Here is a 72,089-nt window from a genome sequence, read left to right as displayed (position 1 = left end):
TTCCCTCTGGCTTTTTATGAGCAAAGTAATATGTTCTCTGACATCAGAAGAATGAAATCAAGGCTCTGAGAAATGAGTAGATCAAGATGTGAATAGAACAAAATATTTCCAAACCTTATCAGAAAATCCTGGACCATCCCACTCTATTTCTCCTCATATCCAACATCCCCAAACCATGTATTCTTTCCAACGATACAAAAATTTTAAAGATCATTTAAAAGATGCTTAGACATTTACCATCATATAGGGTATGAATATTAAAACTTTAATTTATATCTAATCAAATCCCAGTGCTTGATGGGGAGGCAGCATAGCACAGCTGTTTAGACTGGTTACAGTACTTTAATCTTTCTGAGGTGGTGGTATTTGATGGGGGGCATACAATGGTGATAATCTGAGTAATTCTTTTGCTGTATCATTCCATGAACTGCCCTGTGCCAATTCAGAGAATGCATCCTTAAGCTCCTATTCTTCTGGAATCACTTCTAGCACCAAAATCTGCTTCAGTCAGTGTTTAATCAAGAACCAGTGGGAGGTAGATGATAACTAAATAGACAGGTAGGTGAAAGATGGTAGATAGGTAGATAATTTATTACAGAACATTGGTTTACATCTGTGAGGCTAAGTCAGTAAGAAATTCAAAGCCCAGGCCATCAGGAAGCATCCTGAATAAAATGAATCTCCATGGGCACAACCCAGTGCTGTCATCCTGGGTCCCAATTTCTTTTCTCTGAAAAGGAAACCTCAATCCTGATTTTAAGTCCCTCCAACTGATGCAGTCAGCCCCATCCAGATTATCCACACAATCTCCCTCACTTAAGGTCCAGCAATTATAGGGACTAGTTATACAAAATACATTCACAGCATTGGTATTTGATTGAATCACTAGTCAAGCATAGGAGGGACTAGTCTACTGGACTTTAGTCAAGTTGACACATGAAAACATTATCACAAATATTTTAAAAATCCAATAGTTAGGTATAAACCCTAAAAAACAAAATTTACAAGACCTCTGCACTGAAAAACTACAAAATTACAAGGAGAGCTATGTTATAAGATGTAAATGAATGGAGAGTTATACCATGTCCATAAATTGAATGGTTCAATATTAGAAAGCTAATAATGCTCTCCAAATTTAGCAATAGATAAATACAATCATATGTAAGTCCCCAGCAGACCCATATATATATCCATATATACATAATGTAACACATGCACATATATATATACAAATTGACAAATGAATTTTGGCAAGAAGGCAAAAATCACTGCAACAGTTCTGAGCAACAACAAAAAGCTGGATAATTTGCACTATAGATATCAAGACTTATTATAAAGCTATATTCATTAAAATAGGTATAAATTGCCATTAAAAATATCAAGAGAACAGAATAGAATGCAGAAAGTGAAATATACACATGAGGTCATTTGATTTAGGACGAAGGGGCCACTCATTGTAATGCATTGGGGAAATGACAGAATTTTCTACAAACGGTTCTGGGTCAACTGGATAACCATGGAAAAAAGTAAATCTTTATTCTCACCTCATATCATACACACACAAGAATCTGTCCCAGAGGGACTGTAGATCTAAACATGAAAGGTAAAACAATAAGCTTTTAAGAGAAAATACACGAGAATGTCTTCATGACCTTGGAGTAGGCAAACATTTCGTAAGCAGGACACGATGAGCACTAACTGTAAAAGTAGGTTTATTTTTACATTTGTATACGCCAAATTTAAAAATTTATGTTCATCAAAGGGCACCATTAAGAACAGAAGAGATACAGAAATAGACTCACATCTATAGAGTCAATTGATTTGGGCAAATATGCCAAGAAAATTCAATGGGGAAAGGAAAATGTTTTCAACAAATGGTACTGATATCAATGAATCACCACATGAAAAAAAAAAAGCCTCAAGATGTATCATAGACCAGATGATAATGGTCTAGATCTTGACCTAAGCACTGATTAGAGGGTCGGATACCTTTTGTGAAAATATTTCAAGCCATACACTACATACCCATGTGTACACTACCCTTCTATGAATATACATGTGTATACACAGATAGACTGATTATATATTTTACCTGAAGCCCTAACTTACGTGCTATTATTATGAACTATCTCTAATCCGCACTCTAGTTTCACGAGGCTAGAAGAAATCTTCTCTACCTTTAATTTCAGTAGTTTTTATCGGTGTCATAGGCATTTGGATTGCCATAGCAAAAAATACCACAGGCTGGTGATTTGTAACAACAGAAACTTATTTCTCATGGTTCTGGAAGCTGGAGGTCTAAGGTCAGGGTGCTGCATGGCTGGGTTCAAGCGAAGACTTGCTGAGCTGCAGGTTGCTGACTTCTTGCTGTGTCCTCACATGGTTGGGGGTGGGGGGAATGAGGGAGTTATTCAGGGGGCTCCACCCTCTCAATCTCATCATCTCCCAAAGGCCCCACCTCCTGACACTATCCCTTAGGCATTAAATGGTTTTCAACATAGGAATTGAGGAAGAAAAAAAAAATCTATAACAATTTGTGAGTCCTTTATGGGACAAGCTACTTTCTTCCCTGTAGTAATAGTATCAGGTACAGATTTTATTTCCTCTACTAGATTGCAAAAGAATCTATCAAAGGAGCTAACCGTGTCTGGGCCATAGCAAGTACTCAGTAATTACACGTAGAGGAAGTGAATGAAACTTCCCTTTGGTTTTAAAACAAGCCCAAAATCCTTTTGGATTTTGAAACTTTGAATGTGTTGCCTATCTCCCAACCAAAAACAAAAAACAAAACTGTTCTGCCCCATAACTCTACATCATTTTTAAGCCAACTGAGAAATCAAAATGGAAATCTAAAAATAAATAGAGGCTTCCCTGGTGGCTCAGACCTAAATAGTAGTGAGCACTCTCCAGATATGTCGGATGCAACTGAAGCAGTACGTGTAGGGAACTCCAGAACCATAAATGCATCTTTTAACAAAGAACAATGGCAGCAAATGGATGAGCATTTCACAGGAGGTCATGGAAGAGAGAGGGGTCTCAGATGTTTGTTGAATCTGTCCCTTCACTGCTGTTTTTAAAAATAGTAATAAATAAACTTTGTTTAAGAAAAAAAAAAAGCCTACAATCTCAGTGTTGTTTTTTTTTTTTTTTTTTTTTTTTAAGTCATCATTACAGCATCGAAACTTTTAGGATTAAATGAACTGCTGACAATGCATGGTGTGAATTAATTTTAGGCATAAATTCCACAAAAGGTAATTCTTATTCATAATACACATAGACTTCCCTGGTGGCTCAGACGGTAAAGCGTCTGCCTGCAATGCGGGAGACCTGGGTTCCATCCCTGGGTCTGGAAGATCCCCTGGAGAAGGAAATGGCAACCCATTCCAGTACTCTTGCCTGGAAAATCCCATGGACACAGTCCACAGGGTCGCAGAGTCAGACACGACTACACTTTCACTTTCAGTCTCTATCAGTGTGGAAGAGAGACAAGCACTATAGTCCAGTGGTTGACTCATTCCCCAGGTACCTGGACTAGAAGCTTGCAGCACACCCGCATTAAACCGTGATTATTTGTTTACTTTCTACAAAGTCAGACACAACTGAGAGACTGAGCACACACAACTTCCTCCTGATACACTGGGCCCCTAAAGGACAGACCCCCCATCTTATCCACCTTTGTATATACCACACGCATTCCATTTCTTTACTTTGGGTTTTGAAATGGCTTCCCTTGTGGCTCAGCTGGTAAAGAATCTGTCTGCAATGTGGGAGACCTGAGTTTGATCCCTGGATTGGGAATATACCCTGGAGAAAGGAAAGGCTACCCACTCCAGTATTCTGGCCTGGAGAATTCCATGGAGAGTCCATGGGGTCTCAAAGAGTCGGACATGACTGAGCGACTTTCACTTTCACAAATTATATATAAACCTAGATTTTTTTTTTTATAGACAAACTAACGGAATGATCTGGAATCAAGAGAACTTCATTTTATTTATGTTTTAAAAGATTTCTTTGTTGTGGACCATTCTTAGTCTTTATTGAATCTGCTATAATATTGCTTCTGCTTTATATTTTGGTATTTTGGCCATGAGGCATGTAGGATCCTAGCTCCCCAACCAGGGATCAAGTCTGAATCTGCCACATTGGAAGATGAAGTCTTAACAACTGGACCCCTAAGGAAATCCCTAGAGAGCTTCATTTTAAGCCTACTCTTGCTTTGAACTCAGGTACTGCCAGAAAAAAGTAAGAAATTTCTTTTTATTCCTTCTTTATTTCCTCCCTTTCTATTGTCAACAGTAGCAATAATAATAAATTGCTTTGTAAGTTGTAGACAATTTCTATGTGTAATGGGGCTTCCCTGGTGGCTCAGAGGTTAAAGCATCTGCCTGCAATGCGGGAGACCTGGGTTCGATCCCTGGGTTGGGAAGATCCCCTGGAGAAGGAAATGGCAACCTACTCCAGTATTCTTGCCTGGAAAATCCCATGGACAGAGGAGCCTGGTGGGCTATGCTCCACGGGGTAGCAAAGAGTTGGACACGACTGAGCGACTTGACTTTCTATGTGTAATCGTCTTCATATCAATATACTTTCTCTACTTATCACACACTAGATTCCACATTGGCACATGCTATCACAAAAGTGACATCTCTTTGGGGGACATATGTATCCTTCAACTCTTCTGTGTCCTGGTATTGTTGTTGCCCTTGCTGTTTAGACACGAAGCCATGTCTGACTTTTTGCAACCCCATGGACTGTAGCTAGTCAGGCTCCTCTGTCCATGGGATACCCCAGGCAAGAATACTGCAGTGGGTTGCCATTTTCTTCTCCAGAGGATCTTCCCAACCCAGGAATCAAACCCGCATCTCCTTCATGGGCAGGTGGATTCCTTACTCCTGAGCCAACAGGGAAACCTGTGTCCTTGCAATCCCACGGACTGCAGCACATCAGGCTTCCCTGTCATTCACTATCTCCCAGAATTTGCTCAAACTCATGGTATGTTTGAATATACTCACAATCATCAAGCATTAAACGGCCCCAGATAAGTGTCACGCCCATCATTAACCCTGCCCCCTTTGATTATTAATCTCTCTAAATATTACTGAGCAACTAACACTAAATATTTCAGGATTGCAAATACACTTTCTTGCAAATGAATTCCAGTTGACTGATAGGGGTGTCTTGAGGTCCTCTATTGAGAAAGAATCTGATGTTATCTTCACTCTTAGCAATAAAATTAGTAAAGAAGATTGGACAAGTGGTACACATGCTGTATATTTGCCATTCCTTTTCTATGGCCTTTAATTATTTAATCCCAAAGTGAAAAGTGACATAGGCACTCATTTACTCATTAGTTCCTCATTCAAGATATACTTTGGAAACTGACTATGATAGGCTCCTAATAGCCAATATAATTAGAGATTTATTTTTTCTTTTTAAGCTAAATTTTATTGGAGCATAGTTGAGTTACAATGCTGTGTTATTTCTACTGTATAGCAAAATGAATCAGCCATAACATATACCTATGCATGTGTACTTGGTAAGTGGCTTCGGTCACGTCCAACTCTTGGCGAACCTTATGGACTGTTGCCCGCCAGGCTCCTCTGTCCATGGGATTCTCCAGGCAAGAAGACGGGGGCGGGTTGCCATGCCCTCCTCCAGGGGATCTTCCCAACCCAGGGATCAAACTGGTTGTCTCTGACCTCTCCTGTATTGGCAGGTGGGTTCTCTACCACTGGCACCACCATATGTCCACTCTCTTCACATTCAGATCACCACAGTGCATTAAGTAGAATTCCCTGTGCCATACAGTATGTTCTCATTAGCCATCTACTTTATACATAATATCAACAGAATTAGCTAGATGTTCTAGAACATTTCCTCATAGGGCCTTATGGACAAGAAATTCTCCTTATGGTTTGTACCATTATTTTAACAATGTTGATTAATGATGTTACATAACACTTTGCTTAAAAAATAGTACTGTCTTTTAAACATTATGACAACTCACCCACCTTATGTAACTTTCCTGCTCATTGCAGAGACATGTTCCTATATCCATTTGACAAATGAGAAACTGAGTCATAACAGAGCATAATGTAGCAAACCAGAGAGCTGAACCTGCATTTCTCTAACCACAGAAAAGGAAAGGAAAGTGAAGTCACTCAATCGTGTCCAACTCTTTGTGACCCCATGGACCATAACCAGGCTCCTCTGTCCATGGATTTTCCAGGCAAGAGTACTAGAGTGGGCTGCCATTTCCTTCTCCAGGGAATCTTCCCGACCCAGTGATCGAACCCAGGTCTCCCGCATTGCAGGCAGACGCTTTACCATCTGAGCCACCAGGGAAGCCATAGAACATTAGATAAGAAAAATGATGTCCTGATAATTATTTGAGTATCTTCTAAAATAATGTTCTGTTTTTCCAAGAGAAGTCCCTTTCATGAACTTTTTTGCTCACTCACTGCATGCTTAGACTTTGCTTAGTATAAAAAGTCTAGCATTCAAACACAGGCAGGGAGTAAATTCAAATAAAATTGAGAAGTTGGGACTAGACTTGTAATTGTCTCCCAGAAATACAAAGCTTAAGTAGTTGTATTTTCTTTTCTCCTTCTCTTCAAGCTGAGTTTACTTTTTGATACAGGTGTCCGACCAGCATACACACCTGTTGCTCACTCTTCATAGTATATCAGTAAGAGAGTATCTATTACAAGTAAAGAGAGAAAGAAAACATACAGAAATCACATAAGAATGTAGCTTGCTGTTACTGTTCTTTCTCTCTCTCTCTTTTTCCTCATTTCTTTGTGGCATGGCAGCCACAGGCACTAGGAATGTCTTGAGAGAAAAGTTTGTGGTTCCCTGTGACCCACAGTTAGGAGGCATGTTGTGTAGATGGATGAAACCCTAAGATTGGAGTCATTTATTTTGAAAACCTGGTACATTTTACCAGCTGAGCATTGGCTATTGCTCCCTGAAACCAAATATATTTTCATTCTCTAATTCTACTTTCCATGCAACTTTCCATGAAAAGAAATAACAAGAAACCATATTTCCTGGAGCCACATCAAGCTCTCAGGAGTGACTATCTAGCTAGGTAAAGGCTAGTCCTACATCCTTAGGATCAAATGACACCTCTAATCTAAATCAAGACCAATTTTGACTTGTAAACTGCAGGGTTCTAAATATTATTTTAGGTCCTGTCTTCAGATTCACTCCTTTCAATTAAATATCTTTTCCCCAATGTTGAGTTTTTAAAATATCACCCAATTATTTCCTAGTAAAGCACTTTCTCCTGTTTCTTAAAAAATTTGTTAACTCTTGAAATTGTCACTCCACCAAACATTTGTGAGTGTAATTAATTCATTTTCTTGATTTCATAGGTGTAATATCACATGTACAAATTATAATATATAGATCTACTTCCTGGCAGGGAGCACCACGTGTTTAGCACAGCGATCTATTACACCACACACACATCATTCGTTAGCACTAATGGACATTGTGTGCATAGACCCCACTCATTAACTGGAAAATTAAACCCCCTCGTGCAGAAATAAATCACACCCCCAGGTACAGAAAAGCATTATTTCTATCTTTACATTTGCATTCCAGTGCTTGTCTAATAAATGCAATTGGACTGTTCTATAATATCTTTTATTGTAGCAAAGACTTGGCCTTGCTGGGAACAAATTCCACATGCTGAAGTCTGTCCATTTTAATTCTAACAGCGTTAGAAGCATCACTATCCTTTACTCGGTCACTAATATTTCTTGTCAAAAGACGCACGATCAAAGTGGAGGACTGTTTTGCAGGCTGATATTAAAATAAGGTAGAAGAGCTTTCCTGGTGGCTTAGTGGTAAAGAATCCACCTGCCAATGCAGGAGATGTGGGTTCAATATCCAGGTTGGAAAGACCCTCTGAAGAAGGAAATGGTAACCCACTCCAGTATTCTCACTTGGGAAATCCCATGGACAAAGGAGCCTGGTGGGCTACAGTCCATGAGTTCACAAAAGAGTCAGACACAATTTAGCAACTAAACAACAGGGACAATAAGGCACAAAAGGTCTTACAAGCAGGGAAAACTTCTGGCTGAGTTTCAGGCAGAGAGGCCTCTTGAATTCCGGATGTCACCCTTACCTGTTTCTGTCTGTCTGAAATGGGCACACATGATCATATCATCAGTATCTGTGTTCTGACTTCCTCAGCTGTAAAATGAGATAATAATATTAGGAATGAGCTCGTCAAGATGTTGGGAGAATTCAATGAAATATAAGACATGAAGCATTTGTCACAAGACCTGCCACAACAGAACATAAACTAGGAAAAAAAAAAAAATCCGAGATGATCTACCAAATAATTGGAGCCACTTAAATCTTGATAATGAGGTCCTAGTGTGTGCCAGTCACTTTAAGGGATATTTGTCTTACCTTATCCCAAGAAATCCTCACTATTTGGATAGATAGTTATTATATCCATTGCACACATAAACAATGCTGCAGTTTATAGGAACCTGGATCAGAGAGGTTCAGCCATTCTCTCCAGGTTGCACAGATTCTGGCACAAGGACTCTGGGATTCAGGTTAATACTCACTCTGATTAAGACAAAAAACTGAAGGACAAATGGAGGGGAAACTTTTTGTTCTAAAAAGATATATGAGTGTGCATGCTAAGTCACTTCTGTCATGTCCAACTCTTTGCAACCCTATGGACTGTAGCCCACCAGGCGCCTCTGTCTACAGGATTCTCCAGGTAAGAATATTGGTGTGGGTAGCCACGTCCTCCTCCGTGGCTGCCAACAACTAGAGACCTAATTGTTGCTTCTCAGAGAATTTTTATAGAAAATAGTTTACTAAAACAGAAAAATGTTTTTAATACTATCATCAAATATGGAGAGATTCAATGATAGAAACTAGGCGTCTTTAGCATCAAATGAATGTTTCAGAGTAACTTTTACCTGGCAAGCCATCTCAGCTCAAACTTCTCCTGAATCACACATGGTGGGGGAATGCGGCGAGACAGGATATGGGGGGAGCAGGGGAAGATATCCAGTCAAATTTTTCTATTTGTCAAAATTCCCTGGTAAACCTGCCAGAACTCCTGACTTGGTTTAAAAAGAGAGAGAGAGAAAAGAGTTGGTTTGGAATACAAACTACAAAAGAAAAAGGATGCTTTTATCCACATTTATACAGAGATTTTTTTTAAATGTTTACTCGTAATGATTAGTGTTTGAAAAGATTTATCTAGTATAAAAATAGTTTTAAAGTTGTAAAAAATGTTTTAAATAAATAAGAGGCTCTGAGAACCATCTAGCATTTACAACATTGTTAAGTACTGATTGAAGTGTCATCTTAGCAAAGCTTCTAAAATGTCTTGCATAAACTAGTGCCCTTATATGTCTGCATAAACAGTTTCTCCATTGCAAATAGTCTGTAGTTTTGGCTGTCAACAAAGACAGATACCTCTAACAAGGATTTCGTATTAGCATGTCTTCACAAAATGGTGAAAATTTACTATTACCTTTTCTTCTAATATAGCTCGGCATAATCTACATTATATTTAGATCCAAAAAGGTAGTGTAAAAATCTCCATGTGAATAAAAAAAAAAGTGGCATTTTGTTGTAAATCAAAGAGATTTTTCTATATAGGCATGGCTATCCTTCCTGCATGTATAAATTAATAGAGGATTTTTTTAAAACTCAGTTTAAAATATATATATACATATATATCTAAAACATATAAATATATAAAATACCAAGAGGACATTAATAATATTCTGCTTTTTTTTTTCCTCAAACTCAACCCAGTCCTATTCTTTGATTTGCACGTCTTGTATCTGTCACCACTCAGAATACCTAAGATTCTAAAATGCTGGATTCTGAAACATAACCATTAGAATAGTTGTTACATATTTAATTTCATGCTCCACTCAGCATAAAGCAGTTGTGAGACTACAGACCAAGGCAAATTAAGTGGTTCCTTAGATAATTTCCTGCTTAATTGAAAGCAGGTAGCTTCTTAAAAGTAATAATTGGCTTTGTTTCAAATGATTGTAAGGTTCTTTTTTTTTACATGGTCATTGGGCAACATTCTACTTAGTCCAAACACAAAGGGCTGGAAGTCTCCCATTGAGTCTAAGGGACAAGAATGTGACCTAGGGCTGGCAACAAATGAATGGAACACTCCATAGAGGTGTGTAGATACGGGGGCATGGGGCAAAGTGAAGGGAAAAAAGAAAATACACATATACATGTATATGAACATATACATATATCTTTTTTTCATTAACATGTACAATAAATTAGATATCCTTTCTATCACTCTGCTTTACTCTTAGCATTGGTTTAACGTTAGCAAGTCGTCAGTTACGGAATTGGCAGCCCCAGTTCATATCTAACAGACAGGGATTCCTCATTATAGTATAAAACTAACCATCAGCTATAAATGACTTCCCTGGTGGTCCAGTGGTTAAAGCTCTGTATTCCAATGCAGAGGGCACAGGTTCCATCCCTGCTCAGGGAACTAAGATCCCACATGCCATGTGGTATGGTAAAAACAAACAAAAAACTAACTTTAGCTGTGATATACTCTGCCTTACTATAGGACATGCAGTACAAGGAGTGAGTGAATGTAAGCAACAAGGAAGACGTAAAGGAATAAGGTTTGACACAAATACCTCTGTAATTAGTTGACTGCAGAGTTCTGTTTTGCCAGGAGTCAGTATTCAGATCTTTTCAAATAAATTAGACCTGCTAAAAACCTTTTAAATTACAGAAAAGATAGAATGCTTTCTTGTTGCCTGGATTTAAGAGAAAAACAGAGAAAGAGAGACAGAATGAGGCAGAGAGAGAGGAACAGATGTTCTTCAGAACCAAAAACTTTAAAACTCAGCAAGGAAAACATTGCAGTTAGTCACTCAGTCATGTCTGACTCTTAGTGACCCCATGGACTGTAGCCCGCCAAACTCTGTCCATGGAATTTCCCAGGCAAGAATACTGGAGTGGGTTGACATTTCCTTCTGCAGGGTATCTTCTCAATCCAGGGATTGAACCCAGATCTCCTGAACTGACAGGCCAATTCTTTGCCACTGAGCCACCAAGGAAGCCCAAAAGGGAAATATATATAGTGAATTTTTACATTCAATTGCCAAGATGATTCATGCAACTGGAAACAGTGAACATCAGTACCCTACAGGTATGGGACAGTGCTAGAAATGCATTTTTGGCATTTACTAAAATTCTAACTTGTCTTTTTTTATTGAAGAAGAGTGGATTTACAATTTTTTTTTTTTTTGGATTTACAATATTGTGTTAGTTTCAAGTGTACAACATGCTAGTGATTGGTTTTTGTTTGGCACCTGGATATAAACTTCACTCCTTATATAATAATGAACTTAAATGAATTATACACTTAAATGCAAAATGTGAAATTATAAAACTCATAAAGGAAAACAAAAGAAAATCTTCAAGATCCAGGATGTGGTGGAAATCTGTCAGACACAACACCAAAAGCATGTTGCCTTTTAAAAAAAATCAAAATATTGGTCTTCCTCAAAATTAAAAACTTTGTTCTCCAACAGAATCTTTTAAGAGTATAAAAAGACTAGGACAAACTACTTGCAAATCCCATGTCTGATAAAGGATCTGTATCTAGAATTTATGAACAACTCTCCAAACTCAAAAGAAACAAAACAATCTAATACAAAAATGGGCAAAAAAATAGAAAGAGAAATTTCACTGAAGAGGATGTGTGGCTGGCAAATAAAGATACTAAAAGATGTTCAACATTACTAGTCATTAGGAAACTGCAAATTAATAATATCATAGTGAGATATCACTAGACACATATTGGAACAGTTAAAAAATGCTGGCAAGGATAGGAGAAATTGGCTTTCTCATGCATGAGTGTTGGAAAAGTAAAATAGTACAGCATTTCTGGAAAAGTTTGGCAGTTTCTTAAAAAACTAAACATATACTTACCACATAAGCCAGCAATCACACTCCTGGGCATTTATCCCAGAGAAATGACAATTTATGTCCACAGAAGAACCTTTAAGTGAATGTTCATAGCAGCTTTATTTGAAACAGCCCCCAAGAAAGGAAACCACAATGTCCTCCAATAGGTGAATAATTAAATGGTGGTACATCCATATGATGAAATACCTCTCAGTAACAGAAAGGAACAAACTATTGTTACGTGCAACACCTTGTATGGATCTAAAGAGCATTGTGCTGAGTGAAAAAAGCCAATCTCCGGAAGTCACAAGCTTGTAAGAATCAATTTATATAATCTTTTTCAAAGAGCAAAATAATAGAGATAAAGAATAGGCAAATAGTTGCCAACCCTCAGGAATGGTGGGGACTGGGCTACTACAAAGGACACCAGGAAGATCTTAGTTGTGTTGGAATAGTTCCATGCCTTGATTGTGCTAGTGGCTACAAGAATCTGCAAATGATGAGATGACACAGAATTACAGAACACTTTCTACCAATGTCGGTTTCCTGATTTTACAACTGTTTTATAACTATGTAAATGGAAACCAAGATGGAAACAAAGGAAAGGATATATGGAACCTTGCTGTACTATATTTGTATGAATCGATAAGGGGAAATTAACTTTAAGAAAAGATGTCCCAGGCCATACCCCAGACCAAGTAAACAAAAATCTCTAGGGAAGGAACCCAGCCAAGCGTATTTTTTTTTTTAAGTTCCTAGGGTAACACTCCAGAGAAGGCAATGGCAACCCACTCCAGTAGTCTTGCCTGGAAAATCCCATGGACGGAGGAGCCTGGTGGGCTGCCGTCTATGGGGTCGCACAGAGTTGGACACGACTGAAGCGACTTAGCAGCAGCAGCAGGGTGACACTCAAGCGTGGCTAGGGTTGGAACCACTGGCAGCTAATGCTGTTACTGAAATTACAGGTGAGTGAAATACCTGTTTAAGTCTAGTTGAAGAAAGAAAGGAAGGGGAAAAAATAAATATGCAGATCTATTTTAAGTACTTAAAATAGTGCCCCCACCCCAAGTTGCAACCTGGCTTTTAAGTGAATCCAAATAACGTGGCTGGGATAATCAGTCATCCATTATGTTATAGACCATTTTATACAAAAATGTCAACCCCAATAGACTGTTCTTTCGATTCTAAAGCACTTGGTATGGATTTTTTAATTTTTAAATTTCAAAATGCTTAGGAGTAATTACAATCACACTTAAATATGCAGCAATTTTCGAAAATTAATGTTTCACTGAATCCTCATTTTTGATGGGTAACAAAATGAGTTCGGGGGTTTAAAGAAAAAAAATTAACAAACTGATGACTGCTACCAGCAGTTTCCTGGGAAACATGAAAAGTTAATACTGCAGTCTTTATCGTGAATTCTAATATATTAGTTATATTATTGATCATCTACTACGTCGTAGTCTCTTTACAGATAACTGTGCCTAATGTGCTTAGTAATCACTCCTTAGCACCATCATCCAAAGATACTCACTGTCTAGTCAACTGAGTCGGGAGATGTAAAGTTTAGGAGAGTCCTTCTCTGCCTTAGAAGTGTTTAAAAATCCATTTGAAGACAGAACTAAACATATAAACAATAAATAAAGCAAAGAAGGATATGCTGAAATCTGGACTAATGAAAAGTAGAAAGGGGCCAAAGTGCTTGTTTTTACTGGAGGTATTTTTGCAAGAGCTGGAAAGGGAATTTGCCTCCTCCCGGCTCAAGAATCCCGCAGACCAGCAGCTTCGGCAATGCAAATTTATGCTATCCGTGGGAGGGTTTCGCTTAGTTCTGTTATGGACTTACTTCCAAAAATGCAGATGTTCTGAAGCAAGAGGTTTGTCAAAAAAATAGAAGTAAAATAAAGCATAAAGTATTACCTCCCACCCAACTCTGGTCAATAGCTAAGTCTTCTTCACTCCCTTCACCTCCCCAACTCCCCCACCTTCAGGGCTTAAAGAGTTTTGGATGGGGGTGGCCTGGGGTGAGAGTGGAAATGGTTGCATACTAAACTATTTGCCTTACTCGAAAACCAGCAACCTCTTCCATCGCTCCTTCTTTCTCCCTCCCTCCCTCCCTCTCCCTGCAAATACTCTCCATTCTTATTTACACCACTACAACTTCCCAGATAATGTTTACTCCTGGGATGATTCATCGCCTTGGAAGCGTCCAGTCCCTAACTTCAAGTTCCTAAAAGTCTTGAAGTCTGCTTTAAAAGCAGAATAAGAACCGCCGCGTTTTAAGAGGGGATAGGGCAAAACTCTTTCTTAAAGTTGTTTTGCGATCGTGGGAGGTAATCAATACCTACTCCGACATTCTTCTCTAGGACAGCCGAGGTTTATCATTTTCGCTATTATGGCAATAAATTTTTCTCCTTTTGCTTTACGCCTTTTGGCAGGAGCCTAGACTCTGCAGGTGTGAGCGCTTCCAAGGGCTGAAGCCAACCGCCAGTAGGTCTGCCGAGTCTAGCATGGGATGCTGCCCAGCCAAACACAGAGCCGAGGGAGACCGGGACGGAGGAAAGGAGGCCGCAAGCACGCTTCAGGAACGACTGGGACTAGAGCCCTAGAAAACCAGAGGGAGAGCATTTCCCGGCAGGGGGAACCCGCAGGAGCTTGGAGAAAAAGAGAAAGAGAGAAAGAAAAGAAACCCACCCCCGCGCTCCTAGACTCTGCGCTAGCGCGAGAGCGCGCGGGCTGCCCGGGATGCTCCAGCTGGAAGTCATTGTGCCGGCTGGCGTCGGCGTTGTCAAGGCGACCGCCCGGCCGGCGCCAGCGGAGGGGGGGAGGCGGGCTCGGTGAATGGGTGACGTCACGCGGCCGGCGCCAGGCAGTCTGGGCGGCCGAGCCAATGAATCAGCTGTCGGGGGAGCGAGCGCCGCGCGCGGGAGGAGGGTGCTGGAATGCGCCGGGAGCCGCGCGGCCCGGGCGGGGGAGGCGCTGCGCCCGGCCCCGCCCCGCCCCGCCGGTCCCAGGGCGGCCGGCGCGTTCCTGGCAAGGCTGCGCGGGCGCTCCAGGCTCCTCGCGCCGGGGATGCGGCTCGGCGCCGCGGCCCTCTAGCTCTCTGCGGATTCCCCCACCGGCGCGAGCTCTGCAGCGAGGCCCGGCAGCTGGGCCCGGTTCGCTGAGAGGGGACCTGTTTTCCAGCTATGGTGACTATGCCATTTACTCATAAAAAAAGGGAAAACAAAATAAAACTTGTCCTTGTAGATAAAGTGGGCTTTGAAAGTACTGACTTGTTTCACTTTGGCCTGTGTTCTGCAAGTCACACATGCACACGTACGCACACACAGAATCAGAGGGCTCAAAAGAGTTTAAGATTGTAAGGGGGAGAAAGAAATGTATCAAACTTAGAGCCGACTGCATTTTCTTCCATTAATCCATTGTGCTGCATATACAGTGTCTGTAAGGGTCTAGGTGAAGGGCTAGCGTTTTTCAGTGTCTTCATGTTTTGTTTTTCCTCTGCCCTGACTTTCTGCATTAGACAGTGACCTTCAGAAAGCCAAGTTATTTCAGTTATTTCATGGTTATTTCAGTATCCTCGGCCTTTAGCACTCTCTCAGACACATGATAAGCACTCTGAATTGTGATGGAGAGTCTACAACTCAAAAGCACATAATCTTCTAGTAAACGCTTGAGTTAAATGAATCCCCCTGAATTGCTGAGCTTGTTTGGAGTGCTTACTTGTTATTTTGGCGGTGTCAAGATTGGGGATGCTGAAACTGGAAAAGTAAAAAAGTATGATCTGAGCATTATAGAAGGTGTTAAACCAGCCTTCCCAGCTGCAGTCATTCCCCTCTCTGGGCCTTCAGTTTCTTCATCTGTAAAAGAAGTAGATTTGGTGAGAAGTTTTCTCAAGATCGCTCAAGTTCTGTAAGCCCATCATAGTATTTATCAGCCATTAAAACTAAATTCTGAGTTGACTGTTCCCATAATTATATTTGGTCAGTAGGACGACCATTCATTCATTCAACAAATAGTTCAAGGTGCTGCTATGTCAGTACTAGAAGTTTTGATTGAATTTTTTTTTTAAGTTAGAAGATAGGATCTCTGACCCGAAAACCTCTAGATATCCAAGTAAGAAATAAACTAGAAAGGCAAAGAAGATGCTTTGTTGTTGAGTCGCTAAGCCGTTTCCAACTCTTTTGTGACCCCATGAACTGTGGCCAGGCTCCTCGATCCATGGGATTTCCCAAGCAAGAATACTGGAGTGGGTTGCCATTTCCTTCTCCAGAGAATCTTCCCCACCCAGGGATCGAATCGGAGTCTCTTGCATTGGCAGGAGGATACTTTACCATTGAGCCATCACTGAAGCTTTAAAGAAGCTACTAAACTATTGTAGAACAGTGCATCTCAAAGTTTGATGTGCATTGAAGTCACCTGGCATCTGGTTGACATGCAGACTCAGGAGCAGGATGGGATTCTGCATGTATAATAGGTGTCCAAGAGTTTCTGGCTCATGGACCACACTTTGAGTAAAGAAGGTCTACACTACAAGGTACTCATCATATTTTAGAGTAAGAATATGATGGGTGTAAGGTGGTATCATTTCCTGAAAGCCTCTGGAGGAGGTGAACTTGAGCCAGGTAACTGAGGATGCGATAGGCTGAGGGGAAATGAAAACACTTCAGGAGAAGAAACAGCATAAATAATGATGACATTGGAGGGAAAGGAGCAAGAAATAAGTTGGGCGGTAGAGAGGATTTTGTTGGACTTAATTTAGAAATATTTTGGAGAACTACAAAAGATGAGTATGTGCAAAAGATGAGTATGAGTATGTGTGTCTGACTCTTTGGGACCCCATGGACTGTAGCCCTCCAGGCTCCTCTGTCCATGGGATTTCCAGGCAAGAATATTGGAGTTAGAAATGGGTTGCCATTTCCTCCTCCAAGGGATCTTCCCAACCCAAGGATCAAACATGCATCTCTTGTGTCTCCTGCATTGGCAGGCGATTCTTTATCACTGTGCCAAATGGATATTTACTGGTGGGATGGGTAATGAAATAGAGAATTTACAATTGTAGAGCTGAAAAGATTCTTAGACGTTATCAACCCTATTTTGGTGCAAATGAGGAAACTGGGCAGAAAAATTATTCCATTAGGTGATGATAGAGCTTGCAGTGGAAGCCAAGCTGAAAATATAGACTGCGTACCTTCTGTATACCAATTCAGTTTAGTTCAGTCACTCAGTCGTGTCCAACTCATTATGACCCCACAGACTGCAACATGCCAGGCTTCCCTGTCCATCACCAACTCCCGGAGCTTGCTCAAACTCATGTCCATCGAGTAGGTGATGCCATCCAACCATCTCATCCTCTGTCGTCCCCTTCTTTTCCTGCCTTCAATCTTTCCCAGCATCAGAGTGTTTTCCATTGAGTCAGTTCTTCCCATCAGGTGGCCACAGTATTGGAGTTTCAGCTTCAGCATCAGTCCCTCCAATGACTATTCAGGACTGATTTCCTTTAGGATGGACTGGTTGGATCTCCTTGCAGTCCAAGGGACTCCCAAGAGTCTTCTCCAACACCACAGTTCAAAAGCATCAATTCTTTGGCACTCAGCTTTCTTTATAGTCCAACTCTCCCATCCATACATGACTACTGGAAAAACCATAGCTTTGACTAGATGGACCTTTGTTGGCAAAGTAATATCTTTGCTTTTTAATATGCTGTCTAGGTTGGTCATAGCTTTTCTTCCAAGGAGCAAGCGTCTTTTAATTTCATGGCTGCAGTCACCATCTGCAGTGATTTTGGAGCCCAAGGAAATAAAGTCCCTCACTGTTTCCATTGTTTCCGCATCTATTTGCCATGAAGTGATGGGACTGGATGCCATGATCTTAGTTTTCTAAATGTTGGGTTTTAAGCCAACTTTCTCACTCTCTTCTTTCACTTTGATCAAGAGGTTCTTGAGTTCTTCTTCGCTTTCTGCCATAAGGGTTGGTGTCATCTGTGTATCTGAGGTTATTGATATTTCTCCCGGAAATCTTGATTCCAGCTTGTGCTTCATCCAGTCTGGCATTTCGCATGATGTACTCTGCATATAAGTTAAATAGGCAGGGTGACAATATACAGCCTTGACGTACTCCTTTCCCAATTTGGAACCAATCTATTGTTCCATGTCCAGTTCTAACTGTTGCTTCTTGACCTGCATACAGATTTGTCAGGAGGCAGGTAAGCTGGTCTGGTATTCCTATCTCTTGAAGAATTTTCCACTTTGTTGTGACCCACACAGTCAAAGGCTTTGGCATAGTCAATAAAGCAGAAGTAGATGTTTTTCTGGAACCCTATTGCTTTTTCGATGATTCAACGGATGTTAGCAATTTGATCTCTGGTTCCTCTGTCCCTCTGGTATTTGATCTCTGGTTCCTCTGGTACATAGCAGAATTCTTGATACCAGGAAAACCATTTGTTATGGTTGTGCAAGGTGGAAATATGAAGGAAGAATGAAAGCAGGAGAGACAGACCTATAGGAAATAACCTAAAAGTCCAAGCATGGAGTTTTGGATAAGATCTGGGACATGAGGAAATAAAGGGAAAGATTTAATCTGAAAAATTTGGATTTTTCTATGTAATAATGGCTGGAACCAGCTGATTCAGTCATCTTTTTTCCTCTACGAGAATTACCTTCATCCTTCTCAGATTCCAATGCAATATTTCCCAAACCTGATTTCACATCAGCATCACCCCAGGAACTTTAAAAAAAAAGTAATGCCTGGGCTCCACCCTGCATGAATTTAATCAGACTCTCTGGGAGTGAAGTTCTGGCACCAGAATTTTTAAACCTCCCCAGGTGATTATAATGTGCAGCCAGTGTTGAGAATCACTAATCCTAATATACAGTCACTAGCTGATTTCATAGACTTCATTTCTGCCCCTGAACATTACCCCTAGTGCTAACTATTATATGAGCACTACATCATTTTTAATACTTGGTGTATTTTGTGGTGGATTTTGATGGTTTATAGCACATTCTCTGAGCTCAATGTCGTCTATCCCTCATTAACTGTCATGGCTTGGTTGTGAACATATCCTGATATTTCTCATTGGCAAGAAAAGAAAAAGTGATTTGGCACATTATTGGACGGAAGTGATAAACCCAGTCTATGAAACTATATGGTACCATAGTGTGGCAGTGTGTTGACTTACAGATATTTTACTTGATTTTATCTTAGCTTTAACAATCTACATTAACAGCCTCTTTAGGATTACAGCTGATGAAATAGGTAAGTACTTAAAATACCTACTTGGAATTTTTATTTTCAGTTTTCTCTCAAAAAATAATTTAGTTTTTGCTGAAAAAATAATCCTGAAAGTGAGAAGTCCTTATGGCTTTCTCTTCGGTGACTAATTCAATTTTTAAACCTGCATGGATTCATTCATTTCCCTAAAAATAACTGAGTACCTACTTTGTGCAGGTACTTTTTCAGATATGAGGATGCCAAGAGAAAAAAAGCAATTTTTCTGTCTTCAAAGAGGAAAGAAGGGACTTTGCTGGTGGTTCAGTGGCTAAGACTCTGCACTGCCAATGCAGGGGGCCTGGGTTCAATCCCTGGTCAGGGAACTAGATCCCACATGCTGCAACTGAGTTCTTTTGCATGTTGAAACTAAGACCCAGTATATGTTAAATTAAAAAAAATTTTTTTTAAAGAGGAAAGGATAAGAACAATTAATGTCAGGTATTGTATTTATTCGGTCTGTACCTTTAAAAGGTACCTGACTTTTCCACACTCTCTTACAGCTGCATTCTGTATTTTCAAAATTTTACTTCATTCCATTAAAAGAAAAAAACCTAATGTACCCATGTGTTCAAAAACCAGTGGAGACGCAGATATAGGGAACAGACTTGTGGATACAGTAGGGGAAGGAGAGGGTGGGAAGAGAGAGAGAACAGTATTGGGGGATACTGTTGAGAGAATAGTATGGATCATGTTGTCACATGTGAAATAGACAGCAAGTGGGGATTTGCTGGGTGACACGGGGAGCTCGACCCGGTGCTTGGTGAAAACCTAGAGAGGTGGGATGGGGTGGGCGATGAGAGGGAGGGGACAGATGTACACCTGTGACTGATTCATGTTGAAGTATGGCAGAGGCCAACACAATATTATAAAGCAATTTTCCCCCAATTAAAAAGAAAAGTTTTAAAAAATCAAATTAAGAAAATCAAATCATTATTAAAAAACAAAAAAACAAATGAAAGAGCATTTTCCCCTTCATTCTCATCCCATATCTGTCCAGTGTCTCATTCACACCCCCACAGAAGTCTCTGTTGTTATTAATGAGTTCTTATGTACCCATCCAGAGTATTTTTATCAATATACAAACAAATAGAAATAGATTCTTATTTTTCACATTTTTACATTGTTTTGTATCTTTAATTTTAAAATATTGCTAAGTTTTTTCCTATATCAGACATTTTTCTTTCATTTTATTATACCTCCATAATATTCTATTGTCTGGAAGTAGCATAAAGTTCTTTATCTTATTCCTGTTGATGGTGACCTAGGTTATTTACAATCTTTTATTACAAAGCTGCATACATAACCCCATATCTGTGACATTTTACACACATTGAGTTTATTTGCAGGATAAACTCCTGCATCTATCTGAAATTACAGTGTCTTTAAAGAGTGTATGTTAACATTCCTGTCAGTTTCCTTAAGCTAAATTCCTGGGAATGGGATTGCTGAGTTGAAAGTCATAAATATTTTTAAGGTTTTGATATTTACTTACAAATTACCATCTGAAAAATTTGTGTTGATTCATATTCCCCCTTGCATAGTGAGTACCCATTTCTCTGAAACCTTGCCATCAGTAGAAGTGAATTTTTTTTTATAAATCTTTGTTCGTTTGGTAGGTAAAGAATGGTTTGTATTTGCATATATATATATTTGTGTATATATATATATATATATATATATATATATATATATATAAACATGCATTTCTACAACACTGAGATAGTCAAAATTTGATTCCATTTGCCACTGCATAATAGGGAGTTGTTTGTTCATTTCATTTGTCCAATTTTGAAGTTTTTAATTTTCTTACTGATTTTTAAGAAATGGTTCATATTTATTAATATAACTAATAATAATAATATGGCCTCCCCTTATCCTGTTCCAGGTATTGTGCTGTGCATTTTTAATTGGTCCTGTACACTGTAAATACTTCACCTGAGTTTGGCATGTGCCTAATGTTTATTCAAACAGTATTTCCATTTAAAAGGGCTTCCTTGAAAGCTCAGTTGGTAAAGAATCTGCCTTCAATGCAGGAGACCTGGGTTCGATCCCTGGGTTGGGAAGAACCCCTGGTAGAAGGAAAAGGCTACCCACTCCAGTATTCTGGCCTAGAGAATTCCATGGACTATACCACTTAAAAACTTACAGAGGCTTTAAAAATTATGTGATAAAATAAATTAATATTTGCTTTTTGTTTCTTTGCTTTAATACATAAAATATCTACACCATTCAAAAATCAGATTAGTATTCATCTCTTTTTTCAAGTTCCTGAGTTTGAATAATTTTTTAAGCCCAGATCAGTCATATATACACACATAAATATGAGTATTTTCAAATAGTTATCTGCCTACAGGGTAACTGTCTTTTCTATTTCAAGAAGACATTTATATCCTTTTTAAAATTTTTTTTTTCAAAAAACACAGATAACTAAAAAAGGAGGTGAGACTCAGATTATCCACAATCTCACCAACCTAAAATAATCCTTACTAACAGAGCAAATCCAGATAGTTTTGTATTCACCAAATTCATGTATAAAAAATAGAAAGAACTGATACAGATGAACTTATAAAACAGAAAAAGACTCACAGACTTAGAAAACATAATTATGGTTGCAGGGGTGGGGAGGAAGGATAGTTAAGGAGTTTGGGACGGACATGTACACACCGCTATATTTAAGATGGATAACCAACAGGGACCTTTGTGTAGCACATGGGATTCTGCTCAGTGTTATGTGGTAGCCTGGATGGCAGGGGGTGTTGGGGAGAATGGATACATGTATGTGTATGGCTGAGTCCCTTAGCTGCCCACCTGAAGTGATCACAACATTGTTAATGTGCTATACCCCAATACAAAATAAAAAATTCAAAAGAAAAAAAAATCTATGTATAAATAGGCCATGCTAAGTAACTTCAGTCCTGTCTGACTGTGCAACCCTATGGACAGTAGCTCACCAGGCTCCTCTGTCTGTGGGGATTCTACAGGCAAGAATACCGGAGTGGGTTGCCATGCCCTCCTGCAGGGAATCTTCCCGAACCAGGGATTGAACCCGCGTCTCTTAAGTCTCCAGCACTGGCAGGCAGGTTCTTTACCACTGGTGCCACCTGGGAAGCCCATAGGTATAAACATGTGTATATAAATTATGTACATACATATATTTTACAAAAATGGCATTACACTGTGCATATATTTTGTAACTCACTTCCCCTAGCCGCTCCCTTAGCGGCACAGGTGAGTATCATTCTGTGTCAATAGCTTTACATCTCATCATTAGTCATCGATGGAGGAGAATTCTCTAAGGAGATCATTTCACTTCCAAGGGAAGGAAACCTGGGCAGAAGCATTCCAGGAAGAATCTTACCTGCTTGTTTGATGTTCATCTGACCGGAATTTACTAAAGCAATTTAATCCTCTTGTTTCTCAAAGACTTGCAGTTTTGCTGCAGGCCTAAGTGCCTGCAAAAAGTGCCTAACATAGTGGCCAATCATTAACCTACCCTAATAAGGCAGACAGCTCAGAAAGACAACAAAAATTGCTTTCTTTTTTTTCTTTTTTTTAAATTGCTTTCTTAGCAAGGCATAGCTCAAGATACTCCTCTAGGCTGGTTGCCTTCAGTTTGATTTCTCTCCTCTTTCCCACACCTCCTCCTCTTTCCCCTACCTACACTACTCTCATGTCTCCTTTTAGATAGTTTTAAACGTATGCTCCTTGTTCATTTCTTAAGAAAAGTAATGACAGGGTTTGCTCTCCCTGAGACCTGACCTTGAGTTTGCCCTAACTGCCGCAGTGGCAAAGACCCTCCCATCAATTATGAATGTGCTGGTGTGTGCAGAGGCCGTGCCAGGCCAGTGGTACTGTTACTTTATTCTGAAGACTTTCCCTTATAAATAAATAATGAAATGTTTTGGCGAGATGCCTTTAGCAAAGGCAGGAGAAAACGTTACTTCTCAAAAGGCTAAACACTTTAAAGATTAAAAACTTTCAAAGAGCCAACATTCCTAGAGGGCTTCCCTGGTGGCTCAGATGGTAAAGAAACCACCTACAATGCGGGAGACCTGGGTTCGATCCCCGGGTTAGGAAGAACCCCTGGAGGAGGGATGGCAACTTACCCCAATATTCTTGTCTGGAGAATCCCCATGGATAGAGGAGCTTCGTGGGCTACAATCCATGGGGTTGCAAAGGGTTGGATGTAACTGAGCAACTAAGCAGAGCACAACACAGCTGTAGGATAGAAGCCTTTATATGAAAAAAAAGGAAGAAAAAGAAAGGCATTAACTGGAAACTCTATAAAGTTAAACTGGTGGCCAGAGTTCCCTTGATGGCAAGTGTAGACTCCAAGTGAACACTCAGGAATTCCTTGGCAGTCCAGTGGTTGAAACTCGGAGCTCTCACCGCTGAGGTCCTGGGCTGGATCCCTGGTCAGGGAACTAAGATTCCACAAACTGCGTGGCACGGCCAAAAAAAAAAAAGTATAAGTGAACAACCAGAGAACCTAAGATAGATTCTTGGATATGCAATGACACTTATCTCTCTACCTCCAAATATCTTCCTAGGTTGTACATTTAAAAGAATTGAATCTCTACACTTAAAAACCTTCATTCCTGTCTATTAAACATAATATTAAAACTTTGCAATAAGTAATTTCAAAGACAATGTTATTACCTAGTGGCATGTATGATAGGTTTTTATTATGAAATTTTTTTTTTCTGTTTCAACTAATTCATATTAGGCTTGTGTATTAAGCTAGCTATTCGACTCTAGGTAGTAATTCAAGTAGCTTCTTGAAGTACAATGAACACTAGCTGCCTAGATGGTCTGTTCTGTACTGTGTATTCTAGTCCTTTTCTAGCAAAGTAGAAAATACTTGGTGGTTGCCACTAGAGGGCAAATAGCCTCTGGACTCCTCTTGGACCAAGAGCATCTCAATCCCAGATAGTCAAAGTTTTCAGTTTCTCATATAACCTAGTCTTAAGCCTTACACTGCCAACTCTTAGTCAACCCACAGGCTCAGTAAGCTAGGACCTCTAAAAGTCAAGATTTAAATGTGCTCTTTTACCATTTTCCCAAGTGATCCCATTTGGGGTTATAAGTCTCTTCCTTGAGTGCCCTAACTCCTAACTTTCTTATTCTAACCCTTTCTGATCTTGATCTTAAACCACACTACTCTGCCAGCAAGGTAACCTAACCTCATAGCATTCAACAGCAATCTTAGACCTTCGAAGGGCAGAAAAGCACTCTCCAATCTGATTGATTTCCGCTTGCCTTTCCAATCTCATATCCTACCACTCCCACTTGCACCAGTTCAGAATTACTCACAATTCCTTAAACACCCTTGTTCATGCCCTTGTGTCTTTGCTTAGGCTTCTAAGATGCTGGCACTACCCATCACATATTATGAAGACTCAGCTCAGATATTACTGATGAGAAGCTTTATAGTCTCTGCTGATTCCCTGCTCACCCTTCTTCCTTTTACTTAGCGACAGATTTCGTTTCTCCCTCCTGTTTGCTCCTCCAGCATCTAGTAGACACCTCTGTTAACAATGCTAACTCTGCTACTGTGATTAGGTCTAGCAGAATATATGCATGTTCATTCTTTTCTGAAATGTAAACTCAGCTGTTTTGTCTTCTCTTCTGCATTAGAAGTTGTTAGAAGTTCTAAAAGAAAGATAGAATGCAAACAACTCCCTTCCTCTCCAGGAAACAGAGACTGGGCATTTGTGGGTTATGAAGACTGAGTTCTCTCTGCCCTTGAGTAAGGAGGTACAAGATTTCTGCTGATGAAAATTTGGACTTTGTTGCTAGTTTTAAAAAGCAATTAGGACTTTTGGCGTAAAGAAATATTTGGAAATCTGGAAAGGCTGAGGTAGACCGAAAAAGGTCCAGGGAGGCCAAACATCATTGCCCAGAGCCAGGAAAGTGATTTGAAAAGCAGCTGCTGCCTGGAGGTGCCCCGTGGGTGGGCTTAGAGAAGAGCCCCTGATGATGGGCAGTGATGATGTACTCAGGAGCAGTGCCGAATAAACCCAGCACAGCCCTCACCAAAGGACTGTCCATTTGAGTGGGCACTCTGCCTCAACTAGAAAAATAATCGCAAGATGTGATCCTCAGCCTATGATCAAGTCTTTTTATTTTTTTAGGCAAACACAGACTATTCCTAAAAACAATCAAAGAACATTTGTCATGGTGATCATTTGGGAATGTGTAAGAGTATCGAGTCACTATGTTGTACACCCTGAAACCAATAATATTGTAAGTCAATTATATTTCAATAAAGAAAAACACCCAAAAAACTATTGACAATCATTGAAAACAAGGAGTGTCTAAGAAATCCGTCAAGAGGAATCTTAAGGAGATATGACAACTCAGTATAAAGTGGTGTTCTGGATCAGATCCTGGAACAGAAAAAGACTTAAATGAAAACTAAAGAAGTGTAATAAAGTCTTCCCTCGTAGCTCAGTCGGTAAAAAAAAATCTGCCTGCAGTGCAGGAGACCTGGGTTCGATTTCTGGGTCGGGAAGAGCCCCTGGAGAAGGAAATGGCAACCCACTTCAATGTTCTTGCCTGGAGAAATCCCATGGACAGAGGAGCCTGGCAGGCTACAGTCCATGGAGTCACAAGAGTCGCACACAACGTAGCGACTAAACCACCACCACCAAAGAAATGTGGTAAAGTGTAAACTTTAGTTAATCACAATGTACCAGGATTGGTTTGTGAATTACATTTATATATGATATCAAGGTTAGATGTTAATAATAGGGGAAGCTAGTGTGGAGTATATGCAATCTCCATTCTATCTTTCTAATGACTCTGCAAATCTAAAACTGTTCTAAAAACTTGAGTTTATTTTTAAAAAAGAAGGAAGGGGATGAGGAGGGGAGGAGAGAAAGAAAAACACAAACTAACCTGTGAGAATGTCTCCTTCGAAACCTTTAAGAAACTGGACACACCCTGGGCACCTGGACCCATGAGTGCCTTGATTGTGGACACTGGTCAGGTTATGCTGATTGACATCCCCAAACCCTAGCTTTAATAAGCTATCAATGCATACTTATTAAATTAGTATTTCTTTCTAGTAAGAGAGTAGCAAGAGGTAGTGAAGAGAATGTTTTGTGTGTGTGATAATTAATGTATTTTGTTTACTTAAGCTGATAAAAAAAAAATTTTGTAGGACTATCCAATTCAACAGTGTTTGTCCTGACTTAGAGTTTTGTATGACTAACTCGTAATAGTATCTTAGTGCAAAAATAAATTCAATTCTTTAAGAATATTGTCATTTTTCTGATGTTAACTTGGAGGAAAACCATCCTTATCATAGTGAGATGTTAAAATTGAGGCAGAAAATACATAGAGATCAGATACAAAACATCTAAATAGCTTTAATGAAAAACAAAGTTTCAATTTTTCGTTCACATAAAAGGAAGCAAACCTGTTACAATTCTCTTAAGCACTAATATTTGAAGTACAAACATTGAAAATGGAATGTACTTATATAATGTGTTTTTGACGTAAAATTGTTCTCTAATGCGTTTTTTAGTTTAGTGAAGACCTCTTGGAAAGTGACACATCAGAAAGCATTTTATCCATGATATATATTTCAATATAATTTGTAATAGAGACTTTTCTGAAAAATTTGCATATCTCATGATATTTGTCAATATCAATATGGTATGGTTTAATAGAAATGTACACTTAAAAGAAGAGAGTGTGGAAGAAAGAAAAGATGGCCCCAAAATTAAGGTTTTAGATCATTATCTATTCAAAAGCTTTTCCTCTGCCAGTCTTCTGTGCATTGACTGAAGCAGTTGGGGGTCTTGCTGATGATTCAGGACCCCGCTAAGCTGTCTTGCTTATCAAGAGGGAGGCTATCTAACACACAAATATAAAGCTGTAACCCTTTCTCCTTGGCAAGAAAGTAAAAAAAACCTAATAGATTTTTAGTTTGAACAGGCAACTCCTACTGATATTTTATTCTGGACATATTGTGAGAAAAGTAAAAAGGTCATTTTTTTGCACTTTCAGAATAAATTTAAATCACTGATGTTTTAAAATAGACTCACTTTCAGATAGATATTAACATATATTCAAGAAAATGTATTAATTCTAGATGATGATAATTAATGGTATGAAGCTGATTCTGTTTCTCTCCCGAAATAAAATAAGAGGAATGAAGAAGAGGAGAGAGTACAGAAATGCACATGGTGGGAGGAAGTAGGGTAGAAGGGGTTCTAGGTGGGTTAGAGAAGAGAGAAGGGGGTAAAGACATCTCTGTGCCAATAACAATAACTCTATGGTTCTATGGTGCTTGAGAAATTCATACGCATTTTCTAATTTTCTTCACAATGTCAACAAATCAATTCTTATCCATATTTTAGAAATGGAATATTCAGAGAGTTTAGTAACTGGTCCAGGGTCACTCACAGTTAAGAAGAAGATTCAGGTATCAAACCTAGATTTCCTTGATCCTGTAGACTACGGAACCCAGTATGCCATCTCTCAGCATTTCCATATCAAAACTTTTCAGGTATGATTTTTAGGTTCGAGGCTTTGTTAGGTTAATTCCTATGTATAAGAGCTCTGGGAGGTCCAAGTCATTGATGAAAGCTAACAGAACCTCAGCAATTCTCTCACCTTTGTTTGATGACTGTAATCTTTGCTATCCTTTGTGGCCCATAAAGAAACATTTCGTTACTTTTGCCAAATGCTGTATGCTGTCCTATAAACCAGGACAATCTTCAGTTGGCAATATTCTTCAAGAATGGGATTTGTTTTATTTTCTGCACTGGTGCCATTTATGCTACGTCTGCATTCACAGTGTTTAGGGCAGTGCTCAAAAATCTAATATCCTGGTTATGTTTTTTATGGCTCAGAGAGTCAATAAATTTTCAGTTCTGTAAAAAAAAATTTTCTTTTGGTTCATTACTATTGTTTCTAGTTCTCTGTAGAACTTTTCATCTTATCTTTTAATTGCTTAAAATATGAATGATGATTTGTGTCTGAAAACTCCAGTGTCTGGATCCCATGTGGGTCTAAACAGTTTGTCTTGTCTATTTTTCTTTTGGATTTTGGTCATAACCTGTCTCTTTCTTTAGCTGGTTATTATTGATCACCAGACATTGTATATTATAATCATCAAGAGATTTTATATGATGCTATATGACTCCAGAGAGAAAGTTCATATGCTTTAGGCAGGCAGCTAGGTTAGGGGCACTAATAACCCCTAAACTCCTTAATCTAATCAGCAAATGGAGCTCATCTGAGGTTGGGTTTTTTTAATTCCTGTGAGAATTGGTCTATTTCCAGTTCCCTGTTATTCTTGGGTATAGCCCTTTTGAGTCCAAACTGACAGCTTGAGATATTTACCAAGATCTCTACCCCTTGGCAAGCACTACCTCCGTGAGTCCATCCAAAGCTCTCAGTTCTCATCCTCTTAGCCCCAGCTTTCAAAATCAGCAATCACTTTAAGGAGAAAAGTGGACCCAAATACCAGGTTCAACTCTATGGACTTCCATCATCTTCTCGATCTTGACTTCACAATTCTTCACAGTCTTGCTGGCTTTACACTGATTTTACACTTTTTTTTTTTTTAATATTTAGTCTAGCTTCTCTAAGCTGCTCTCAGTGGAAAGGTTGATTCAAAACAGCTTATGCTGTCATCAGTAGAAGAGAATTCACTTATACCATATCAATCATTTTAAAATGTACTGTTAGTATAAAAATACAGTTTCTATTTTTAAAAGTTTAGATAGTTGGCTTCTTGTAAAAAAAAAAAAAAAAAACAGAAATTACAGCAAACTAACCCCATGTTCTTGCATGTCAGCTGTCCCTTGAATTAACTGCTGTCACTTTGAGATGGGTCAGGCATGATCCTAGTTCACAAGTCTTTCCATATCCTAGTTTATTGCACTGGTTGCCTTTGTTCCTTTCTGCTACTGACCTGGCCCCATTATTAGGCATTTTGTGACGCCTGCCCCAAGTTTAAGGGACTATTTATAAATTAGACATCATGAATTTCAATAGGCTAACTCAAGTTCTTTTCCCAGAAAATTAGTTACCCCCCAGCAGCAACAGAGACTTTGCTTACCTGCATTGGTCATGGTGGTTTAGTTGCTAAGTTGTGCCAGACTCTTACGACCCCATGGACTGTAGTCTGCCAGGCTCCTCTGTCCATGGGGTTCCTCTAGGCAAGAATACTGGAGTGGGTTGCCATTTCCTTCTCCAGGGGATCTTCCCGACTCAGGAATCGAACCCAGGTCTCTTGCATTGCGGGCAGATTTTCTTTACCAATTGAGTTACATGGAATTGATATACCTGCATTGATAACTCTCAAAACTAAAGAAATTTCTGTCCACATAAGACAGTTGAGGTAAATCACACACCACTTTTATAAAATATTCTGCAATGAGTTTCCATCCATAAATATTTCTCTTTTTTACTTGCTAACTCACAAATTTTGATTATCTAATCATGACCATGCAATTCTAATCTATATCAATTGTTTAAACTTACACTTTTTCTTTGAGTCTTATTTCCTTATTTCCTCAATTGAACTAATTAAATAATCTGCATGGAATTTTGCGAAAGTTAATTTGGGGATTAGTGAATGTTCACTTGGGAGGGAAGGATCGACTGTCTCATGCATTCTATCCATGACTGGCAAATATGCATTCTGTCTCTCACTCATCAAATATTTGAGCAGACAGTCTGTGCCAGGCACTGTCCTAAATGCTAAAGACTACAAGATGAGTAAGACAGAGGCCCTGACCTAGCGAAGCCCGCTGTAGTAGGGAGACAGACACAGAAAACAATTCATACAACACTTGGTGATAAATACTATAAACGAGTTAAGAGCAAAGAGCTATGGGAGGGAGTGAGTAGGTATGTCTGAGTGGTAGGGAAAACATTTCTCAGGGGAAGTAGAATTTCAACCTACTCTTGTGTGGATGATTTAGGTGTTGGTGAAGAGGAGAAGGAGTTTCCCAGATGGCTCAGTGGTACAGAATCCGCCTGCAGGGGATGCGGGTTCGATCCCTGGGTTGGGAAGATCCCCTGGAGGAGGCAGTGGTAACCCACTCCAGTATCCTTGCCTGGAAAATCCTATGGACAGAGGAGCCTAGCGGGCTACAGTCCATGGGGTCACAAAGGGTCAGACACGACTGAGTGACTGAGCAGGCATGAACAAGCACTCTAGAATACCCGCTTACAGTGGGTATACACTTACAGTAAAGCCTGGCTATCCTGTCTGGGTTTATTCGAAAGACTAATGGGTCCGCAGAGCTCAGCACAGTACTTACCATAAAGTGTTTCTCAATACTTGTTTGGGGTGAATGAATGAACCAACTAGAGAAACATGGTGATGTTTACTATAGCTACAGGTCAAGGGATAAGGGATAAACTGGAAGGAGATAAGATACATAAAGATAGTAACAATGTATGAAGGTAACTGTATCTCCAAACGTTACATACACATTTTCATCTAGATGCTGCTGCTAAATCTCTGAGATACTGCCCTTCGCTTAAGTCCAAGAGTATATAGCACAGTGAATAGGGTTTTCAATGTTATGACTTAAAAGAGCCCTTATTAAATTTTGACAATAAAGGAGAATACCGGAAGATCTGACAGTAGCACCAGATATATAAATTGCTTGAAGTAAAACGATGATAGTACATCTTTAAAGTTAAGGTTTTTTCCCATCCGTTATTTCTATTAACCCTTCCTGATTCCACACCTCAGTAGCCATCCATTTTGTCTGAGGTCTTTATAGTTCTAACTCTCAGTCCTAATTTTCCTCAAAAGTTGGAGAGGCAGTGTGGTATCCTGGATTGGATCCTGAAAAAAGATAGTAGTTGGAAAAACTGGGTTAAATTCAAATGAAGTCTGTAATTTAGTTAATAGCTGTATAACAAGGTTAAGTTCTTAATCATCACAAATGTATCATAATCATGAAAGATGTTAACATTTGGGAAAACTGAAGAAAAGGTACACAGGAACTCTTTGTTCTAGTTCTGCAACTTTTCTGTACATCCAAAATTATTCCAAGTGAAAAGGTTATTTTTTTAACATTAGAATGGTAAGGATTATATTCACAACATACATATCACCATACTGGATGAACTGCTATTCCCCTGTCCAGGGGATATTCCCAACCCAGAGATCAAACCTGTGTCCCCTGCAGGCAGATTCTGTACCACTGAGCCACCTGAGAATCCTATATTACCTACAGAGAAATCAAATTCACTTAAAGACTGACCTGTGATGTAGTACTATCCCCTGGAATGGCCTCAGTTTAGTTCAGTTCAGTCGCTCAGTCGTGTCCAACTCTTTGCGACCCCATGAATCGCAGCACGCCAGGCCTCCCTGTCCATCACCAACTCCCGGCTGAGGCACCCCCAAATTCAGGGTATTTATGGCCTCCTTTATAAATATCCTTTTGTGCTGCTTTTTGCCTTCCAGACCGCTTGGGCTTTTTATTTGTATTCTAGGAGAAAGGCATATGTATCTTGTTTTTTATGCTTATTGTCTTCACCCAGAACTGATATTCCCAGGATCCCTCATTAAGCTAGAAAAGTCACTGGGAAGTAAGCCATATTCCTTAATAATAACACTAAATAAAGAACAGCAAAAAAAAAAAAAAAAATTATAGTAGAAATTCTTTGGTGATGTATTTCTTCTTTTTATTCTTTGTACAATAATTCACACCTGTTGTAGAACATTTAGAAAGTAAATACAGAAAATAATTTTGTTTTTATTGGTATAAATTAATACTTCATTGCAATAATTAAGAGGGAAAGAAAACACCCAGTGAACGTACTGTCTTTAGGTGGCATTTAAGGTGATTGTGGAAACAGAATAAAATGCTAAATTATGTTATGACAAGCAGATGCTTCAGGTAATGTCAGGTAAACAATGCACAGCTTAACATAGCAGGTAGCATGTTTTACTGGGACACTCTCAAGGTGTGCACATATACAAATAGGATCAGCATAACTGAAAACCAGAATCTTTAAGCATCCATTGACTTACACTGTAGAGAATGTAAGTTTAGTAATGATGTGGTTAAGTGCCAAGACCACTGGCAGGGAACGGGCCCCAAACCACTAAGAAGAGCATTCTCTCTGAGCATATGAGAAAATAGCATCCTCATAAATGTTATTCTGAAATCCACAGGCAAAAAGGATCAAATAAAACAGGGACTTCAAAGGTGACTCAGTGGTAAAGACTCCGCCTGCCAAGCAAAAGATATGGGTTGGATACCTGGATCGGGCAGATCCCCTGGAGATCCCCTGGCAACTGGTACAGTATTCTTGTCTGGAAAATGCCATGGACATAGGAGCCTGGCGTGCTGCTGTCCATCGGGTCATGAAGACTCGAACACGACTTAGCAATTATACAACAAGGGGGTGGGGGGGCAGTGGGAATGATGTAAGCAGGAAGAGTTTTCTTTGATTCCTACGAAGCAACTGGACAAGTGAGATGAGACTCATCCCCAGCGTTTCTGGTTAGCTGTCAGAGTTGCTTCCTGCCCACAGTTGAAGAAGTGAAACAATACAAGTGACCTCACAGACCACCTGGCAAACACCTGGTCTGGAGCAGTCAGAGCTGAAAAGATGGGAGCAGATAAGAGGTGCTGTAAATGACAGATCTTAGTGTCAAAGGTGCCGGCTGGAGGGACTGCTCAGAGAGCTGTGGGCAAAGCACTGTGAGAAACCAAGTCTAGAATGTGTCCCTTAATCACAAGACTGATTGGAAGGACTGATCCTGAAGCTGAAGTTCCAATACTTTGGCCACCTGACTCATTGGAAAAGACCCTGATGCTGGGAAAGACTGAAGGCAGGAGGAGAAGGGGACGACAGAGGATGAGATGTTTGGATGGCATCACTGACTCAATGAATATCAGTTTGAGCAAGCTCCAGGAGCAGGGAAGCCTGGCATGCTGCAGTCCATGGGGTTGCAAAGAGTTGGACACGACTGAGTGATTGAACTGAACTGAATCAAAAGACATTATGTTAGAGCTCATGCATTCATTTCATGTGTCCTATTTATAAGGGAAGTCCAGCAATACATTCACATGATGAGTACAAAAAAGAAGAGAAAAAAATGCTTACTTAGAGATTTTTTTTTTTTTAAATCCTTTTACAGTGCATTCTTCCAGCTGGAAAGTAGGCTATTTGGATAGTTGGCATCAACTGTGTCATCAGGTCACTGAAAACACAGAAAGATAAAATTTCTATTTTGAAGAAATTACTACGTGGCACCCTAGCAGACTGAATTTAGAAACAGGTGATAATTTTTTTAGGTAGATGGATAATTTCCTCTCTGTATTGAATATTGGTATCTGTCACCTATTTGAATACATTTAATTAAAAAGTCTTCCTTCTTTCCTATGCTTGCTGTCCCAAGGTACAAAGCAGTAGCTGGAAGATGAGATAAAGTAGATCCCACTGATATTGGATTTTTCCCTGGTAGATGAGGTTTCTTACTGCCTGCATCTATAAGAGCATTTGACCTAAGGCACTCCCTAGTGCTTCTGTGGTGGCTCAGATGGTAAATAATCTGCCTGCAACACAGGAGACCGGGTTCGATCCCTAGGTCTGGAAGATCCCCTGGAGAAGGGGCTGGCTACCCACTCCTGTATTCTTGCCTGGACAATTCCATAAACAGAGGAGCCTGGTGGGCTCCACAGCCTATGGGATCCCAAAGAGTCAGAACACGACTGAGCAGCTAACACACAACACAATATACAAGGCACTCCCTTCTCTTTGAAACTATTTCTTTCCATTTTCACTGGTCTCTCTCCTCACATTCTTTTCTACTTCTTCCTCATCTTCCCAACTTCTGAATGTTGGCATGATATAGAACTTGATCCTTGGACTCCCTTTTTTAGCTACCCTCTTTCCCTAGACTGCATTATCCAGTCTTGTGGAGACAATACCATTCACGTGGGGATGATCACTCCCAAATTTATGTCTCAAGCGCAAACATCTCCCCTGAAATCTGGATTCAGATATCCAATTTGGGTCCAATTTGGATCCTTAGTAGGCATTTCAATTTAATACGGGCAGAACCAAACTGTCATTTCCCTATCCCCGCCCCTCACATAGGACTCTCTAACAATAAATGCCAACTCTGTCCTTTCAGTAGTTTAAGACCAAAAACTATAGAAAATTTTGACTCCTCTTTTCCCGATCATCTCACAGGCCGTAAATCCAAAATATACCCAATACTTCTCACCACTTTTGCTAAATCAGCCTGGTCAAAGCTTGGATCATTGCAGTAGCCTCCTGCCTACCTCTGTCCATGTATTCTGTAGAATGGTGTCACACAGCAGCCATAGGCTCCCCATCATGTCTCTCAATATCCTATGGACACTTACTTAAAATAGCTTGAGGCCACTGGTATTTTTCTTGAAGAAGGTAAAGCATGCGGTCTTGCAAAAGTCTTTTTGAAAACAAGACTCCAGATGAACTATTAAAGCATAGACTATTGGAGTTGGGCAGAACCCTGTAGACTAAGCAGTTCTAGCCTCTCCTTGCAGTGGTCAATGGGGAAGCTGAAGGGGAAAAGATTACATGAATCTCACACAGTCAATAGTACAGTTAGGACTGTGGTCAGATTAGGCTGCAAGTCTGATCATATCTCCAAGGCTGGAATCCATGAGTTTTTCAGAATATCCTGCAGATTATAAATCATATTTACCCCCAAATCAGCTGATCTTTTTTCTATAAATATTTGACGTCTACAACTTAATGAGTTTGGTGATGAGGCTATGTCCATGAACCCATTACTACAATCTATGCCATAAACATATTCATCGCTTTCAAAGGTTTTCTCCTGCTTTCTTTCTTTCTTCTTCTTATTGTTGTTATTGTTGTTATTCTTGTGTGTGCTATTAGAGCATACAATGTAGTGTTAACTATAAATACTATGCTGTATTCTATCTGTAAATCTCTAGCGTTCATTCATCTTGCATAACTGAAACTGTACCCTTTGATTTATCTTCAGATAATTTAGTAATCACAGAAGTTACATAGTTCAGCTTCATGAAAAGATACATTATATGTAACTTCAGTCAAAGTACTACAGTGAAGAATATGTTTTTCATGACTTATAATTCTGTTGAATTTTGAGATCTTTAGGGAGTGAACTCATGTTGTTCTCACCGAACTCTGTGAAGAGTTTTCATTGTCAGAAAAAGGGCTCCACCCTCCCCTTCACTGGCTATGATAAACAGCCCGGCCAAAGCTGCCCTGGTGGTTACACTGTATTAGGAGTTCTCCTCCAAAGTGAAACTTGGCTTGGGGAAACGCCACTCCTCCTATCACTCCTAAGAGTCTATATTTGGAGAACCAGTTTACCCTGCTCTGATTCTTTTTGTATTTATTTTTTGACAGTTTCTTCCCTTAATCATCCCTGGCTTAATTCTAAGCTTAAAAATAGAGCATGCATAATAATGATTAGTGATTAGGCTTCTGAAAGTGAGTATATATATTCACTTACAGATTGTGTGTGTGCGTGCTCAATCATGTCTGACTCTTTGCCACTCCATGGCCTGTATAGCCTACCAGGCTCCTCTGTCCATGGAATTTTCCAAGCAAGAATACTGGAGTGGGTTGCCATATCCCACTCCAAGGGATCTTCCCGAGCCAGGGATCGAACTGTGTCTCTTGTATCTCCTGCACTGGCAGGCAAATTCTTTACCAGAGTCACTTGGGAAACCCCCTACTTATTGATATATAGATATAGATTATTAATCTATCTGCCTCTGCTTGAAGATTTGCTGTTTTGATTTTCTCAATCTACATTTATTCTGTTGACTGTAACTGCTAAATAATTTCACTCAGTCCTTCATTTTGAGATGCTACCTCTGAGGATCATGAAAATTAAATGACTTATCTATATGTGGTGCTAGTGATAAAGAACTTGCCTGCCAATGCGGGCGACAGGAGACTTGAGTTCGATCCCTGGGTTGGGAAGATCCTCTGGAGAAGGAAATGGCAACCCACTCCAGTATTCTTGCCTGGAGAATCCCATGGACAGAGAAGCCTGTGGGATTACCTGTCCATAAGGTCATCAAGAGTCGGACACGACTGAAGTGACTTAGCATGCAACATCTATACGTGAAACCATTTCATAGTGCCCAGAATATAGTCACAGTTCAATAAATGGTAGGTTTTACATGCTGTCATGTCATCACCACCAACATGCATCTCCACTTTATTCCCTCCCGAGTCCATTCCCATTCATAGTGTGTCAAGCCCTGGGATGTCTACACAGATAACTCTAAAAAATTATGTCTGGAATTGTCTACCTTTACCTATAGGTTTGATAAAATCTCATATGTACATTGTTTTTTTAAATTTATTATTACATTTACTGTTGATGACAGTATTTTTCAAAATGTGGTCCTTGAATCCCTGCTTTTGAATTATGGGAAGCCAAAAAACTAGGGGTGGTTCCCAGATATCTGTATTTTAGGCAAGTACACAGGAGATTGGGTTATGCACACCACCATTTGGGAGCATGAGCTAGTCTACTTTTGACCCCTACCATTTCATCAATGCCATCACTTTGCTATTGATTTTTAAGACAGTAAAAGAGATTTATCTTACCACAGCCTTAAAGTAATCCATATTTGCAGAGTATAATTCTCTAGCTCATTTAAATATATATTATAACTATACTACTACTATTTTAAAGGTTAAAATCTCTAGGGGAAATAGAAGGACCAAGTACAAATTACTAGGTAATGGATGAATGATAATAAAACAGATTCAAGCCTTGTCAGGGTTTGGGTACCTTCCTAAACCTCCACGTGTCCCTAAACTGTAAGCTCCAAGTAACATAGTTAGAAGGGAACTGGCTATTTCCCTGCTTTCATTAGAAGATTGAGTTTGACGATGCACTGTTGTATATGCTGTAAATCCTTTATAGAACTATATAAACTCTACTTCCTAGGAAAAAAGTCAATAACAACGTGGAAGATAGCCAGAACTCATCTTTGCGATAGGACTATGGAATAATGAGACTAGTTTTCTTGGATGACTTACAGAAATCAAAATTGATAACATAAAGCCATACTTTGTATTTCAAAAACACAACCACTAAATCACTATAAATATCTTCTGAGTTGTAGATGAGATTCTTGGGCTAGATGGTAATGTTCAATGCATATGCACAAAGCAAAAAGGATGCTTTAAAATAAGTGCTGAATCTCTTGCAAGATGAAACATTAGTACTTGACATAGGCCAAGTACCTTTATCACCAAGGTGTCTGTTTATCTCTTTGTTGTCTTTAGTAAAGTAGCATTAGGCATTTAGATGTGAAGACCAGTGAAGCATTTTACTAAAACTATAATTGCAAAGCTAACTGGAGATTGCAAATTAAGTGGGAATAGTGTGCAGAGTGAAGTAAGGAGGCCATCAAATTATAGAAATTACATTTGGAAAGGATCTAGATAATTTCCAGTCCAACCTCCCACCAAGATCCTCATATTCTGCTTTAAATATGTGAGTACAGGGGAAATCCTATGTCTTTATCCAGTAAATATCTATATCATGCTGTTCAACTGTTCATCATTTATATCAACTGTCATTAAAATAATAATTGGTTCAGAGTACCCTCTCTCACATTTTTTCCCTCCTTATATTTACTTTCCTAGATGTCAGACCTGGATTCCTGATCCCAAACCCTTATATTTTCTCTGTTATCTCTGAAACATTGGTTCAGAGATATTTGTTATTTTAGTACTCACAGACTTCCCAATTACTAATCCAAATTCTTCTGCTGGTTACAAGACAGCCTTTATTTGGCCTGTATTACAACCATGGTAGAATTATAAACATTAACTGGCCAAGAGGAGAAGCCATAATGTTCTGGACACCTGATTTTTACTCACGACAAGGGAACAAGAAGTAACATGGAGATCTTTGGCCAATTTCCCTCCTCTGCCATGGACCATCCCACTAGCAAGTTGAGGGACTATTGAGAAATGGTCTTTGAAGCTGGTTATCACCCTGGTTGCACCTGTCTACTCACTCCTAAAACCTGGTACCCTCTAGAAATACAGTAACTAAAACAGAGATAGAACTCTGACTACTACGTCTTCCTATTTGTTGAAACGATTCTAAATTTTGTCAAGGCATAAGGCAGATAATGTTTTTTTTTTAGGTTGCTCCAAGTCTGAAGGAAGGAGAAAGTCCCATATAACACCTGCCATAAAGATCTTGAGGAGGGCAAGGCAATCCATTCCAGTATTCCTGCCTGGAGAATCCCCAGGGACAGAAGTGTCTAGCAGGCTACAATTCATGGGGTCGCAAAGGGTCAGACATGCCTGAGGGACAAGCACATAAAGACCTTAGAACCACCGTTTCGATAAAACGCTAGCCACTCTTTTTCATTTCAGCAGGACAGATATAAAAAGATGCCCCAGGAGCCTGATGGCTCAACAAACATGCTATGGCAGGGTGAAGGAAGAGTGCTCTCCTATTGTTATTCCCTGTTGGTTCAGAAATGAAATAATGGACTTCAGACCTCCTGAATTCACTGTCTCATGATCAGCAGGTTAAAACACTGATCATCTTCCAACTGAGAAAATGAAGAATCATTTTCATACTAAGGACATTTGTATTCCAAGATGAATTTTGCCAAAATAGGTAAGTTTTATTGGTGACATGATTACAACACCCTTCCTAAACTCCTGGAGTTAAATGAGACCTCGTACCCACTTAAGTGATGTAGTTCTATGTTTGGTTGTTTAATAAAGTGAATCAGCGCCTAAGTGTCCAAAAAGAACTTCCTTTTAAAAATGCCTTTTCATTTGAACAGCAGCAGCCAGGGCTGTGCACTACCCCATGGCCGCGGGCCTCCACAAGGGCCACAAGGTGACTAAGAACATGAGCAAGTCGAGGCACAGTCACCAAACATAGCAAGTTCGTGAAGGACACGATCCGGGAGGTGTGTGGATTCTCCCCTTATGAGCGGCGGGCCATGGAGCTGCTCACGGTCTCCAGGGACGAGCAGGCCCTCAAGTTCATCAAGAAAAGGGTGGGGACACACATGGGCACCAAGAGGAAGAGAGAGGAGCTGAGCAACGTCCTGGCCATCATGAGGAAAGCAGCAGCCAAGAAGGACTGAACTCTTCCCCTCTCTGCACAATAAACCTTTTCAGAAAAAACAAAACAAAACAAAAGGCCTTTTCTATTTACTTCTGATTTAAATTTTTATCAGTAGAACACGTGGTTTACCTTTTGTCAGTGGAGTACATTATGGTGGTCACTATTGAAGGCTGACAGTGTAGACATGGGGGAATAAAAAGGTTTGAGTCAATGTGGCTGAATATAGTGATTCATTGGTGTATACCGGGGACATAAACTTCAATGTCAAATTTGTTTGCAACTGCATTTAAATTCTGATTGTAGGAGATGCTTGATCAAGAAAATAAAGAGTTGAAAGGAAGAAATGAGAGGTATTTCTAGCCCTCTGACCTCTCTTTCCTACTACATCCCTCCCTTGAGAAATCTCCAGCAAATGCATACTTTAAAGTTTGATCAGCCTACCTAAGGCTTTTTACTAAGTAGACAAGAACCTTTCTGGGATGTCAGCTGATCTGGTGGATCCACCACTACTCTGCCCCAACTCTTCCCCATTCTCATTTCAATAAGTCGGCCACACTCTAAGTCTATGCAAAATCTGCCAGTCACCTCTGACCCGCTCTTCACCAGGGTGTCATCCTAGTAGATTCTGTCAACCCCCGTGAACAGCTTGATAAACTCTTAGTATATGGATAATTCTCTTTACTGCCTATGATAAGTAGCAAAAGATAAGGAAGAACTGGCCTTGCCGATAAGATGTTTTTGACAGTTGAAAATTCAAAACAAACAATTCTGGAAATTTCCTGGCAGTCCAGGAGTGAGGATGCAGGGCTCTTGCTACCAGGGCCCTGGGTTCAATCCCTACTTGGGAACTAAGATCCCACAAGTTGTGTGGTGTGGTAAAAAATAAATAAATAAAACACACAATCCTGACAGAGCTTAAGGAGAATTACATAGTAGCATGACATTAAATGCAAACTGTCACGTAACATTGATGATGTGATAAGAGAACACAGAAAAAACTACAAGTAATAAAATATTTACGTGTCTATTCTTAGTCTTACAGTCATGTCTGATTCTTTGCAACCTCATGGACCACAGCCCGCCAGGCTCTATGTCCATGGAATTCTCCAAGCAAGAATACTGGAGTGGATTGCCATTTCCTCCTCCAGAAGATCTTCCCAACCCGGGATCAAACCCGAACCACATCCCTTGCATCTCCTACATTGGCAAACAGATTCTTTACCACTGCACCACCTGGGAAAGCCCCTCTTATTGATAAGAGGACATACCAAAACAATGGAAAAAATAAAATATCTATAATAATAAATCATGGCATGTCCATATAATAGAATACTAGGCAACCATAAAAATTATGAGAAAGCCAAGTAATTATTGATCTGGAAATATACCCATATTATATGAAGTGAAAAATTAGATTTCTGAGAAGTATGCAATGCACTCTAAAATCTCTGTTCAAGAAATAATATTTGTATTCATGGGAAATATACACAATAAGATATTAACAGTGGTTTGTGCATGACCTTTATTTTTCATCTTTGTGTTTGGAATTTCTTTGCAATTTGTATATACATTTATTATAAAATAGAAAATGAATAAAGCTACTCTAAAAAAATTATAGTGAGGGAATGAATGATAGATGGCTTCCCAGATGAAGAAACCACATTGATCTAAGTCCTACGATGGTTTTTGAAAGAGTTGGTGTCTCTGGATTGGAAGAAAGAGGAGTGAAACATCGTTTAGATGGGATGACAATTATGAGATGAGGAAAAAAAGTACTAGGTAACTGTAAGGAAATGGAAGTTGAGGGTTTGGAATGAAGCAGAGAGAAGGAGGGAATACCCTTAAGGCTTCAGTCCTCCAAGCCTCTGCACTTTCTCTTCCCACTACCTGAAAAGTCTTCTTCCACTGATGACATCATCTTCAAGACCCAGCTGATGACATCATCTTCAAGACCCACCTGGTGACGTCACCTTCAAGACCCAGCTGGAATAACTCTTCCTCTTTGCTGTTTCCTTTTGGACTGAGGCGTTGGTTTTTGCTTCCACTGTGCCCCATCCATGCCTGTACTATTGCCCAGAATGCACTTGTATTGCATTGATTACTTTTTAACTTGTTTAAATCATTTTCTAAACAGCAAGCTCCAGGAGGGGCTTATTTTTCTTGAACACAGTGCTGTCATTTAATAGCTATACAAGATATGTGTGTGCAGGATTGATTCAAACTGAACTGAATTGAAACAGTTTTGGAGAAAGATTAGTTAACAGAGAGTCTTAAAAGTAAGGCTGAAGAGTTAGGTTTGATTTAATCTATAATAAAGAGGCTTAAGCATATGTCCCTTTGGTGTATGAGGAAGCTTCTTGAAAATGGACAAAAAGAAAGCACTACCATTCTTTCAACTTGCTTCACCAGAGACTGGAGGTGGCAGCTCTGGGAAGTGTACTGATGGACAGTATTGGAAGGTGCTGAACATCGCCCGTTTAACAACCTGCCAAAGGGAAAAAATCATTTTATGTAGTACAGGCTGTAGATTCCTGATTAAGACAGACCAATGGGTGGATGACCCATGTTAAAATATTTTCAATAAGTTTCTTTGACCTCATATAACTCCAATCTTATGCGTAGAAGCTTCAATGACAATATATATACCATTTTTTACAACACTGTCACAGTGATTGTCTTCTTTTTTCCAATAATGTGTTTTATTCATTTTTAGAACATGATGTAAACAAAGAGAATCATACTTTGATGATAATATAATGAACAAGATGTTTTTAAAATGGTAGATCTGGTTGCATCAGACCAAGTATTATCTACCACACACAAGTACAAGTGTTAGTCGCTCAGTCATGTCCAGCTGTTTGTAACCCCCTGGACTGTAGCTCTCCAGGCTTCTCTGTCCACAGAATTCTCCAGGCAAGAATATTGGAGTGGGTCACCGTTCCCTTCTCCAGGGGATCTTCCCAATCCAGGTATCAAACCCAGGTCTCTGGCATTGCAGGCAGATTCTTTACCATCTGAGTCTCCTGAGAATTATCTTAAGACTTTAACAAATCTTTAGATTATCCGGTCAAACAGTTGTCTTTTAAGAAAAAATATTTTATGAAAGATTATGATATCATTTAATTCTATTTAAGAGAAAATTGTTGTAACCTGTATTCCCTCCCCAAGGGGTGGTCTTTTCAAACTGAACTATTTTTATACACAATTACCAATGTTGATAAAGTTCAAAGCTAACTTAGTCTCTTCTCCTTTAATTTTGCTTCTTTAGTTCCTTTAGTTCTTTGCTGCGTATGTTTTGCTGGTAGAAAAACGTGCTGGTTTAATTATTCTACATACAAGTGAGCGCTCATGTTTGTCTCCTCTCCACACACTTATTTTCCACCGCAGGTAAACAGCTCACTGACATTATGAACCATCCAACATCCAATGACAACTGTGTGAGTTCTACAAAAATGCCTCCAAAATTCCTCCTCAGGGGCAAAATAAGGCAACTGTTTCTTGAACATTGTATCTGTTCCTAGGAACCATGACCTAGATATAAAAAGATGGGAAAGCTATTTTTCTCAGCAAAGGCAGATTTGCTGTTTTGAATTCCTACTCAACATTCAGTTCCAAGATGTGAAGCCAAATACTGTTTACTTGGTATTTCTCCTCTAAGTAGTTAAAATACATTTAATTGAGCTTTTTCTGTAGTATTTGGGATTATTTTGTGTTCACTTTAAAAGAAAGGGAGGGGGCTTCCCTGGTGGTCCAGTGTCTAAGACTCAGCACTTATAATGTAGGATGCCCTGGGTTCGATTCCTGGTCAGGAAACCAGATCCCACATGCTACAACTAAGAGTTGGCATACCACAACTAAAGATCCTGCATGATGCAACGAAGACCCAACACAGTCAAATACATAAATAAAAATAAATATTTTAAAATAATAAAAGAAAGGGAAATACTAAAATCCCTCCATCAGTGAGGTCTAGCCATAATTTATGCCATGAATAGAACAGACTATTAGCAGAGTCTCGCATTATTACCTGTTCCAAGGAAGAATGCGGCAGAGGGATATATATCAATATTTACTGGGACAAATTTTTAAAATAGTAAACAAACAAATAAATCTTGTTTCAAATTTCTCTATAAAGGATAATGATGAGCTAAAGTGAGAATTTGGTCTCTCTGGCCTCTTCCTAATCATTTCAATAATGGCACAGGCACTGATGAACATGGTATCTATTTTGCACAAGTGTACTGCCCCCTATTGTTTACTTACTGCTTTCCTCCTGGGGCTTTCAAAGCAGCTAATCCTTACTCCATCCCTCTAAGTCCCTCCTCTTGGGCAGTGGAGAAGCTGAGGCTACTGATTGAGCCATAGGATTTTAAGGGCAAAAACATGGTGCCTGCGGGGGATTTGTGCTCCCTGCTCTGGAAGTGAATGCATCTAATCCTGTTAGATTGTGTATTTTCTTGCGTAGGAAACAGTGAAGAGGAAAAAATCCTAGGCCATCCTGAAAACAGAGTTATGAAGCATCTTATCTTCTCCACCCAGTGTGCATTTGCCCCAAGGCAGCGGCTAATCTGGGTTCACTGAGACCGAAGAGGTCACAACTGAGGTGAAACAGAGATGAGAGACCAGAACATAACTTTAGCTTTTGCAAAAGAGAAAAGCATTTCAAATAATCAGGCTGAGTCTCCTCCTCAGAGCCTCAAAAACCCACGTCACAACAGAACAGGTCATGAACCAGCAAGGAGTGGATGTGGTTTTAGCAGAGTCCACTTCCAGTAAGTGACTGAATATGTTAATACATTACCATGACAGCTGATACATTAAAGCAATATATGTCTCATGACTGCTTTGGACAGTGTCTCACTGTGTATCAGCTAAGGCTGATACAGTGTATACAGTGACAGTGTCTTAGTGTACCAGCTAAGGCTATGATACCTGCCTGAGAGCAATTTGATACAGAGGTTAAAGGAAAGACAGAGAGAGAGAGACCATAAAATGCCCACGTGTGGAAGTTAGAAAACAAACCCTGGTGGATTCATAGAAGGAACTCTTCTGAGATTTGAAAGTTAATTTTTAAAATTAATACTTTTTAAACAGCTCTATGGAGAGATAACTGGCATTCAATAGATACAGATATGTTGTATGACTTCGTAAGTTTCAATATATATCTGTGAAACTATTACCACAGTTAAGATAATAAACATATCCATCACTCTCATGCCCTTTCATGGCCCCTGGATATATGATTTTATCTATCTTGGATAGGTGCCTAGCAGGGGAATGGCTAGGTCAAATAGTATGTGTACATTTTACTTTCTAAGAACTTACTAAATTGTTTTCCAAAGTGATTTTTCTCCTTCTACATTCCCACCAGCAGTACAGAGAGTTACAGTTGTTCCACAACCTCACCCATATTCAGCATGTTCAACCTTTTTAATTTTAGCAGTTCTGACAAGTATGTAGCAGTATCTCCGTATAGTTTTGAAACACAGCCCAAATGATCAGTGACTTTGAGCATCTTCTCATGTGCTCATTCATCATCTGTGTATTTTACTTAGTGGGTACCCTTGCCTGGAAAATCCCATGGACAGAGGAGCCCAGTATGCTACAGTCCATGGGGTCGTAAAGAGTCGGACATGACTGAGCAACTTCACTCACTCACGAGTCTTATGGAGCCTTGTGTCAATTTTTTAACTGGGTTGTTTGTTTTCTTATTCATGAGCTTTGAGAGTTCTTTATATAATCTGGGTGCACATTCTTTATATATTTTGGATACAAGTCCTCTTTTGAAAAAATTCACACTCTTAACTTTCATATGGAAACGCAACAACTCCAGAGTAGCCAAAGAACTCTGAAAAAGAAGAGCAAAGCTGAAGGATCAGCCAATTGGCACGACCTGATTTCAACACTTATAAAGCTGTATAATCAAAACAGTGTGGTCACAGTGTAAAAACAGATAAATTGACCAGTGGAGCAGGATTCAGAGGCCAGAAACAGACCCATCATACATGCAACAAACTTTTGACAAAGGTGCAAAGGCAATCCAACGGAAAGAGGATAGCCTTTTCAATGAAGGGGGCTAGAACAACTGGATATGCAGAGGCAAAAATATTAAGTTCAATCCATATCTTAAGCCACATACAAAAAGAACCTGAAAATAGATCACAGACCTAAACATAAAACATACAACCAGCCCTGAGTGGGCCCAAAGCAAAATGAAAACACAGAGCCCCCTGTTCAGAAATTACTGAGAATTTCAAAACAGCAAAGGCAGAACATTGGCCCAAGCACGGGGCCCTTCTAACTGCGGGACCCTGTGTTACTGAACAGGTTGCAGGCCTGTGAAATCAACCCTAACTAAAAATTATCAAGCTTCTAGAAGAAAACATAGGAGAAAACCTATGTTTGCTTGGGTTATGCAAAGATTCCTTAAGTAGGTACAATACCAAAAGGATGATCCCTAAAAGAAGAAATTGATAAACTGAATATCATCAATATCAAAAACTTCTGTTCTCAAAAGATTAAGTGAAAGAAAAGATAAGCCACAAACTGGGAGGAACTATTTATCAATAATAATAATAAATTTACACATGGTTTGTACACATCATGAGTCAATGTTCTAAAAACTTTATATAAGTTCACATATATATACAATAAATACCTTATAAAGTAGATACAGTTTTATCTTCATCTCATATAAAAAAAGGTACAAGAATTTAAGAATCTGGCTTAACGATAGACGACTAGTAAATCAAGGAGCCAAAGTACTGGAGCCCAGGCTGTCTGATTTTGAGGCCACATTCTTGATGTCTCCTACAGTAAAAACAAATGACATTTCTGTCTTCTCGTTTTCTGTCCTTAATTTATCTGAAGGGGACTTTTAAAAAAATCACCTACAACTTATTTCAACAGACTACCTTGAAAAATTCCCAAAGTGGGCATCGTTGATGGCCACGACTGCCCAACTATGTTCAGTATACAAAGTCCTCTTCCTATAAGACTTTTCCAAGGCCAGGTAAACCCAGCGGTTATCAGTGTTTCCGGGACTGGTATCAGCAGTCCAAGGGTAGCACAAGTAAGTTTATAAAGCTTAGCGCCAGATAAAGCAGCCTTGATTTGAACTGCCTCATTGCCCGATTTTCTCTTTTGCAGCAAGGGACACTCCTGCAGCAAAGTTTCCTATGCATGGTTTGCTATGCCCAGAAAGAATGCATGGGCCTCGTTCAGTGACCACTTCCATCCAGAGAGGGACCAAGGCATGGGAAAGCTCATGTTTATCTGTGTGCCTGAGCCCACCCACTGTTTCACTGCAGGCCACGGAGAAAGAAATATCAAGTCCTAAAAAGGCATTGGGGCTGAATAGTACAATATGCTTGGATACCCACGCTTCATGTAAACACAGGGCGATTGTGAGTTCTGAGAGCCTGGGTGTTGCAGTTCAGCGAGGGTCTGATTAGCATCTAGACAGCAACCCCAGAAAGGGCTGCAGACCCCTTTGTCTGGAGGAAGGGGTGTACACATGACTCTGGTCACCAGGACTCCCCAGCAACTCTCCTCTGAATATTTCACCCCTGCCTCCCATTGAGGTATGTTTTGGGAGGCTCCAGCATTTTCACGGCAAAGGGCTTTTGGCTTGTCTTCCTTACTTTTTACAAGTGTGAGGGCAGCAGTTTGAAGTGAAAGGGAAGAGTCAATGGGAAACTGAACTTCCGGCAGAAATAATATAGCTTGTGAGGTTGCTACAGAAGCTGGCAATTGCTGAGTAAACTCTGTTTTGAACTAGCGGTGTCCGGAGTCTTTCAAGACTTTAGCTTCGACATCACGTAAGGGACTGTGTCTAAAAATCGAAAACAGACACTGCGTAGCTCCTAGTACTCTGGTTTCCTGGGTCAAAAGGCACAGGATACATATCTCCCTCATTTCCACGGTATAATGTTTTAGGTAGAACTGTGATTTTTTTTTTTTTTTTTTTTACTGTCTTGCTGCCTTTCCACCTTCACAAAGAAGAATACAATGACTATTTCTGCCTCCTCTGTGGTAAGAGCTGGAGATCACATTTTTCCTGAGTGTTCTTGATCCTGTGGCCAGAGTACATTCCTTTAACTTACCCGTTAAGAGTCCCACAGTCTCTTAGCCTCTCTGACTCTAAGACAGTCACACACAGACCAACCCCAACAAAACCTGAAACTTTGGTATTTGGCACTTGCCACACCCAGGGCATGGCTTTCAGGAGATTTCACCAGGTTCAAAAAGATGGATATGATTGTCCCTTAGTGTTACCTATTTGAAACTTAAATTTTAATTCTAATTAACCTAAGATATGAAAAGTTCTCAAGTGTGAGGGTACCCTGGGCATATCAGCACACAAATTTTGTCAAACAGAGAAAAATCATAAGTTCTTAATTCAGGAGCAGTTTTTAAACTCTCGGAAAGAGAGAAAAAAATCAGTGGAACAAAATATCTGTACACAGATCCTTTTATTATTATTATCTGCTGATGTGATTGGCTCCAAGGGAATAACTTGCACCCAGAAGGGTTCCCTTGCCCAGCTTTCTATCTAAAATGACAATATTTGCTCTGTGTGTGTTTACATCAATTTAATCAGTTATACTTTCCTGATGGCTCGGGCAGTAAAGAATCTACCTGCAATGCAAGAGACCTGGGGTTCATTCCCTGGTTTGGGAAGATCCCCTGGAGAAGGGCATGGCAACCCATTCCATACTCTTGCCTGGGAAATCCCATGGACAGGAGTCTGGTGCACTACAGTCCCTGAGGTCGCAAAGAGTCGGACACCACGGAGCGGCTTACACTTTTAAGCATTTATAATACTATGCCTGTATTTAGAAGAGAATATTCTTGTGGGTTTTCTAATTCTGCTTTTCTGGAAAACTGCATGCTGACCATCTAGGCATGCATGTTAAGAATCAATAAATGAGAATGTCACTCACTTCCAAACAAACATCAGAGGCCTTAACATATAAGGATTTAGGGGCAAGGAGGGCTGTTGCCTCTCCCTGTGAAACCAGCATTAAACAGTCACTCCTCACTTCATCAGGAAAAAGGAATGTACTCTGAGAAATAGCAACGCCATAGTCATAAAGCACCCATGTAGCTAAAGAAAATTCCCCCCTGATTCAGGTATTTCAGTTCTGAGAAGGAAGGTAGGGTTTCCTTACAGAGGGTAGACAGGAAGAAATGAGGTCCATATCCCTTTCTTTCACATATCAATAAAAATGAAGGCACTTATTTATATAAGGTACATAAATTAAGAAAATGCTGGAGCTAATTCATCTAGCTTGTCTAAAGGTGGGAGGTTTGCAGGCTAAAGGCACACAGAATTCATGTTCCCATTGACAGGGTTTTCACGCTCATTTCTTATCTGAAGGGCTCAAGTTTTTCTTGCAGAGTACACACAAGGCCCTATCAAAGTTCACTGTGCAGTTTTATTTTGAGCCGCTGAAGGACAGCTTTCCCATTAGAAATCTAACACAGGAAAGTCTTTAATTCGCAGACTTTTCTGCAGGATGGGGCCCAAGCAGGACTACCGGGACTGAAGTGTGAATTTCAATACTTTGTTGCAAAAGGAGACTGGACATTCTCAGTATCTTATTTGAAGCGGGGTACGATGACATACGTGAAGCCGCGCATTAATCGCCTACATTATGTTACAGGTATGAATTTTACATAAAACGGATTAATATTATATGTCATGGTGGAATTTTAAATACTCCGTGCCCATGCATTTTTAATATTTACGTGCTCTAATTTAATGTTCAAGGCAATTGCATTTCTTGAGCCCACTTTTGCATCTAGATGGGTAAAAGAAAAACCCTACAACGTCTTGGTTTTATTTATATGTCCCTTCACCAAAACTGTGCGTTCGGCCTTCTTTTCCATGTCCCCCTCCCCACCCCCCACTCCCAAGCTTTAACGTTTTAAAAACCGGCACTGAAAAGCTACGCATTCCATTCCATCATTATGGTTTCGGCAGTTGGGAAAAGCCGAAGAAAGAAACGGGAGTGGGGAAACAGGAGAACGAACGTGCCTTCTAGAACAGCGTCCTTCTTAAGGCGCTGGAATCCAGGGATGGAGGGATGGGTGGTGGACGGTCCTCGGGCGCCAGGCTGTTAGCAGTGGCAGGAGAGCCTCGAGCAGGGCCCGGGCGCTCCCTCCACTGCCTAAGCCAGGGAGGAGAATGAATTCCAGCCGCACATTCCCGCAGCTCTTCGCAATTAACTTCTCCCTCTCTTTTCGCCTCCCTAGGGCACACACCAGCCTGGCCCGACTCCCACCCAGCTCTCGGTTCTCAGAGCCCCCACCCACGGCGTTGACGGAATGGAGTGCCCTTCCCATTGGCCCGAGCTTCATTCCCTGAGGTGGCACCGTCCGCCTGATTGGCTGGGCACTCCCGACCCCCCGCCCACCCCTCCGCTCGGGTTGCCCGGCTCCCGCCCCCCGGCATCGCCCGGAGCCCCCGCCCTCGCCACCTCCCTCCGCGCACCCGCCCCCCGGAGCCCAGCCCGGACTCCGCTTTCGCTCGCGCGGCGACCCGGCCGGCGCGCTGGCCCCGCCCCCGGGGCGCGCGGCTTATAAATACAGCTGCGCGGCGGGCCGGGCCGGAGCGGAGAGGAGGTGCGGTTGTGAGTCTCAGATAGGAGCGGGGGACACCTCGGGCCCGGGGGAGCGCGGCCGCGGCGGCGGGCCGGCTGTAGTCGGTCCGAAGGGAGTGACTCGGGCGACCGGTGGGCTGCTTTCTTTCCGGTGTTTTTGATTTTTTTTTTTTTTTTTCCTTGCCTTTTGGTCCCGGCCGAGTGTCGCCCGCTGAGCCAGACCCAGAGTGATCCTCCGGTCAGTTGTTGGGCGCGCGATCGCCCGGAGCTTTCCGGTGCCCCGAGCGCAGAGCGGGCGCGCGGGGCGCGAAGGAGAGGGGAGCGGAGCCCGCCCCGGACGAGGGGAGGGGGCCGGAGCTTGCCTGCCTCGCTCTCTCACCCAAGCGGGTCCGCTCGCGCAGGGCGCAGGGCGCGCGCGATGAAGGCGGTGAGCCCGGTGCGCCCCTCGGGCCGCAAGGCGCCGTCGGGCTGCGGCGGCGGTGGCGGCGGCGAGCTGGCGCTGCGCTGCCTGGCCGAGCACGGCCACAGCCTGGGCGGCTCGGCGGCCGCGGCGGCGGCGGCGGCGGCCGCGCGCTGCAAGGCGGCCGAGGCGGCGGCCGACGAGCCGGCGCTGTGCCTGCAGTGCGATATGAACGACTGCTACAGCCGCCTGCGGAGGCTGGTGCCCACCATCCCGCCCAACAAGAAAGTCAGCAAAGTGGAGCTCCTGCAGCACGTTATCGACTACATCCTGGATCTGCAGCTGGCGCTGGAGACGCACCCGGCTCTACTGAGGCAGCCGCCGCCGCCCGCGCCGCCGCACCTCCCGGCCGGGACCTGCCCGGCCGCGCCACCGCGGACCCCGCTCACCGCGCTCAACACCGACCCGGTGAGAGGCCCCGGGGCGGACGACGGCCGGGTGGAGGCACGCGGGCGCTTCCTTTCCCCTGGGCAGGGGCGGCGGAGAGTGACAGTTCCGTCCTGCCGCTCCTCCCGGGGGCCGCCGCCGGCGGGCTGGGTGCAGCGAGCTTGGGGGGCCGGCCGGGTGGACGCGCGGGGCGGGGACCAGGGGCTGGGCGCCTCCTGGGCTGTCAAGTCCAGCCGGTGCCCCCCAGGGAAGGGGCGTCTCCCCCTGGGGCTGCAGGCTAGGGTGGCGGCGTGCGTCGGCCGGCCAGCCTGGGTTCCGGGAACCGATGGGGAAGACCGGGAGGAGCGCGGTGGGGGCGCCCGCTAACCTCTTCCTCGGTGTCGGTTGCTGTTCCAGGCCGGCGCGGTGAACAAGCAGGGCGACAGCATTCTCTGCCGCTGAGCCGCGCGTCCCAGGTGAGCGCGCGTTTCCCTTCTCGGGTGGCCGGTCACCGGAGACACCCCGTCCCCGGGGCCTTCCGGTGTCAGGCACCGTGGTGTTCTTCGCCATCCCCCCACCCCCGCCCCAGCATTTCTGAGAGCAGATTCCCAAGGAGGAGGACACCCCCACCTCTCTCTGCCACCCAGTTAGTAAGTGAACCCGTACTTAGGAGCTCCGAGAACTGGGGGACGGATCAGCTCGTATCCCCGCCGCCCCCAGTGATCGGCCGGTCTCCCCGCCGAAGGGAGGGTACCCTCGTGGGCTTGGGGTCCGATGTCCCCCCCCCTCCAGCCCCGCGCCGTTGAGTCTGACACCCACGAAAGAGGACGCGCAGGCAGGGTCCCTGGAGTGGGTCCCCGGCGCGGGCTTCCCGGGGGCTCTCGACGGCCTGCTCGGCGCCGGGCCGGGCGGCGGACTGCGGGTGTAATCTGCCCCGGTGGTTTGTTTTGGGTTGTTGATCAAGCGTGTCTTGAGTTTGGTCGGTGGCGCCAGTTAGTCTGCAGCGGGAAGGTTCACACACCCCCTCTATTCATTCCTCTTCCACAGGTGTGCGGCCGCCTGAGCCCGAGCCAGGAGCCCTAGAGAGGGAGGGGGAGAGAGCAGGAGGTAGAGAAAAAGCCACCCGGAGGAAGGAAACATAACAAAAAAGATCAGCAAATCCTAGAAACGTTTCAATCGTCATTCCAAGAGAGAGGGAAGGAAAAGAAAACTTTTCATCTTTGTTAATTTTTTTTTTTTTTTGCACGTTCATAAACATTCTACATACGTATTCTCTTTTGTCCCATTTATAACCGCTGTGAATTGTACATTTCTGTGTTTTTTGGAGGTGCAGTTAAACTTTTAAGCTTAAGTGTGACAGGACTGATAAATAAAAGAATCAAGAGTAAATCCGACTGTTAGAAACCGACCTTGTGACCAAGGAGCTGAATTTTTGTTTTGAAGCTTTACTAATATACCAGAACATTGTAGATATATTTTTTTTTTTTGACATCTATTGTTTAAAATAGATGTTTATACGGGGGCAGGAAACTTTCTGTTCCCTGCAAGAATGTTACATATTGTATAGATAACTGAGTGACATTTCATACCATGTATATATAGAGATGCTCTATAAGTGTGAGAAAGTATATGCTTTAATAGACTACTGTAATTATAAGATATTTTTAATTAAATATTTTTTGTAAATATTATGTGTGTGTTTTTTTTTTAATCTGTGGGAATATTTCTTTTGGAAAATTATTTTTCAGCTCAGTTGAAGAGCTCTTGATAATCTTGAATGTCTTTTCTGTTTGGTCTGGCTCTTAATTTGTTTTTGTTTTGCCTGGTGTCCTGTAGACTCGGAAGTAACAGTTACAGCTAGTGATCCTGCATGACTGCATGAGATGTTTAATCACAAAATAAACTTGTTCTGAGTCCATTCAAATGTGTTTTCTTTAACCTAGATCGAAATCTTTGTATTTGAAGTCTACATGTGGAAAATACGCTTTATCAGTTTTTAAGTACAGGGTTTGATAGTATAATATATAAAGAGTAAGTGTTTGTTTTTCCTTTTTTAACCGAGGTCAAGATGGATTCGGAATGATTTTGCTTACGGGATGGGGGAATGCTTGGATCCTGATGAGTTTATGAAATCTACTGTTTTATCAAAGTGGAAAAATGCTTATCATTCTTCATTTTACACTAAAGCTTAATGTCACTGAGTTTCATGTCTGTACAGATTATTTAAATCATAGAAATGAAAAATGTTCTCTGCTTGCTACCAAAGGACAAACTCTTGGCAATGAACACTTTCTGCTTTCCTTCCTCCAAAGAATATTAATAGGCAACAGTGGGAGAAAAAAAAAATGTAAAAGGCATAATGGCAAATCCTTCAAGCAGGGATAAAAGTCGATCTTCAAACATTAACTTAAGTAGACCAAAAATTCTGATGACCGCATCTAGATTATTTTTTTATAAAAATGATTTTCACTATAGCTATGTTAGTTAACCGCTAAACTACTGTCCAATCTCTTGTGATGTGTAACTTTTACATGTGAATATTAAAGTAGATTTATCTGTCTTGTACCGTGATTTCTGGTCTCATTTCTTCAAAACCTTAACACTTTTTAAGACTTTCTTTTCTCTCGAAGGAAGGTAGTATTTTCTGGGTTAGATAGGACTGTCAGGGCTCGTGAACATTATGCATTTAATGTGATCAGTGCTCTACACACCAGTTAGATGGAATTTTTAGAGTGAGAGAGAATTAAGTAGGATTTAATTGGGTGCTTTGTAAATAGTTAGTCAACTGTGTGTGTAACGTGGTCTGTTTGATTTTTAAAAGGAAAGGATTTGTTTCAGCTTATACAAGAATAAAAGTATTACAAACCCAAGGGACTTTTTGTGAGGTCAAAGTCAAATATTTATATGAATATGAAATATGGCCTCTAGTAGTCAGTTGAAATGGCAGTATCTCAACAGAAATGAATAAAGTTAATGCTAATAGATTCCAAAAAATGTAAAGATTTTTAAAAATCTGTCCCCTATCTCCATCATGTTACCCCCTCAGCTTTGACATTTCACTGGTCTTAGGTATTTTTAGAATTTGATGTTGAGACTTATAAAGTCAAAGGACTACTTGTTTAGATGAGGTTTATTTTTATTTTTTATATTCATTCTTGTCACACATCGAGGAAAACGCAAGAACACTGCTGGAATTCCAAGTCTGAAGAATTCTAACGATTGCATTCTTTGTTATTAAGAAAGGGGACAATCCCTCCTTTTTATTTGGCAGCTTAATTTCAGTAGGAAGCAAGTCACATGTGCTCTCTTGGTTGGAGTTAGGCATTTGTCAGGCCTAACTACCATATCCTACCTAAGTTTTTAAGCAGAGCTTAAACTCATGCTGCGAGATTGTACATCTCAAAATGAATGTTTTTGATTTTTGAAGATAAGGCTTGCTCCTTAATTAATTTCATATTTGGGGCATGACGAACCACTAAAAAGGAAAAGAGTATTATGGATGTTAACATTTGAGAGACTTGACATTTTCCCCTCAGCCACTCACGCAGCACTGAATGTCTCTAAAGAAGCAAAGTCACTGTTCACTAAATTTATATGCAGTTGTATAAGATAGTACATTCTATTTAATGTTGGCTGTGTCCTAACCAAGTAACCACATAACAAAAACATTTGTCATTCATCTATGTAGTTCTAATGATTCAGATATTTGGTTTAACAGAAAAATATTCTGACTTCTCTCATTTAGTTTGTCTGTCTTTAACATATAGGCACAACCAAAGAGTAAGAATCGTTTACACCTACAAAGGGAAAAAAAATCTCATGGTAGATGTTTCTGATTGTGGTTTTAAAATCCTGAACATCTCAAGACATTTCGTGTTGAAGGAAAAAAATAAAACTCTTTCATTTCAAAGAACTAATATACTTTGACATTGTGTAAATCTTGTCTGTTGTCAAACTTTAACTGAATTTTTAGAACTTTTAAAAATTTTCACCCCATAGTCTATTGTATTAAATGCCTTCTATAATAATAAATCTTCACTGAGCAAAGGGTTCTGAAGTTTGTGGTTTTTAATTGACTTCTACTGAGTTATGCAATTTTTCATTATCAAGAATGGGTCTCTTGATGGATCACCTCAATTATTTACAGTGTTCCCTACCAGGTGATGAAAAATGTGGCTTGAAAATGGTGATATGAACGGAAGGGAAATCTAGTTTGAATGCTAGAGAAATCTTGTCTACTCATTGGTATCTGCTAGGAGAGGGAGCAAGAATTCGAAAAAGGCAACAGAATGATACTCAGGGAAACTAGACCTCTCTCTCTCTCTCTGTCTCACACACACACACACACACACACACACACACACACACACACAAAATAATGTTGACAGAAATTACTTCACAGTAGTGCAGAACCAAATAAAACTGGCTCTGTCTTTCTAGCTGATGCACTTTAATTATATATATGTTAATCAGCCCAGATAGCCCTTGGGTCTCTACTGGGCCAAGGACCAACCCCTCCAGGTTTCTGAAGAGGGAAAAGCTTCCCCTTGCTGCTTTGCAAGTCCAGGAAATTAATTTACTCACCTCAGAATTAATCTTAATAGGGTTGCCCTCAGTAGGTACTCTTCACACCCAGATGGTTTCTTTCAATTACAACCCATGACATTTTGCTAAAATATTAATTATATTAATTAGAACCATTGCCCAAAAGGTTTTAAAATTGTAATTTTACTTAGAGTTCTACCTTGAGCAATGATACAATAGATACTTGAAAAGATAAAACTCTTACAAAAGGGAACTTATTTGTTCCAGGGAGATGAACTGCAGTTGTAGAAACTTAATTGAAAGCGCTTTTCAAATTTTCGATGAATTTTTTAAAAGTGTGTTTCTGTGTTCAGGTGCCTACTTCATGATGATTTATATCCTGGCTGTTATAAAAAGTTTTGCTTAGGCACTAAACTCGGGTCTGAACACATTGCCAAAGTTTTTTTATACTCACTCAAGCAAAGCAATTCGGTAGTCAGCTGCTGAAATTGGCTCCGTCATTCATAAGTCTCCACAATAAATAGTCACACAAGGGATATGAAAAAGGGGCCATAAAAATTGAAGTTAATTTGAAAAGCCCCTTTGAGTCCTTAAAAGAGTAAACACATCAGTTTCTCAGGGAAGAAGAACAAAATATGTTACCTGTATTCCACTGGCTAAATGTGATTGAAAAGAAATTAAACTTAAAATATTTAAAGAGATCGAAGACAAATTTTCCATATGAATTCACTGAATCTGAATGTTTTTCCAATAGGAAATCTCATACTTTAGAAAGAGATTTCCTAAAATATTACCAAGGTATTGGCAAAATATGCAAATTCCTGTTGAAACAAGATACCATTATTTGCTTTAAATGACTGTTTCTCAATTCATGATGATAAAAAGTGAATATTAGCACTTTCAGCATGCATATTAAATTCAAATTCTAAAACTTCATCTTTTATTCCAATGTTTAATTTCCAAAAGAAGATACTGCAGTCCTACAGTTGTTCGTGCAAATTCATGTATTTTAGAATGTTTCTTAAATATTTTCTTAAATATTTTAAGCATTTTAAAAAAATATCTACTGCCCATTTCATAAGCTTTAGCAGCCAACTGAGAGACTGTAACTGCGTGTATATGTGTGTTTATCTAAAAATAGTTAACCAACATACAGAAAAATAGGTTTGAAAAAGAAGTTTAACTCTAAAAAATAAGTAAATCGTTTTAAACTTCCCACTTTAATTCCTAAGATTGGCAATTTCCATAAAGATGTACCCTTCATTGTTTGGACTGCTGTGAGTTAGTCATGTTATGTTTAAGCATAAAATATGACAGAAAATAAAGAGCATGTAAATAAATTCTCATGTTTATCATCTCCTAGAGTTTGGCTTAATCTCTTAAGAAATCTGAAGAAAAAAAAAGAAAGAAAAAAGGGGGGACTAACTTATATGGAAAACCTCAGAGAAAGCCAGAGAAAGAGACCTAAATTTGTAGACATCATTTTACACCTCACTTCAGCAATAAATCTTCGAAATACATTTGCACATGTTAAACCTGAGTTCGAGGCCATAAACGAAGTAGGCTCCTTAAAGGGCTTCCTTGGTGGCTCAGAGGTAAAGAATCCGCCTGCCAACACAGAAGACACAAGAGACGCTGGTTGGATCCCTTGGTCAGGAAGATCCCCTGAAGTAGGAAATGCAAACTTGCTCCAGTATTCTGGCCTAGAAAAATTCCATGGACAGAGGAACTACAGTCCATGGGATGGCAAAGAGTCAAACACAACGGAGCACACACACACAGGCTCCTTAAAACATTAGGCTATATGTGACTCCTCCTTGCATGTCCTACGGTGCTTTACCAGGGCCTGTAAAGTATTCGTTGCACTAAATCAAAGTTTTAGTCACTCAGTTGTGTCCAATTCTATGCAAAACTACGGACTATAGCCAGGCTCCTCTGTCCATGGGATTCTCCAGGCAAGAATACTGAAGTGGGTTGCCGTGCCCCTCTCCAGGAGATCCTTCCAACCCAGGGATCCAACCCCTGGCCTCCTGCATTGCAGGCAGATTCTTTACCATCTGAGCTGCCAGGGAAGTCCATTAACAGAGGATCTGTCTTCCCGGGCTCTCAGTTACTCCTTTGCTGCTTCATCTACACTGATTCACGGCTGAACTTGAGACCAGCGTATCTGACTGCCTCCTGGTCCTCTCTGCCACCGAAGTGCAGTAGAGTTGAAACACCATTGAAGGTTTCTACAAACTTGTCCCTCTTGCTGGATTTCTTATTGCCTTGGTCAATTTGGGCTGCCGTAAGAAAGTACCATTGACTGGATGGTACTTAAACAACAAACGTCTATTTCTCCCTGGTCTGGAGGCTGGGAAGTCCAAGATCAGGGAGCCAGCCAGTTCTGCTCCTAAAAGTCGCTGCCATTGCAGGCTGCGCATTGCAATCCACGTGCTTCCTTCAAATCCCCACAGTCACACAGGGCGCTTGGCTTCCTCCTTGGAGCTGCACCATAAGATAGAAGCAGATCCCAGGGCTAAGCAAGGTCCTCTTCCTGCCCCTATGACCTGGATGGAAGGATCTTTCATTTTGCATTTCCATCAGTCCTTTCTTTCCTTTACTTCTGGCTGCCTTTAAGCATAGTCTATGCTTCAGCTTCAGGCTTCCATGGTGGCTCAGATGGTAAAGAATCTGCCTGCACTGCAGGAGACCCGGATTGGATCCCTGGGTTGGGAAGATACCCTGGAGAAGGAGATGGCAACCCACTGCAGTATTCTTGCCTGGAGCATTCCATGGACAGAGGAGCCTGGTGGACTACAGTCCATGGGGTCGCAAAGAGTATCAGATGTGACTGAGCAACTAACACTTTTGCATGCTTCAGCTGCACTGAAGTTCTCACCTCGTGGATACTAGCCAGTAGAGCAGGCTTATCTCTCTAGTCTTGACAGAGTATGATTGATTTCCTGAGAGTTAACAAAAGAGCAGGCTCAAGAAGGACACACAAGCAACACGGCTGGTGGGAGTGGGAGGAGGTGGGGGGACCTGCCTGCCAGCCAAACCAGCTAAGTCCACTTGCCCATCAGTGGGTAGGGCTGAACTCTCTACATCCAAAATGGTGCGCTTTTTTGTGCTTCCCTTCCATTGCACGTGGTGTTACCCCCGCCTGGATCCCATCACCTGCACTGGCCAGTCTAGGCTGTTGCTGACCTCACCATCCTGTAATAGCCAATCGTCACCTCTTCTGCAAGAATTATAAGATGGCTCTCCTCTTCATCCCCCAAAGAGCCAACACACCCCATGCTATAGTATAATTATTTTCACATGTCTGTGTTTCCTGTAGCTTCCTGACCCTCTAGGGATTCCAGACCACAAAGTACTAGAAGAACATTCCTGTAACTCTCCGTGCCAGCAAATCTAGCAAATTCCTTACAACTCAACAGTGCAGTTGAGAGATTTTCATTATCTTTGAAAGCCTTTGGCTGCCTTAAATGTGGAAAATAGATAAGCTGTGTGCTCTCGGGAGTGAGGGAGTGTGTGGTCAGCCTTGGGCAGAGAGAATCAGAAGGAAGGGCTGAGGAGGTGGGAGGAGAGGCCGAACAGATCCTGGATCTCCAAGAAACAAGAGACACTTCTGAGCCAAGTTGGGATAAATAAAACAAAGACACCTCAGTGCCAGACGTGAAAACATGGGGCGATGACCACACACAGATGCGGGATGTGACGGGTCTGGGGTGTAAGCAGGAAGATGGTGCAATGGGGTTTCTATGCGTGTCATAGGCTGTTCTGTTTTCTAGGACGTGGGGTACATCAACCACAAGAAATGCAGTGAGTCCTCACGAGTCAGTTCTGAAAGAACACACTTGCGGCCCAAATTAGAATCCCTTGTCCAGATGGAAGCTTCATTACCTTTACTGTGATCCAGGACCCTAGAAGCAGAATTGGATCATTAGTAACCTGCCATATGCCTTATAACACTCCTCCTGTTTTCCAGTGATGGAGACAGAAGAAGACCCAGAGGTGAATGGTGGAGTCACATCTAGAACCTGGTTTTTCCCATCTGTAATCCAGGACCACCATCCTCAGTATGGATGGATTCTGTTCCAATATACCCTTAGGGGGTCTCTTTCAGTTCATATTCTCATCTACAAATTGCCCCATGTTGTTTCCTAAAAAGATGGAGTCCAAATCCTAAGCAAGTAGTCATTAAATGCAGGACTGATCTGGCTGCCTTTTACTTTTTTTATGGTTGGTTTAGTCGCTAAGTCGCATCCAACTTTTGAGAACCTATGGACTGTAGCCCCCCAGGCTCCTCTGTTCAGGGAATTCTCCACGCAAGAATACTGGAGTGGGTAGCCATTCCCTTCTCCAGAGATCTTTCAATTGTTGTATTCTGGCTGCCCTTTAAAAAGAATAGAGGTAAAGTACTTTTATAACAAGAATCAAAGCTCTTTGACAAAGGAGCAAAAGCAATTCTGTGAAGCAGGGATAGTCTTTTCCGTGAGTGATGCTGGGACAATTGGATGTCCACGTGCCAAAAAAAATGAACTTAGTTTCAGAGTTTACACCTTTCTCAAAGAATAACTCATAATGGGTCATAGACCTAAACGTAACGTGGAAAACTAGAAAGCTAGAAGGAAACATAAGAAGAAATCTATGTGACATTCGGCTTGGTGATGAATTTTTAGATCCAACACAGAAAGCATAAAAATTGAACCCTAGGTGGCTGTTGTTCAGTCACTAAGTCATATCCGACTCTTTGTGACCCCATGCACTGTAGCCTGCCAGGCTCCTCTGTTCATGGAATTTTCCAGGCAGGAATACTGGAGTGAGTTGCCATTTCCTTCTCTGGGGAATCTTCCCAACCCAGGGATGAAACCTGGCTCTCCTACACTTTACCACTGAGCTACCAGGGAAACCCGAATCCTATGTTATCCTCCAACATTTTATCCCCTGCATCCATTCAACAGAGGCAGCGTGGTGTGGGAGGGGTCACGGACTATGTGGTCAAGGCAAAAGAAGTGGATGCTACTCAGAGCTCTGCAACTAATTAGCTGTGTCCCCTCAGACAAGTAACTTTTGCATGTTCCAATCACCTCATCTGTTAAATGGGTATATAATGATAATTACATAGAGGGTTCTTGAAAGATTCAAAGAAAGTAACATACGTGAAAATATTTTATAAGACAATGGTGATAATTTTCGTATGTATAAAAAATCATCCGAGGGACTTTGTCTGGTGGTCCAGTGGTGAAGAATCCACTTTCCAATGCAGAGGATGTGGGTTCCATCCCTGGACATGCTGGCAGGGCAACTAAGCCTACACTAAGCCTAACACTACAAGTGAGAGAAGCCCAAGAGCCACTGTGAAGATTCCACATGCCACCACTAAGACCTGACGTAGCCAAAAAAACCCCAAAAAATCATGGAGAGAGTTTACAATTTTAGATTCCTGAGTTCCACCCATCCCTCCCTCCCCTCCGCCGAGACTGTCTCATCAGGTATAGTGTTGGAACCAGGTATCTGCATGTCAACGTTCCCCCAAGAATCTAAGGCAAGTCTCCCAGGAACCCCATTTCAAGACACAGAAGTGTAAGCCATAAAATGCCATGCAGGTTTAGGCTGTTGTTGTTATGCCTCACGTGATGGGTTTCTCCTTTTTATAGCACTTTCCAATTTTTCCTTCCATGGTGGCTTAGATGGTAAAGAATCTGCCTGCAATGCAGGAGACTGGGGTTTGATCCCTGAGTCGGGAAGATCCTCTGGGGAAGGGAATGGCAACCCACTCCACTATTCTTGCCTAGAGAATTCCAAGGACAGAGGAGCAGGGTGGGCTACAGTCCATGGGGTCAAAAAGAGTCAGACATGACTTAGCAGCTAACACTCTCACTTTCCAGGTGAAGTAAAAAGCAGAGACTAATACAATATCAATATACTTTGTTTTACCCATCCCACTGAATCTTAAATTTTCTAAGGAAAGATACAAAAGAAAGAGATCAGTTTCTACCCTCTTATACATCATTCCAAAATTTAGGTTCTCTCACCACATGTATGTATTGACTTAAAAAATGGCTGGAGAAGGTGCGTCTTCACAGGCAACAGTGAGCAATATTTCTTTAATGGTAAAGAGATTCTTCTGGATAAACAGATTTAGGAAAAAATATTTCATTTTTCCTGATACATTATATATCATTCTAAGAGACTAACTTTAACATGATGTAAAAAAAATACTGTCTAACTGGTCTTGCTCCAATCTGTTGTGTTAGACTTGGAACTGTCCTAATTCATGGCTAGCAAATGTTAAAATACCATATGCACGTAAAATTGGGATGTGATATAATTGTACCTTCATTTCACATAATAGATTTCTTCTTGCTAAAATTATATGATTTTTATGAATCATAAAAAGCAGAGACAATGGCTTCCATTTTACTAAAGCTGTGAATAAGAACTTAAAAAAAGGAAGCATTAGGAAGTCTGTGGAATTAGGTTGTGAACTCTGCCACTTACTGTGTGGCGCTGGGCAAGGAACTTAACCTCTCTGAGCCCTATTAAAACTTTTTTTTTTTATAATGGGATTACCATAGTTATCAGTAAGGGTCTTTATGACTCTTTATGAGGATCATGTGTGCAAAGCCCCTAACTTAGTGCCAGCCACATGAACTATTCAATACAAGCTAGTTCCTTTTTTCTAATCATTCCCACCTCCATTCATATTCTAAGACCTAAGAAGGTGCTTGGCCTCCTCCCACATGAAAATGGGATTAACAAGCATGGAGGAGCAAGGGATGTGTGTGCATCTGGGTCCTCAGGATGCAGGGCAAGGATTTCAAGAAGGCATCAACCTCTCTGGGAGATCAAGATTTTAAACCTTCTAAACACACCAACTATTTTCTGTGCCATTTCTTTTTCTCCAGAACAACCCGGAGGTACCTACATACAAAAGATATAAATGACCTAAATGTTGATGGACAAAGAAGGATTTGAGGAAAGGTGGGAGTCTGAAGAGCAAGAAAGAACTGCCATGGTGAGAAAGCAGAGAAAAACAGATGAAAGCTTACAGGAAATTAAAACGGTGGCCTAACAGCTGTTGATCTTGCTGTTAACATGGTCAGGCGGAAGGCTTGTTTGCTTTGTGATCTATTTTCTGATATTAGTAGATAGCTAAGGGCTACTGGACGGAGGCAGATGCTAAAGATGGGCCAGAGCGAGCAACTCCCCACATAAACGCCCAGATTCAGGGCTCAATAATCTGGCCCCCCCAAGATATTCTCCTGGGAGCGACACAATTTTGAGAACCAAACACATACCACTGGAGTGGTACACAAGAGTCCAGGTGGTATTTAAGAGCGAAACGAAGGTTAAAAACAGCATTAAAAATTGTGTATCTCTTCATGGCTTGGAAAAATGTACCTTTTACAATGCATGTTTAACATAATTTCTGGTAGCTATACTTTCTCATAAACTAAAGCCAAGATTAATTCAATAAGGTAAAGAAATCAAGGTCAATTGCCATACTTCACTGAATCATAAAATAAGAATTTTGAAGTAAATTCAAATGTCCTTACTTTACCGAGAAGAAAACTGAGACTCTATAATGTAAAAATGAGCCTTTTGTAAGATGACTTAATGGAGGGGCAGAGCTGCCAGCAAAATTCAGGACTTCCAACCTGCAGTCTCCTTAACTTTATTAAGTTCAATGGATTTATGGTTATTTATCTTATCGGGTTCTTATTTGTTGCATGTATATTTCTTTTTTCTTATGGATTATATTCCTCTCATAAAAATTTTGTAACTACAGCCATTTCTCTTTTCTTTTTCTTTCTTGCTTTTTTTCTTCACTTATAATTTGAGGATTGACTGGGGTCATTCCTGAGAGAGCTATGTTCCGGAGAACAAATTTTTAACTCTGGAGACATCTGCTCTGGAAAAGAGAAATGTATCACTTTGCCTAGAATTATTTTGAGATGAAAGATCTCAGGATTACTCTGGGTTCTATTATTCTACAAGTGGATTCCATGGGTGCATGCTAAGTGCTCCAGTTGTGGCCAACTCTTTGTTACCCTATGGGCCATAGCCCACGAGGTTCCTCTGTCCATGGGACTCTCCAGGCAAGAATATTGGAGTGGATTGCTGTGCCCTCCTCCAGGGGATCTTCCCAACCCAGGGATAGAACCTGAGTCTCTTGCAATGACAGGCAGGTTCATCACCACTAGCGCCATCTGGGTAGCCCACAAAGACTACAAAGACACTTAAAGAAAGCTCCAGACGTCCTTAATGAGCCTATGGAGTGGCAGAGGCCCTGTTAATTTGTTTATCAATTTGCAGCTTTAATTTCATGACATGTGAAACACTAGTAAAAAATAATCTCCTTAATCTCCTGCCTCAATATTTTGGAGAATACAGAGAAATACACTATCACTGTAGACCAGTTAGCTCTTGCCAAGTCTGGTTTTTAATACGATACATATGAAGAGAATCCTCTATTTGCCAACATCTATAAAGGGACTGATTTCCTCAGCTCCATGGTAATTGTTTAATATTAAATCAGTCCAAAATTTCAGGGCATGTTTCTCAGAAACCCTTTGTCTAGCATCAGTTGTGGACCTAGACAATATAGCAGCTGTTAATTCTAGGTTACAGAAACAAAAATAAAATAAAAAGATAACATGCAGATTCCTAGGTTGGGAAGTTCCCCTGGAGAAGGGATAGGCTACCCATTCCAGTATCCTTGGGCTTCTGTGGTGGCTCAGATGGTAAAGAATCTACCTGCAATGTGGGAGACTTGGGTTCAATCCCTGGGTTGGGAAGATCCCCTGAAGGAGGGCATGGCGACCCACTCCAGTATTCTGGCCTGGAGAATCCCCACGGACAGAGGAGACTTGCAGGCTACAGTTCACAGGGTCAGAAAGAGCAACCAAGTGCACAACGGAAATTCTTCAATGGAATCGAACTTGTTGAAGAAGTAAAAAAAAAAAAAAAAACTTCAGTTCTTTTTAAAAATCAAAAATATGCAATGCAGTTCAACTTTCAAAAGGCAACATCTTCTAGATTCTTTAAGTATTTGAGGTTTTCCAGGTAACTCGACATGACTTTAAAATGCTTTTAATACAAAAGGAACTGGAGTGAAAATAATTACTTAAAACCAGGTCAGATATTTTTAAAAGATCATTATGAGCTTTGCAATACCATTTCAGGGTTGATTTTAAAAATACGATTCCTTTCTGTTCATGGTTTTTCCCTGCCAAATGACACAGAAGAACTTTTCTGGGGGGCTGTATTAGGAATCAACCAACACCTGATTATCAGTCTTTATAGGAAACAGGATTAGAGAGATGACCCCTGGGATGAAATCCTAAACTCTGCAAGACTGGGTTGAGGACTCTGCTTTGCTTTCTGCCCAACTGCTTCACGCCTCTTCCCCTCCAGCAGTGTTTTTCCTCCTCCACTCTACCTGCCCCTAGCCTCCCTGAAACCCCAATCTCCCAGGAGCTGGGGCATGTTCTTCCTGTCACAAGCTTTCTTCTGCAAGCGCTGGAAAATCTCAAAGAGAGTAAGAGAAGCCTCTGCTCCCACATCGTGCGATTCTCAGTCCCTGTGCAATTTACCAGGCAGGGAGAGACCGCACCCTCTTTATGGGGAGGGTCCTGCTTATTTCTGAATATCAGCCAGCTCTCTCACAAGGCCGCCAAAGCACGCAGGCAGTCTCTCCACCCCACCCTGCGCGGCCATTGCTCCTGCGTCTCGGCCTTGACTTTGCTGACATCGGCATCGCAGGTTTTCAATCCCTAAATCACGTGGCATGAGGCTGCCGGGGTGGGCAAGAGGCCCCCACTTGCCCTCCACATCACCAAAGCTCATTAGATCCCATGAATCAAATATCTGCTTTGACAGATATTAAACACGCAGTTCTAGAAGCACACACTTCTGGCTCAGCTAACCCTTGCAGGATGTGAGTTTTGATAAACCTGCAGATTTTCCTATCGACATTCCTCAGGTTACAGGCTTTCCTGGTCCGACAGGCAGTGTCAGCTATCTGCTGCCCTCTTTTGAGTGTTAGGGCACACTGCACTCACAAACAGAGCCCATTGCCTGCAGGAGCCTCTTCTGCCCATCTGGGTGGGGGTGGGTGGATGGGCAGGTTCAAGCTTCTAGCTTAGTTTTCTGATGACCAGCAAGGGCTATTCCAGTGGTGTCATAATGGTACTTTAACCACTCTGCCGGTTTTCTTCTGGGGCAACAGCAAAAACCATTTTCTACAACAACAAAGCAGCAGATGAATTATAAGACAGGCTATTGTTCCGTTTTGTTTTCTTTTCTTATCTTAACCCAACTTGTCACCTGGACCGGGTGCCCTCAGGGCTGATCCATTTATTCCCCTAAAGTGCTCATACACGTTCTTGGCTCTAAGGATATTGAAAGGAAGGTGTGTGCCTGAATACCTCCGCAACGCCCGTCCAGCGGAGCACCTCTGCCCTTCTAGGGCAACAGTCAGGTTGAGGTCCTCACACAGGAGACAGTAGCAGGAGTAGTGTCAGTCGCTCAGTTGTGTCCGACTCTTTGTGACCCGATGGACTGTAGCACATCAGGCTCCTCTGTCCACGGGATTCTCCAGGCAAGAATACTGGAGTGGGTTGCCATGCCCTTCTCCCTCGCCAACCCGGGGATCAAACCTGGGTCTCTTGCATTGCAGGAGGATTCTTTACCGTCTGAGCTACAGGGACGCCTCCAAGGGGACAGAGTCACAGACAAATCAGAAGGTCTTGCAGGAAGTTAGACCTGCTGGGCTGGGTACAACTCATGAATTCCACCTTCGCCCCATCCCCCTCCTACCTGTATACCAGCTCCTCTTGGCTGTGGTTGCATCATCATTCCCACAGACCATCTGTATAATGGTTTCTTTCCTCAATCCTCCCTGTTAGCATCTCACCGCTCTATCCCCATGTCTGCTGGTCATCTCTCCTGTTTCCTTGTACCAAACTAAAATAGGAAGCAATAGGTAAGAAGATGCTCACTGAAAGTGAAACAGAAGAAACCATTGTCATCTTTCCCTAAAAATCACGGGAGGTCTTTGAAGAATGAGAAGATGGCAACAACGTAGTGCTCAGAAAAACCATGAGAAAATATGGCTAAGGATACCGGTCTGTCAGAAAGTTGCTATCTGTCTACTCTCTTATGGCAATCTGTGTGTGTGTCTCTCTTACGATTCTTTGAGCTCCACCCGACCCCCATGGCAGTCTCTTATTGAGAATGGCTGCCCTCAGACCACGGAGATGTAAAAGTGATCCCCCTGTAGCTCCAGGTGGAGAAAAGAACGGATGGTACTGTCTTCCCCCAGCTGAAGGAAATCCTGAATTTGTTTGATGGCCCAATCAGGCCCCGAGAAGCTTAAAGTGCAGCGAACATTCAGGAGCCCTCACAAGCCATCGTGCAAATGTCTCTCTGCACCAGGGCTGGCTTCCTGGGTGTGTAGCCTGTGGGGTTGTTTACAGACCTGCCCTTAGAAGAGCCCACACTTAGTTGAATGCTTTGCCGTCACTGTCTTGAAATTCTTCAGAAGTTTTGAGCACGGGGCCTGCATTTTCTCTTGGCACTGGGCCCTACAAATTGCCTATCTGTTCCTCTGCAGCCTAGTTCTGAGGTATCCTATTGTGCCTGGAATGGTAGGTTGAGAAACATTTACTTATTTGGCAGGGGGTGCGGGGTCCGTGGCGGCATGATGTGAGCTTTCCCTTGTACCTGCATTGGTTCTCTTAGCCGAAATGCCTGCCTGTGAGGGTAATGCTACATGCCTGACTTCTATTCCCAGGGCCGGCAGGCTTGGTCAGTTGTGGAAAGAGAAAGTTTCCATGGAGAACCGTGTGATGTGCGTGGAAGGAATCATCGTAGCACAAAGAAAGATATTGAGAAATTCTGCACCAGGGAGATAGTTCAGTAAAAAGAGAGGTTCACAAACAACTCCCAGGGGTCATCCTGTTGTGTCTAGAAGAAAGAGACAAGAAAAACTGTTTCTTCCAGATTCTTCCTTTTCAACTGAAGCCATGAGGCCCCTGGCACATACTCAAGCTGATGTTTTTTATGTCTCCTGCTGTTTACTCTGAATCCTTCTCGAGCTGTTGCAGAGAGGTACTACATCAACACAATTTATTTCATTATGATGCCATGTCATATCATATATCTCCTGTTCACAGTAGGTTGACAACGCATTGCGTTTGTGTACGAGCATATATGGATACATATTACCACAATCGCTGGGGAACAGTATTTATTGAGTGCCCACTACCTTATTAGATCCTACAGACAGAATTGTGAGGGCACATATAACAATTTAATAACAGGGGGGAGAAAAGATACTCTATTTAATTCAGCTTGCAGAAAAACAAAACCAAACCAAAAAAAGACTACTTGATATTTCCTCTCTGTGCCTGCTGGATGGTGGCAAGAAAGACCTCTAAAGCACATAGAGCTCTTATCTTTGTTCATTCCCCAAAGAATAATAGATCAGTTAGAGCTCTGATGCTGTTTTAATAATGTACAATTTACAATTCATTGGTTACCAAGCACTCATGGTATAATTAATTTTACAGACCTGTTCAGCAAATCCACATGGTTTTGTACAATATGGGAAGGGAGAGGGGGAGAAGTATCACCAGGAGGAGGTGGAGGCTGGGGGGAGAGTGAAGGAAAAAAGCCATCTTTCCTCCTCTTTCAAAGTAACCAAGTCCTGTACCAGCTGCACAGATTGGCAGGCAACTGTAGGCTGTAGGAGAGATTGAGTTCGATGCACAAGAATCTCCCCACCAAAAAGTTTTGGACCAGCAAAAACGACAATGCTCGTGGGTACTATATTCAGTCTCCTGGGAAGTGCTCGCTAAGGAAGCACGGGGACTAACCACAGAGCAACATCAAGCCATCACTCTTAGAAGGAAGCTGCCTACTTCCTAACTACACTCTTGCATGAATAAAATCTAAAGCTGCTTGTGATCACCCTCTCCCTTTCAAAGATGTGTAGCAAAAACAAGAGTACCCACTGGGGGTGGAGAGGTTCGGGGGGGAGGGACAAAGATTCCCTGACTGTTTTCACGACCCTCCAGAGGGCCATCATTTACTTGAAGGGGCCCCTGGAAATTCACAGAGAATTCTCAAAGCCAAAGAAAATTCACATGAAACCTGTCTAAGTGTAATTCTGATCAATGACCTGCTTTGTTTTTAAATCTTTGCTCTGAACTTTTTGGATTTCCCCAAAATATACATAATGTTCTAGCTTAAAATCAGTCTGTCTGAAAAGGAAAATCTGCTCAATTGTTTATCGCTGTCCTTAGAAACAAGAACATTAAAAAAAAAGTGCAGAGGTGCTCAACACACTTCTGTTTATTTCTAAAGTCTGTTTCTCTCTTTACTGTGGATTCTAAGGCACCCAGAATGGGTCTTGAACACATGCAGGGCAGAAATTCTGCACAAACACCAAGTAATAATCACTTAGGTGATCATGTCCTGCGCAGTAAGGAGGCCAAGAACAGCACAGATGGAGACTCAGACCCCAGCTTTGCCCCTTGCTAGGTGCGAGCATGCTAAGTCACTTAAGTTGTAACCCCATGGACTGTAGCCTGCCAGGCTCTTCTGTCCATGGACTTCTCCAGGCAAGAATTCTGGAGTGGGTTGCCGTGCCCTTCTTTAGAGTATCTTTCTGACCCAGGGATCGAACCCACGTCTCCTGTGGCTCTTGCATCTCAGTCAGATTCGGTGCTGCTAAGCCACCGAGGAAACTCCTAAGGAATTTTGTTGGAAAGGTCATTTAACCTCTTGAGGGCTTAGTTTTCCCATCAGTAAAAATAAAGTTGCAAACACTGACTTCACGGACCTGTTGAAGGGCTAAGGGAGATCATTTGTATACATCCGACAGCATAATGCCTTATTTTTGGTGGGTGTCAACAGTAAATGGTCATTGTGATTCTGTTGATGTTATTCAGTCATGGTCATTTTGCTATGCTTACGTGTTTTGCTCTTTTTTGCAGCCCGGATAATAACCAGAGGAGACATCGACCAACTTTGCCTCCATCTGAGCTGGGATGCTGACACAATGCCCATGCTTTCTAGTCTTCCAATGGGTAAAATGGAGGTTGAAAGTCTATGATCATTTCAAATAACCACGCCTAAAGTAATCCTGCTCAGAGCAGACTGAACTTCCCTTCATTGGAATTCCAAATGGGTTGCTTAACAAAGGTGGGATATCGTCTCTATTAGCATATTAAAGTGCTTTCCAGACCTGAGACACCACACAAAGCAAGTTCAGCAAGAGAAGGAGGAAGTAGGCATAATGCAAGGGTCGGTCAAAGACATTATGCTGCCCACCCTCTGTAGTCGGTCTCCAACAAGGCTTCTTCTGCCTGGTGCTGCTGGAGCCAATAAGAGACCGAGTTGGTTTAGAAGCAAAGTGTCCTTCTTCAATCAAAGAATGGACCGGTATGAGCTCAAGATCTAGAGCAGGAGTGAGCTGATGTAATAACATTAGAAATAAAAATGCACAATAAATGCAATACGCCTGAATCAGCCTGAAACCCCACCCCCCACCCCGAGTTCGTGGAAAAGTTGTCTCTCACAAAACTGGCCCCTGATGCCAAAAAGGTCAGGGACCCCTGATCTAGAGCGCCCCACCGGTCCCGGGCCGAGCTGCGCAGCCGCAGTCTCTGCCCACGGCCCGCCGGCCTCACCTGGGACGCTGGTTTCCGGGCAGCGAGTCTGCACACGGCCCGCTGCGGGGCGGGTCCGGAGCAGCCATTTTACACCGGGAACGCTGGCCTGAGGCGCCCGCGGCCGGGCCTCCGCTCTCGGCTGCCTATCAGCAAGTGAAACTAGAAGGACAAAGGAAAAGAGAAAAGCAGGTTAGACTTTATTATCCCGATTCTGTTGTTATTCCCTGAGGGGATTGTTCAAGGGCTTTGCCTGTGACAATCAGGCCAACTGTAAAGAGACCGCTTGTCCTCTGATGGACATCCAGGTTAAGGCGGCGCGAGGCGGCGCAGTGGTAAAGAAACCGATGCAGGAGATGCGGGAGACGAGGGTTTGATCCCTGTGTCTGGAAGATCCCCTGGAGGAGGGCATGGCAACCCACTCCAGTATTCTTACCTGGAGAATCCCACGGGCAGAGAAGCCTGACGGGCTAGGGTCCATGGGGTCCCAATGAGTCAGACACGACTGGGTCACTAAACAACAAGGAGAGTTTATGGCAAGAATGGAAGTCCCCCGAGAGCATAAGGGAATGGAGAACACCATTGTTTGTGTTCAGTTCAGTTCAGTGGCTCAGTCGTGTCCGACTGTTTGCGACCCCATGAACCGCAGCTCCGCAGGCCTCCCTGTCTATCACCAACTCCCGGAGTCCACTCAAACCCATGCCCATCGAGTTGGTGATGGACACAGAGTTTAATATTTCCTGGATGCTCTCCTAAATGCTTTGCATGTGTTAGTTCATTTAATTTCTCATAATTACGGTTACAGTACCCATTTTACAAGTAAGAAATATGAGGCACAGACAGGGTGAGTCCAAGGGGACAGCTGCTTTTTTCTTGTCAACCTGAGTGACAGCTCTGCAGCTACTAAGACCATCAAGATAGGTGTTCTCCTCGGGACTGGAGCTGAAATGAGCAATGGCTTAAAATATTGTTGTGAGATTACAAATTATAGCCACTTCTAGTTGGAAGCTTGGAGAAAGCTGGTGGAACATGCCCAAGCCAGGAGGATTTGGGGGGTGCGGGGGAGGGGGCGGGGCAGGGGAGGAGGGGAAGGGTCCGCAGTAGAGAACTCCTGTCCTGTCCTCTGATGACTCCTTAAGGGTGTTGACAAGGGGCGGTTCCCATGTGCCTGTAGGCTAGTAGCTCTTTTTCCCACTGGAGACTAGTGACTATGTTGTGCCCTCCTGTGTTAGTTGGATACTTGTAGGTAGGGCAACAGAGACCCCTTCAGAATACAAGGAAAAGGGACAGTGCTGTCGTGAGGATGCCCACAGGTTAGAACTGGACCATGAACTGCAAAACTCTTTAGAAATCCACGAGGCTCCAGTGATCAGCTCCTCTTCCTTTCAAAGGCAGTATCATCTCCTTCTGTCCACTTTCTTGTCATTTCTCCACATCTCTCTGCCAGATCTCTCGCTATCTCTTTTCTCTTATTGGCTGCCTTTGCTTCATGAAGGTTTCCAGTCCTCTTAAACACGACCCACCATGGCCTCTTCTGCCCCAATTCTATGTATGCCAAGTAGTCCCCCTTCCCACCATTTGAACACATTTGTTACAGTGTCTTTGTATTTCCAAGAGGGAAAATCTGATTATGTTTGAATTGTTTTCTGAAGAGAGGTATAGGCGCTGTCCAACCTGAGAGCTCTCTGCTCTGCCGTAGGGCACCCACACCTGTCCCAGTTAACTGTGAGACAGTGGGGGTCACGTGGTACAGAGCATGGGCCTGAGGGCTGCTGCTTGTGTGTGTGTGTTGGGTGTGTGCTAAGTCACTTCAGTTGGGTCTGATTCTTTGCGACCCCATGGACTATAGCCCGCCAGGCTCCTCTGTCCATGGAATTCTCCAGGCAAGAATACTGGAGTGGGTAGCCATTCCCTTCTCTAGGGGATCTTCCCGACCCAGGGATCGAACCCATGTCTCTTACGTCTCCTTCACTGGCAAGAGGGTGCTTTACCACTCAGGCCACCTGAACAAGGCAACTTATATTATTCAAAGAGACTCCATTGAAGGCCGGCATTGCCAACTGGCCTGGTGCCCCGCTAGACCCACATCTGGATCTGGCAGTAGGACCGTG

At 41.7% G+C, this 72,089-nt stretch overlaps 1 protein-coding gene and 1 pseudogene across 1 annotated transcript; both read left to right on the top strand.

Moving 5' to 3' along the window:
• The first annotated feature begins 38,850 nt into the window (after positions 1–38,850).
• LOC133059324 (large ribosomal subunit protein eL36-like) lies at positions 38,851–39,350 on the top strand (annotated as a pseudogene).
• Positions 39,351–49,957: 10,607 nt separating this feature from the next.
• ID4 (inhibitor of DNA binding 4) lies at positions 49,958–54,811 on the top strand. The gene is made up of 3 exons (XM_061147530.1): positions 49,958–50,806; positions 51,182–51,240; positions 51,812–54,811. Exons 1-2 carry the CDS (start codon positions 50,357–50,359, stop codon positions 51,224–51,226), a joined length of 495 nt encoding a protein of 164 aa, XP_061003513.1. The 5' UTR covers positions 49,958–50,356; the 3' UTR covers positions 51,227–51,240; positions 51,812–54,811.
• The last annotated feature ends 17,278 nt before the right edge of the window (positions 54,812–72,089 follow it).

This window comes from Dama dama, chromosome 7 (assembly GCF_033118175.1).
Source record: "Dama dama isolate Ldn47 chromosome 7, ASM3311817v1, whole genome shotgun sequence".
Lineage (NCBI taxonomy): Eukaryota > Metazoa > Chordata > Mammalia > Artiodactyla > Cervidae > Dama > Dama dama.
The sequence above is the reverse complement of the archived record's forward strand: the minus strand, read 5'-3'. Positions and strand labels throughout refer to the sequence as shown.

Excerpts from the sequence above, each read along its gene's own strand:
- ID4 (XM_061147530.1), top strand. The coding sequence starts at position 50,357 with ATGAAGGCGGTGAGCCCGGTGCGCCCCTCGGGCCGCAAGGCGCCGTCG. Across the intron at positions 50,807-51,181 it reads CCGCGCTCAACACCGACCCG|GCCGGCGCGGTGAACAAGCA; the intron begins GTGAGAGGCCCC and ends TTGCTGTTCCAG.